Raw genomic sequence first — 72,089 nt, 5'->3', positions numbered from 1 at the left:
TATTAAGTATCCCAAAGGTGTAGTTGAAAACATTCTCGTTAAAGTTCAAGATTTTTACTACCCAACTGACTTTGTTATTCTTGACACAAAAGTTGCACATTATTCTATTCCCATAATCTTAAGTAATCCTTTCTTGGCAATTGCTAATGCCTAAATCAATTGTCGGGATGGATCAATGACTCTTTCCTTTGGGAATCTGTCTGAGGAAGTTAACATTTTAAGACTCAAGCATGGAAAACTAGGTTTGCATATAGAAGGAGAAGTGAAGTATATTGAGAGTCTTGTATATCACATTAGTGTAGCCGATGCCTTACTCTCCACACTAGTAGATACCCCTCTTAGGGAAGAAGACAAAGATCACAATTTTGACTCCCTAAACATAACTGAAATAGATGAAGAATTTTCCACCCTGCCTTCCGACCTTATGGGAGATGAAGTCAATCTCACAATGAATGAGATAGATGAATTTCTCAAAGAAGCAGATGAATACCACAATTATGTGGATGCGAACAACCTAGATGAAGAATTCGACGAGTTTCTGAGAGCCTGTGATGATCCAGCCTCTCAAGAAGTACCTAGAGCACTAATAAGCACCTAAAAGTGTAGTTTAAACCTTTTAATAGTATTCTACGTAGGCCAATTATGTTTATAATAAATAAAAGTTAGTACTGTTTATGTATTTTTATGCATTTCAGGACTTGAAGTTGATTAGGTGATTAAAAGCACCACTTTAGCATGGAAAATGAGTCAAGATGATTGCTGAGGAAGTTCTACCTTTAAAGCCCAAGAATCATTGAGAAAAGACTTTTTCAAGCCTAGTCAAAGTCAATCTGGGTAGAAAAAGACAGAAAAGTCAATAGAACTTCAACAGGACGTATCTTTGGACTCAGGCCTCGGAATTGGGTCTACTTTATGTCAAAATAACCAACTCGGAATCACCTTTCCAATGGACCCGTCCTTTCCCTAATAAGAGCTGTAAAAGTGGATGAAAAGGGTATGAAAATAATTTCTAACAGTTGTGGCCTCTTTAGACTTAACCTAATGGACTTTGGGCTCACATTAGAGGTCTAAAGTCCCCCTTTTTGGCCCATGCATGAAATATTAACCCTAACCCTCTCCTATATAAAGAGGGTTAAGGCTAAACTTAATACTCCTCTTCTAGCAAACCCTCAGTAGTTTTAGTTTTAATAATTTTTTCTAACAACCTCTTAGTTATAATTAGTTTTACTTTCTTTAGGGTTAGAATAATTTAGTTTGTAGCCACCATTAATTCCCATCAATAAAAAGTTTTAGTATTTCAATTATGGTATTTTCTTTATACTATGTCTTATTATTATTGTTTAGTTAGCATGATTTCTATGACACAAAGGTAAACCTCCATTAGAGGAGCTTTATGAAGCCATGTGAGGATGATTAAACATTAGTTTAGTATTGTTTTGCCTTAAAAACTTCAAGTTCTTCATTGTGAGTGTCTAGAGATAGAGCTCATAACGTAGAACTAGAGTATAGCGCCACCACCAAAGAGATTTGTGGTGGAGCTAAATTCTTATGCTAGTGAAGCCTTGATCCGAGAGGACTTGGTAGTCACTAGGCATTAAAACAAGCGATTCGATACTAACTAATAGTCAATCGAATTGCGTGGCGGGTTAAACCCCTTCTAATCTCTTCTCTTGTCATTTAATACACTATTTTTCACCCTCAAATCTACTGTTTTGACTATCACTAGTAAAGTATATTTCTAATCTAGACTTGCATTCAAGTAGTGTACGACTAGAGTGGTACGAACATAACTACTCTCCTCTTTATTACATGATTTAGAGAGTTTCATATCTTGATGAGTTTATGACTATTTAGTACCACATACTTTCATTTTTTTTCCTAAATGGTTCCTGTACTTTGTTTCTCGCGTATTAGTACCACGAACTCTTAATTTGTTTCAATTTAATACCTCAGTCTGTTTTTCGTTCAATTTGTCTAACTACGCTAAATAACCCAATTAGCCCAATGTCAAGATGACATTAGTGCTTCTTAATTTGAGTTTTGATTCCCTTAATTATCTTTGTTGTCTCCGTTAACTCTCTCTCTCTAAACCTTCTATCCAAAACATTTGTCATTTTTTGAATTTAAAGTTTGTTGTAAGAAAATCTGAAACATTCTATCTCTCTCAGTCTGGTATTAACCAATAGATCGAACTCCTCTCCACATCATCAATCTTAAAACCACTTATTTGTAACCAAAGAAAACCTTCACTCCTTCTTTCACACTCACTCCGTGTTTTAAACCCATCGATTACCACTCGTTTCAACACTCAGATATGTAACCGGGTTCATCGATCAGGTGGTCACTTATCATACTCGCCTTTGAACTCTGGGTCGAATTTTAGTGATAGGCCACCGACTGAAATGGCACCGTTGTTTCTTGGTTGAGATTATGAACATTAGCTTATTGTTATGGATAAACTAAGTGGTGAGGGTGCTAATAAACAACAGATGATTGATTTCATGTTTTGACTGCTTCAAACAACAATCCATTTTCTAGCGACATCCAAAAGATACATCAGGTCTTCCACGCCCCGACGGTTTCCAATGTTGTTTCCTTTGCATTTATGAACCAATTATTTATCTGTTTTCGAGACAAACCAATTGATTCGCTGAAGCAACATACGTGTCTCCGATGGATATGGCCATTTATAGTGTAGTTTTCACCAATTGAGTATCTTTTGCTCCGGTAACATTCTATCTCTCTCGGTCGGATGAAATTTTTTTTTGCACGAGATTTCAATCAATTTGGGCTAAATAACCCAATTTGGGCTAATTGGGCTATTTACCCCTAAATTTACCCCTAAATTTTCTAATAATTGGGTTAATTGGGCTAATTGGGTTATTTAGCGCCATTAGACAAATTGGACGGAAAACTGACGGAGGTGCTAAATTGAAACAAATTAAGAGTTTGTGGTACTAATATGCGAGAAACAAGGTATATGTGCCATTTAGGGAAAAAAATGAAAGTACGTGGTACTAAATAGTCTTATCTTGATAATATACTGTTTCTTGCACTCTTCAATATTTACTGCTTTAACTTAGATAAGTCTTTCTTATCAATAGCGCTGCTTGCCATCTAGTTCATTTATATTACGCGTGTTTAGATTACAAAACACTATTTTTACTATTCACAAAACACACACTGAAAACACTGTTCGTAATTTCTTTGAATTTTTCTACTACTGTTCGAGAGCATATGAGTTGTTCAACCAACTCTATGCCCTCCTGTGACCTAACTCTAAAAATTTCAAACCCTAGTTTTAATTCACGAGCGCGCGCGCCTCAATTTTGTATTCGCTAATTAGCCCAATTAGCCCAATTAACCCAATTAGTATTTAACTAATTGGGCTAATAGTATTTAACTCGCGCATCGTGCCCAATTTTCCCTATTGCTAAGCGTGCACGCGCCCTAGGTTAAATATAGTAAATTAATCTTTTAATATTATTTGCAATATTCTCTAACGAGGACAATACAGTACTCGTATGCTATAAATTACAAAATTAAAAAAAAAAATATTTTTCTTCATTCTAAATGGTGTCTAGCAAACTGAAAGAATTTGGGATTCTCTAATTAAGGAACGTGCACGGACAGACAACCTCCCTCAAATTCCTAAGTGACCTGGCGTTGGTTTGATAAAAAATACAAAAAATAAATAAATAATTAATCTTAGTTAAATTAGTAAGCCCACCCATTACCAAAGCCTGTTTCATAGGCCTGACATCCAGGCCCAACACGAAGCCTATAGTAAAAAACATTTTCCTAATTCTTAAAGTTTTAAAACTAATAAGGTTAAACTTTTTACAGAACTTCACAATCCACACCGTGTAACTGGAACAGTACTCGTATAATTGTTCAAGTAACATAGACGCGTGCTTCAAGGTGTTGAAGGCGCTTATTTATACACGTAGCAAAAGCCTTTGTAGGTAACATCTTTTTACATCCTCGAATTGATATTAGAGGATTATATTTCTAGTAATAATCGGGGCTATATATTTGCATGCTTTCGTTAGGAATTGACTATTAGACTTAGAACTTGCATGAGATAATCACATAAACCTGCCATATTAGTTTATCATAGACACGAAATAATCACCTATCTAGAAATTCACCAAGCACCACACGACACACCACCTACACCTACCACAACTATATTTGTAGGAATGGGTGAAGAAATAGCAGAGAGACCCCTCTCTAATTTCTATAAGGCTTTAAACGATAGACTTGAGTCCTACATAATTCTTGCAGATACTACAGGAGATTATTTCAGAATCCCCCCCAATATATTTTATCTGCTACCTGTTTTTCATGAGTTAGACCATGAGAAGCCTTATCAACACTTACGTAGGATACAACAAGTTCTTACTACATTTCATCATCCTAATGTAAGACCTTAACAAATAAAGCTCAGGGTGTTTCCTTTCATCCTAGCTGACAAAGCGGCTGCTTGGCTAACAGCACAAAAGCCGAACTATGTCGACACATGGGAAAAATTAGTTGAATTATTAATGGAACAATTTTATCCACCACAGAAGACTGATGAAATGCTATCACATTTTCATTTATTTTGCCAAAAGCCTCAAGAATCCTTTTCTAAGGCTTGGAATCGTTTCACTGTTCTTTTAGTAGAATGTCCCTATCATAATCTTGGTAAAGACACACTAGTTCAGGCCTTCTTTAAAGGCATATCCGAACATCATAAATTGACTTTAGATATCATGAATGGAGGAAATTTCCTAGGTAAAGGAGCCCCATATGCTTATAACTTTCTAGATAATCAATCCAAGAAAAGTAACAACTTGGGAGGTAACGATTACTCCCACTCCATTCCTTCTTCTTTTATAGATAAGGCAACCCGGTATGTTTGAGGTTAAACAAGATCCTAAACATAAAACTTTAATTGAATCCCTCACTCGTAAGGTAGATGCCCTTTCTGTCAATAAACAAGAAGAGAAACCCACTTTAATAATGAATATAAACTCTCTTCGCTGTAATTTTTGTTTTAGTCTTGAGCATTCCAATCATTATTGTCCTCTTGCTTATGAACAACCGCCATCACAGCCAGAAGTTGTGCAAAGCTTTTAATTATATACCTAACGCATCTTGGAGACAAAATCTTAATTTTAGTTGGGATAATAATCACCATCAAGCGGCACCTCTAGGTTTTAGTAATCAAAACGTTATGCCCACCAACAACTACAATCAATATCAACCAAGGCAAGGACAAGGGCAAGGTAATAATAATAATAATAATAGTAATAATAATAATAGAAGTTTAGTCCCGGTTAATAACAACTATCAAAATCCACCCATTAATAATCAACATGAGATAGTTCCTGTTACACAACCCGTGGCAACTAAACCTTCCCAAATTGATAGATTCGATGCATACATGCAAGCTTAACAACATATATTACTAGCTATCCAACAATCCATTAAACATTTATCCCAAGAAAAAACCCAACAAAAAGGAGTGTTTCTAGGTCAACCCGTACCTAATCCAAAATCAACAAACATAGCCTTTGAATTTATTGGTAATCCTAGTAATGACAATTTAATACAAGGAGAATTAAAAGCCGTAACTACTCTCTGTTTAGGGAAAGTGGTTGAAAACAAACTTATAATGCCTGAGGATTCCCCACAAATTGAAAAAGAAAATGAAACCTTACTAGATACCGTAGTTGAAACTGAAGATCTTACCACTGTAGAAGTACCAGTTAAACCTCAACCTAAGGGGAAAATAACAAAAGTTAAAGAAAAGCGCAATACTCCTATTGACCCTAATGCTAAATATAAGGAAAAAGCCCCATTTCCCCAGAGACTAGCTATGCTAAAGAAGGACAATAATTTTGACGAGATTAGGGAAGTGTTCAAATATTTAATGATAAACCTACCTTTCCTTGATGCCATAAAACATCTTCCAAAACACGCTAAGTTTCTCAAAGATTTGTGCTCTACAAAGAGAAAAACAAACATACCTAAAGAAACCTTTTTAACAGAACAATTTCCCTCTTTATCTGAGCACAACATAATCGTTAAGTACAAAAACCCTAGTCATCCCACTGTATAATGATAGAAAATCTCTCCCAAGATTATTTTAATAAAACTTTTCTAGAAAATTAGATGCACAAATATCTTTCCTTTGGTAGTACTGAGGATGCTTACATCTAATAAGTACATGCCCCCTTAGAATCTACTCCTATCCATGATATAGTTCCTGAGTTTGAAGAACTCATTCCTGAACAAATCTGCATTATAGAGGAGGAAGACCCTTTTGAATCCCTCATTCCCACTCCTCCCACCCCTGAGCTTAAACCTCTTCCCACTGAGTTAAAATACATTCATCTTGATCTGGATGGCACTCATCCTATTATCTCATCTCAGTTATCTGCTTTTGAAGAGGCAAATTTGATTAGGGTTATTCGTGAACATCGTTCTGCGATTGGTTGGTCTTTAGATGATATTAAGAGTATTGACCCTAGCGTATCCAAACATCGCATACATTTGGAGGATAATGTGAAAACCTCCCGTGAGCCACAACGTCGTTTGAACCCTACCATGAAAGAAGTAGTTAGAGCAGAAGTTTTGAGATTACTTTCGATGCTGGCATTATATACCCCATCTCGGATAGTGAATGGGTGAGCCCAGTTCATGTAGTCCCTTAAGAAATCAGGTGTTATAATCATTAAGTAATGTCGATGGAGAGTTAGTTTCCACCCAAGTTCCTATAGCGTGGTGGATTTGTATTGATTATAGGAAGCTAAATGCTATGACACGTAAGGATCACTTTCCTTTATCCTTTGTTGACACAATGCTTGAACGTCTAACCAGCCATGCTTACTATTATTTTTTAGACGGCTACTCTGGCTATTTCTAGATTATTATTGACCTTGATGACCTAGAGAAGATTATATTCACATGTCCCTTTAGTACATATGTATATAAAAGAATGCCCTTTGGCTTTTGTAATGCACCTGGTACTTTCCAGCGTTGTATGCTGCATATTTTTAGTGACATGGTGGAGAAATTCATGGAAGTGTTTATGGATGATTTTTCCATTCATGGTCATTCCTTTGTAGATTGTCTTTCAAATCTTTCTAAAGTTTTGAAACGGTGTCAGGAAAAGAACTTAGTCTTAAACTGGGAAAAGTGTCATTTTATGGTCACTAAAGGCATAGTTTTAGGTCATATTGTTTCTAAAAATGGAATAGAAGTAGATAAAGCTAAAATAGATAAGATAGTGTCTCTGCCTATACCATGGACTGTTTGTGACATTAGGGCCTTTCTAGGCCATGCAGGTTTCTACAGACGTTTCATAAAAGATTTTTCAAAAATAGTTAAGCCTTTAACAAAATTGGTTTTAAAAGATATTATTTTTGATTTTAATCATGACTGCAAATAGGCTTTTGAAACTTTTAAAGCCGTTTTAACCTCTGCATCTATCATACAACCACCAGACTGGTCTAAACCTTTTGAACTTATGTGTGATGCTAGTGATTATATTGTTGGTGCTGTGCTAGGATAGAAGTTAGATAATAAGTATTCTGTTATTTTTTATGCTAGTAAAACCTTAAATGATGCTCAACGTAATTACACTACTACTGAAAAGGAATTTCTAGATGTTGTTTATGCCTTAGATAAGTTCCATCCCTACTTGGTTGGTTCCACGACCATCATCTATACAGACCATGCCGCGCTTAGGTACTTTCTCGCGAAGAAGGATGCTAAACAGAGATTGATCTGTTGGATTCTTCTCCTAACTGAATTTACCTTAGAAATTAAGGATAAAAAAAAGCTGAAAATGTAGTTGTAGATCACTTATATAGGTTAACTAATGAGGATGACAGTGATTCCAAATCAATATCTGATCCTTTTCCGGATTTTTGGCCAAAGTTAAGTTTTACTACTGGGATGAACCCTACCTTTTTAAGTATTGTGCAGATCAGATAATTCATCATTGCATTCCCCAGTGGGAGCACAATGAAGTCTTATCCTTCTGCCATAAACAATCATGCGGGGGTCATTTTAGTAGAAAGAAAATTGCCGCCAAAGTTCTTCAATATATTTTTTATTGGTCGACCCTGTTTCAAGATACCCATGCACATTGCAAAGCGTGTATTAGATGTCAACAACTAATAGGTTGACATCTAATACACGCTTAAATCCTATTCTTATAGTGGAGATTTTTTATGTTTGGGGTATTAATTTTATGGGACCGTTTCCCGTATCGCATGGTTTCATTTATATTATTGTAGTTGTAAACTACTTTTCTAAATAGGTTGAAGCCATGGCTTTGAAGTTTTAGATAGTGGTGTGTAACTTCAAAAGAGTTTGTAAGAAGTAAGGTTCATCCTAAATTGTTTAGAGTTTCGGTGTGGGAGTTAAGAAGAAGAAAGGTAGACTCTTGTTATAGATTTGTTTAATTTAAGCTAATGAAAACATGAAAACTCAAGTTGATGGTATGGAAATGACATGAAAACATTGAAAGACGTATTGATTGAAGATTGAAATAAGAACAACAAGATAAGATTGAAGATTGAAACAAACAAAGTAAAATAACAAGATTTAAATCAAAGGAAATGAAGAACAATAAAATCAAGGACTTGAATTGAAAAACTAGACAAGAAAATTAAAACAAATCAAATAGGTTGGACCCTAAAACAATGGATGCTTTCTCTCTCCCTAACTTTTAGATTATATACTCCTACTTTTGCCTTTTACTGATTTGTCCTTCTCCATTACAGATGAGACACCTCACACTTCACTTTTACTTTTGCTTTCTTTTTTGCTTTTTGATTTCTTCTTGACCAAGGTAGGTTTTGGGAGAATGTCATATTTTGAGATAAGGGCCTCCATCTCCAGTCTTCTGAGTTGAAGTCTTTAACCTTGACCTTTGACTTTGACCGTTGACCTTAACTGTTGACTTTGATTTTTTTTCCAGAACTTTTCCATAGTAGGTTCTGGTCTTCATAATAAGCGTGATTAAGGCTCCTTTGGGTGTTAAGACGTAACTTTTATGATAAGTGGTCTAAAATACTCCATAACCTGAAAAAGGCAATAAAAGCTATGAGTTGTCTTTTAGTTAAACGTAAGAACGGTTGTAATGTAGTAATATAAAGGTAATAAAATGCAAATTTGGGAGCTGATCACCACCCCCAAATAGCATCTTGTTTGTTCTCAAGCAAGGATGAGAGAAAAAACTAAGATCACAAATGAGTGATTTATTATAAGTTATACTAATCTCGTTTCGCAGAGTGCGATTGCATTGACCATATGCAACAAGGCCTTAAACCAACAGGAATTCCATAGTAGACGAGCTTTAAGCCTCGTGAGAGTTTTCCAGTGAAGGTACTCACAAACTTCTTCTATTTAGTACAAAGGGTCTTGTTTCCTAATTTATTCTCAGAAGTTCATACATCTCATTAGCGGTGAATAAGGACAAGCTCCTTTGAACTTAGAATAACATATGTACAATAATTTAATCATCTAAAGATAAACTTTCAAAACGTGAGCATTGAAATGCAAAAGCAAAGTTGTTTCTGAGACTTTTAGAGAGCGTCCTTAAGGTGGGATTCTCACAGGAGTGTGTTGCAATGACAACTCTCTGATAGATTCACTCAAGGTTCCTTCTGTCAAGTGCAACGAGCACTTATATTCCTTGCATATTCAAATAATGTCCAAAGAATCATATGGTGTCAATTAATCATGCTTGCCACTTACTATTACACCATCATATTCCTAATCGAGTTAGAGGTATTTTATTAGAAGTTACGGGGCTAGGGTGATGGTTTAGAAAGAAAAAGGAAGGGAAAAACAAAATCTGATAACTTGAGAAACTAGGTCTTCAAGATACTTGTAACCATATAAGAACCTAATTTTGTTCTTTTGCTTCCGAATTGTGATACATTCTTTTAGCCCTTTGGCTTTGTGACTCCATATGATTTTGAATTTCGGGAGTCCTAACTTTGCTTTTGTTTCTTTTTGTTTTTGATATCGTCTCCTTCTGATTTTGACTTTTTGGGAGATTCGATTTTTTACTCCTTTGATTTTTTTGGAGTCTTGGTTTTTTATGGGTCTTTCTTTCTTTTATTTTTTTAAGCAAATAACTGTTCTGTTTTTGCAAGGTCTTCTCTTCTCTTTTTCTGATATCCATCCAGGTTTCAACTTGTCAGCTAGGTAACTTTTTATTGTATGTTGTAACAGATTAGGAATTTTTGGTGAAGAATAAAAAGCTTTGAGAAAAGGGTGAAGCCTCAAGAGGGGTAACTAGAGGAAAATTATGTTTTTGAGTTTTAACGTTTATTTGGCTATATCGATCCAAAAAAGGCTTAAATTTTCTCCTAGGATATGGCGTGGTGATCAAGCAAGTAGATGTGTGGTCTTTCTATCTAGACATCCTTTGTGCCATCACTCAATAGTCATTCAGATGAGGCTTTTGGCTAGATTCTCATAGGATATTGGAACTTAATTGTTTTAACCTTGGCTTCGGAAATTGACTGCTATATACAAACAAATGCTGATGCATGCCATTCATGAAAAGATGCAGAAACTATTATATGTATATTAGTCCAAGTACGAAGAACGAATCCTTACTCTATTGCTATAATGAAACTTCTAAACTTTTTATTCATCACAGAAAAGAAAAATAAGACTTTTTAATACTAAACAGAAAAATATTTTTGGTCTTTTTCAAAAAAAATTTAGAAATGAAGAAATATACTATTATATCTACTATATAGAAAATGCATAGTTTTTGCAAATTGTTACTATACCACCCCCAAATAGAACTATGCTTGTTCTCAAAGTATGAAGAGATAAGGAAAGAGATTAACATAGAAACATGAGCAAAAACGGTGATACACCTATATTCTATTCTTCATGATGAAAATACGCCACCCCCAAATAAGTTTGGGGTATGGGTTGTTTGATATTGAACGAGAAATACATGGTTTATTATACGAGGGATATTTATTCTACTATAAAATCTTTTTGGGTTTTTTTTTGTATTTTTGAAAACATATATGAAATGCATAAAAGAAAAATGGAAAATTTTGGCATGATGTATATGTTTTACTTTCTACTCCTATACCAAATTCCATATGAAAAGCAAAATAAAATAAGCAGATAATATTAAGCATATAATTAAACTTATACTAACGTCATACACGTAAGAAAGAAAAAGAGAAAAATAAATAAATCCAACTATACGGACACTAGGGAAATGCCTAGTAAGAATCTGTGCATGACTCGTCTCGACGTTGAGAAGATCCTTCTCTTTGATGACGTTGGGTCCTAGCATGTCTATCACTACGCGGGAGCGTGTCTCTGATGCTATGCAGTGTTCTAGTTACAATGTGCTGAAAACGTCGCTGCTCCTGCTGGAAGGACTGCTGCTCCTCTCTGAGGGTCCGTTGTTCCACTATAATGCTACCCTGAGTTTCCCTGACCTGGTGGAAATACGAATGCAGAATCCTCTGACCGCCATGGGGGAAGTGAATTTCGTCCATGGGCTGAGTGAACTGTTGAGTGGCATCTTTAGCAAAGTAATCCATTTTCTTAGTCGGGCGTGCTTGCTCAGCGACTCTGGCTTCAGGTGGGACGCAGTGGGCATAGATAGGACTTATGGTAGCGTCCATGATCTCCACTAGGGTGTTTGTGGCCTAGAACCCCAAGTGCTGCATGATCCTGGTGACCAATACTGGTAGAGGGGCGGTTGACTTCTTCGGTTTACAGAGTTGCTCAAAGATAAAGGAGACGATGTAGAAGATGTTCTTCTATGCTCTTGAAGAATCCCTAAATTATGAAGCATCGCCTTATCGATATCAGAAGTCTTGGCTGAGCCTAGCAGGTTGTAGGCTGTCCACTGAGATACTGCCAGCTGGTTCGTTCGTAGTGAACTCTGAAACGCACAGTGAGACTTGGGGTTTTTCACCCCCTCAAGAAGTGTCTTTACCATTATCACGTCAATGGTCTTACCGTCTGGGGAGTGTTCCGTCTGAACATAAGCCTTCAAAGGAATCATTAGAACTACACTCAACACCTCCTTGGTCAGCTCCAGTGAGGGACCATCCTTGACAACCGTGATGCGATCATCCTTCCCTTTAAGCATGCAGTTATAAAATGAAATAGTAAGAGAGGGAAAATATGCCACACCTTCCAACAAAACCAAGGGTTCCCATCCTCTTCTTCTAATCTTAGCCTTGTAGTGCATTTTAAATAGATCAGAATTGAAATGGTTTTGAAATTTTTGCTCCAGCACGATTTTAAAAACTCGAGCTATTTAGAGTAGGGATTGATAAAATTGGGGTTTTAAGTTGGAATGAGGGTTGAAAATGGAGCAGGCTGTAAAATTTTTGAGTGGTGGTGCTTTGGGGTGAGGTCGCAAGCTAGGAAGGGGTGGTCGCGAGCTGGTGTGGGCGGCTAGGGTTGGGGATTTTCTGAGGAAGAAGAAAGGAAGTTGGGCGGTCGCATGGGTTAAATAGTTTGATGGGCACGTGCCTCTTTAATGAAATGGATATTTTCGCCCAAGCCCAAATGAAATCAGGAAATTCTGATCTTGTCCTCAGTGCCTAGCTTGCCAACTTCAAGAGCCGATCTGCGCTTCGTTACTTTTCCGATCTTGACCCATGAGGTAACAAAATGATCAACATCGAAAATGCAACATAACGGTGTAGGGTATACTCACATCTAATGGTGGATGAAAAACAGATTATGGAAAGAACTATACAGGAACTGTAGGGAAATATGTACAGATAACATAAAGAAAATTTTAATTAATGTTTTTAGGTTTTGAATAAATTTGATTGAAACTTTTTAAAAAGGTGGGTCGTTTTAAGTCAAATCCCCAAGACTTGGAAGTTTTTTTGAAAACTTGAGTCAATCCCAACCAGATTGCTGGATTAATCTATTAGACCGAGCGTAATACACTGGAGGATAACACGTGTAGACTTTATAAATAGAATTATTATGAGGTTGAAGACCGGGGCAAGTTGGTGTTTGACAGTTCGAGCACCAGTCTTCTCTTATAGTTTGTCTCTTACGTGCGTATGAACTCTTACCTAAACCAGGAATGATTTTCGGTATATGTGTTCATATCTTACGCTGCAGTTCTCTAGGAAGTGCTTGCACACGATCATTGAAACTGATCCATCTAGTTTTACTAGGTAGAGGGTTTTTGTTTGCTACAGAAGACATTTTGGAAAAGTTTTTCAGAAAAGAGAGAGATTGAGAAGGGGAAAAGATTTTTAAGAAAGGAAAATTTTGTACAAGTTTGAGTCTTTTAACGTCAGATTCTCGAGAAAAAATTTGAGAGGTGGAGGCAAAAGATAGAATTAAACAGAGAATAATATCATTTTGGGTTACTCTAGTTGCTTCATTATCGTTTGGAGCCTCGTTTTTTTTTTAAATAAGTTAGTTTTCTTAATCAAAATATATCTCAAACCATATAGAGGTTTTGACAAGAAGATAAAGTTCTACATTAATCCGGTATCATTTTGGTTACTCCGGGGCGTATAAATTTCATTTTTATATCCTCTAGTTTTGAAAATTATGGAGAGATGTTTTAAGAAACTCGTACTCAAAAGTTGTAATTTTAGATGCTACTATTTGAAAGCAAACCATAACATATAATCTTATGCAGCTTTCGTGTTGGCTCTGTGGCGAACTCAATGTAGACAGACAGAGCTTCAACTACGCGAGTTGAGGGATTTACTGCGCAAGACATGGAATGTCCTGACCGGGGGGAATAGCTCGGTGATATAGCCGACCCTTAGTAAGCAAAGATGATCTCAAACCGCCCCTAGAGTGCGTTGTTCTAGGGGTTGGTCTGTGTAAAATCCATTGCCCGTTTTGAAAAATCACTTAACTATTGATGTATCGAGAATCTATCATTAATAGAACAAAGAAAACAAACATTTCTGTAAAAAAAATGTAAAATAAAGAAAAGAAAAATTGTATACTCGCTCCATGAAGATGTAGATTATAGAAAGTATACTTCAAAGATTTGTGAGAAGTTGAGGTTTAACCTAGATTGTTTAGAGTTGAGAGATTGGGAGTTTAGGAAAGAAGGTAGACTCTTAGTTTAGGACTTGGCTAGTTTAGTTGTGAATGAAAACATTGAAAAGCAAATTGTTGAAGATTGAAATGACTCAAAACATTGAAAGCAAATGATTGAATGAAAGATTTAAAACAAGAAGAACAAGGAAATATTAATTGATTGAAATAAACAAGATAAAATAACAAGATTGAAATACAAGAAAATAAAGAACAATAAAGTAGAACTTTAATTGAAAAACAAGACTGGAAAAGTAAAGCAAACCAAATGGTTTGGATCCTAATACAATGGATGATTTTTCTCTCCTTTAGTTTTTGTTTATATACCCCTCCTTTTGCCAATTATAGATTTGCCCTTCTCCATTAGTCTTGAGACACCTCACATCACCTTTTGCTTTTGCTTTTTGATTTCTTTCTCACCAAGATAAGTTTAGGAGAAGACCTACTTTTGAGTTGAGGACATCCATCTTGGGCATTTAGAGTTGAGGACTTTTGACCTTTGACCTTTGACCTTTGACTTTTGACCGTTGACTTTGACCATTGACTTTTTTGGCACTTTTTCCTAGCAACTTTTGGTCTTCATAATAAACATGATTAAGGCTCCTTTTGGTGCTAAGACACTGCTTTTATGATAATTGGTCAAAATATCTCCATAACCTGAAAAAGTCAATAAAAACTATGAGTTGTCTTTTAGTTAAGCATAAGAAAGGCTGTAATGCATTAATAAAGGGGTAATAAAATGCATATTTGGGAGCTGATCACCACCCCTAAATAACATCTTGCTTTTCCTCAAGTAAGGATGAGAGAAAAAACTAAGATCACAAATGTGTGATTTATTATCAACTAAACATCTCGTTTTGCAGAGTGCGATTGCATTGACCATATGCAACAAGGCCTTAAACCACTAGGAATTCCCTAGTAGACGAGCTTTAAGGCTCGTGAGAGTTTTCTAGTGAAGGTACTCACAAACTTCTTCTATTTAATACAAAGAATCTTGTTCCATTATTTATTCTCAAATGATCATACATCTTATTAGCGGTGAATAAGGAAAAGCTCCTTTAAACGTAGAATAACATATGTACAGTAATTTAATCATCTAAAGATAAATGTGTAAAACATGAGCAATGAAATGCAAAGGCAGAGTTATTTCTGAGACTTTTGGAGAGCATCCTTAAGGTGGGTTCTCACAGGGGTGTGTTGCAATGACAACTCTCTGATAGATTCACTCAAGTTTTGTTCTCTCAAGTGCAGTGGGCACTTAAATTCCTCACATACTCAAATGATGTCCAAAGGAACCAGGCTCGATTGATCACGCTTGCCACTTACTATTACACCATCCTATTCCTAATTAAGCTAGATGTCTTTTATTAGGAGTTACAGGGCTAGGGTGATGGTCTAGAAAGAAAAAGGAAGGGAAAAAAAAAATATGATAAGTTGAGAAATTGGGTCTTCAAGATACTTGTAACTAGAGAAGAACATCGTTTTGTTCTTTGCTTTCGAATTATGATTCATTCATTTAGCCCTTTGGCTTTGTGACTCCATATGAATTTGAATTTTGGGAGTTCTAACTTGCTTTTGTTTATCAGAGAAGAACATCATTTTGTTCTTTGCTTTCGAATTATGATTTATTCATTTAGTCCTTTGGCTTTGTGACTCCATATGAATTTGAATTTTGGGAGTTCTAACTTGCTTTTGTTTATCTTTTTGTTTTGTTTTTGATATCGTCTCCTTTTGATTTTGAACTTTGGGAGATTCGATTTTTGACTCCTTTGAATCTTTTGGAGTTTTTGGTTTTTGATGGGTCTTTCTTCTCTTTCTTTCTTTTCTTTTCGAAGCAACTAACTGATCTATTTTGGTACAAAGTCTTCTCTTCTCTTTTTCTGATATCCATCTAATTCTCATGTCGTCAGCTGGGTCAACTTTTTATTGGGTTTGGTAATGGGTTAGGATTTTATGGCAAAGAATAAAAAGGCTTTTAGAAAGGGTGAAGACTAGAGAAAAACTATCTTTTTGGGTTTTTAACATTTATTTGGCTATATGGATCCAAAAATGGCCTAAATTCTCTCATAGGATATGGCGTGGTGATTAAGCAAGTGGACGTGTGGTCATTCTATCTAGACATCCTTTGTGTCATCACTCAATAATCATTCAGATGAGGCTTTTGGCTAGATTCTCACAGGATATGGAACTTAATTATTCTAACCTTGGCTTCGGAAACTCACTGCTAAATACAAACAAATGCTGATGCATGCCATTTATGAAAAGATGCAAAAACTATTATACGTATATTAGTCTAAGTACGAAGATCAAGTCCTTACTCTATTGCTATAATGAGATTTCTAAACTTTTTATTCATCATAGAGAAAGGAAATATTACTTTTTAATACTAAACAGAAAAATATTTTTGGTCTTTTTCAAAAAAAAAAAAAAATTAGAATGGAAGAAATATACTTCTATATAGAAAATTTATAATTTTTTCAAAATGTTACTATACTACCCCCAAATAGAACTATGTTTTGTCTTCAAAGTATGAAGAGATATGGAAAGAGATTACCATAGAAACATGAGCAAAAACGGTGATACACCTGTATTCTGTTCTTCATGATGAAAATAAGCCACCCCCAAATAAGATTGGGGCATGGGTTGTTTGATATAGAACGAGAAATACATGATTTATTATACTAGGGATATTTATTCTATTATAAAAATATTTTTGGGTTTTTGTATTTTTGAAAACATATATAATGCAGAAAATCTAACATGCATGCTTGAATATTATTACACTAACAAGTGAAGAAATAAAAAGTGTGAAATGTTAAATATGTAAACAATTATCTATACATACACATGAAATGTGTGTGTGTGTGTGTGTGTGTGTGTGGTTTTTTTTTGTTGTTGTTGGAATAATTGTTTTTCTCAATCTAAAGGTATCTATAACCATATAGAGGTTTTGACAAGAAGATAAAATTATACGTGGATCCGGTATCATTTTGGTTACTCTAGGGCGTATAATTTTCATTTTTTAAGAAACTATGGAGAGATGTTTTAAGAAACTCATACTCAAAAGCCGTGATTTCTAAATCTGAATTTTGAAAACAAACCATAACAGGTGATCTTAAGCAACTTTCGTGTTGGCTCATTATTTAACTCAATCCAGTCAGACTGTGGCTTCAGGTATGTGTGTTGGGGGATTTACTGCGCAAGACATAATGGAATGGTTTAGCTTATTGGACACTAGCAGGTGGTGGAACTAGGTCTCTTTGGTGGATTTTGGTAGTTCTGGCTAAAATGGGATGGAACCAATGCTATGTTCTGATAGTTGTAGGTACCTTGTCCTTGTCTGAATGTATTTGATGGTTGACAAACCCTGGAGGAGGTTGGGTTTATGGCTTTAGGTGTTGCCTCCATGGTGTATTTGATACATTGAACGCACATATTTCTTTTGGTGGAAGTGATGGTATGATGGTGAGCAAAGGATAATTGGTATCTGGTTTAAGTTGAGACAGAAAGTGCATGGTGATATGGGCGACCCTTAGTAACACATAACTGGTTCTCAAACCGCCCTTAGAAGAATGAAGATTGCATACTTCTAAGGGTTGGTCTATGTGGAATCCATTGCCTTTTTTTTTTTTTTTTTGAAAAATCACATAACTCTTGGTGTACGGAGAAAAACAACTATTTTGAAAAAGAAATGTAAAATAAAGAAAAGAAAATTTGTATACTTGCTCCATAGGGGTACACTATTCAAACGTTAAGTAAAAGTGTAAATGCGAAATGTGCAAGATGTACTATGGACTCAAGGCTCCTGCACTTACAACCACACACTCCAAGTGGAGTGGTCCGGTTACCTTAAGGATGCACTCCCATGGAATGCATTGAGAAAACACGATGTGTCTTTTATACTCAAGACTATATGTGGAGTCGTTTTAAGTTAGATTCCCTAAGACTATATGCATATGATGGATGATATGTTATTAGCTATATACTAATAATCTAAACAGTTAAGGATCTTTATAGAAAAACATGTAAAAACATACACCCTCAAACAGAATGAAATTATGCATTTGGAATGTACAATGCAGAATGATAAGAGAAAGTTTATGCAACCCATTATAGAACTTATGCAATAACCCGTCATGTTTGAATTGTCCAAAAGAGTGTGAGGTTGGTAGTGGATGTTCTTCAGGAAGCTTAGATGATGCGGAATATGACATACTAGGCATTTGAACCACTTGAATGATGGGTTCATCATCACATGCTTTCAAGAACTCCAAGAACTCTTCATCTAGCTTGGGTGAATCTACAAAATTGGGGTCAGTGTCGGTATCTTTACAAAAATCATCGATTTCGTCCATTGTTAAGTCCACAATGACCAAGCTAGAATTGGGATCCACATAACACCATAGATTTTGTTTCCTCTTTTTATGGAATTTCAATCAAAGCGGGGTTCTCATCAACTGGAATGATAAGCTTGTGAGTATGTATGTTGGGCAAAGTCTCTTTATTGGGAAGGTTTAGAAAATTATGAGGATCTTAAAGGCAATTGGCTTAAGTGCGAATTTGAGGTTTCTTTGAAATGGTTTAGTGGTGCAGTCCTCAGAAATGGGTGGATTTTTTTATGAATGGAGGTTAGATTTCAAGAGGTGTTAAATTGGGATGGTGATGGTTGGGTGGTGGTTCTTCACATGATCTCGAGGACTCAGAGAATTCTTTATCTAGTTTTGGCGTTTCCACAAGATTGTGGTTCATATCTGCAATAGTAAGGATGTCACAAATTTGTTCCATTGATAAGTCTTTAACGACCAAACTAAATTGAAATCCACTTTCCACCATAGTATTTACTCCCTCTTTTCCAAACACTTCATTTTCTTTATCCTCTCTGCCTAGATCTTCATAAATTTTCTCAATGCCATTTTCCAAATGTGCCGAGTCCAATACATGCTCTTGAGTTTCTATTGCCGGAGTTTTCTCATTTATGGGTGATGATGCGTTAAAGCATGTGAGGGAAACTATGACTTTAGGCAGATAGTCATCGTCATAAGATCTGGAATTCACATGATAGTCAGGTGGATGGTGAAGGGATTTTAAATGGTCATTAATATCAGGATGAGATTTAGCAATGGGCGTTATAATAGTAACACCTTGTTTATCTTGTTGGATGGGTTTTAGACTGGGTGGAAGGATAGTAGTCTCAGATGTGGACTTTTTTGAATTGGATTGGAGAAAACATAAGGTAGTATGCTGAGTTATTATTGTTTGTTTGGCCATTTCTTGGTAGAGTTGGTCTGTGATAGATGGTGGAGTGGAATATGAATTTGATATGGATAGTGATGTGAATGGTAATGGGTTTTGGGTGAAACCGCACTCTGACTGACCATATGGATATATGAATGGTGGTTAACTATTTGTAATGGAACTCCATAAATTGTCGGCATGACTAGAAAACTCTTAAGGGTATTGGGTACTCGGGAAGTTTGAAAATTGAGGTTCGTACTCATAAGGATTTCCCATAGTAGACTCGAATTTGGTATATGATGGACAATGGGATAACCAGTGATAAGGACTACTGCAGAAAGAACGGGGTTTCAGGTTTGCATTGTAATTCCATTACGGTTGCGATGCATATTGATAAGACATGAATGCTCAATCAATGATGATGCATAAACAGTAGAAATTTATTTTTTTAGCTTTTTGAAAACTTTGCTTTTGGTCTATATTTTACTATGCCATGTTCAGAGGGGGTGCGTAACTAGGATTTTGGCTTTACAGGCGTCGAGGGAGAAGATCGCTACTTCACCAGATGGTGTGCCACCAAGAATCTCACCCACGGTATTTCTGAGGGAGGGGAGTTAGGAAAGTGGTTGGTCCACTAGAATTTGGTAGTTTACTACTCTCTTTGTTCGTGCTAGATGTTTGTCCTCATGGACGTGACTAAATTGGCTCTGCTTTGTTGATTTTATATTTTTATTTTTGTGGATGTAACAGAAATTTCACGTAACATCCGTTCTAAAGTGGGTCTTAACCCTACTTTTTGCTCTTTTAGGGCTCGGGTTCAGCCTTAGCGTTAAATGTAAAGACGAGACTGAAATGTAAATCACACAATTATCCAAGCATGCTTAGTAACACACAAGTATCTTCTTACACTTTGTAGCGAGGAGGCTTAGAAATTACCGCCCAAGGTGTGTGGGCGGACACCACCTTTGGGGTGAAGGTGACGTCGGTTGCCACTTGATCTGAGAATCAGGCCCAACCTTTCGAGCTTGACCCTGTTTTAAGTTACAATAAAGGTCCACTTAAAAAGCCCACAAGTTGGGTTTTTGACAATTTATCCAACTTTGTCTTCAAGGACCCAAACTTAAAACTAAACTAATTATTGTTAGTGAATGGGTTGGAGAAGGTGTTAGTTGATTAGATGAAGATGAAGAAGGATGGAGGATGGAAAACTAGGGTTAAAGTTCATTACTTACTTTACCCAAAATTCATATATATATATAGCAAAGTCTGATACAATAGAAACACGAAAAATAGGAAATACATTATGTATATGTCGTACTGAGAAGAGGGAGCACACACCCTTAATAAGCCCATACACAAAGGGCGCACGCACCTTATGCTTTAACACCCCTTTTCAAGCTGGAGCATAGATAGCACTCATTCCCAGCTTGTTGCAAAGATGAGCAGATACTGAGCAAAATAGTGGTTTGGTGAAGATATCTGCCAACTGATTACTTGATGTTACGTGAGGAGTAGATATCTCCTTTGCTTCAACTTTATGCCTGACATAATGACAATCCACCTCGATGTGCTTAGTCCTCTAATGAAATGTCGGGTTGGAGGCAATATGAATGGTTGCTTGATTATCACAATATAGTGGTATAGGCATCTGTATTGAGAAACCCAACTCATGTAATAGATTGTGTATCCACATTAACTCACCAGTGCCCTGAGCCATAGCCCTATACTCAGCCTCTGCACTTGACTTGGCAACAGCTGTTTGCTTTTTGCTCTTCCAAGTGACCAAATTACCTCCCAAAAAGGTACAATACCCAGTAGTAGATCTTCTGTTAGAAACTGACCCTGTATAATCAGCATCTGCATATCCAACAACATCAAGATTGCCATTTGAACGATAGACAAGTCCACGTCCCGGAGAACCTTTCAAGTATCGCACAATGCGAATAACGGCCTGAAAATGAGGAACTCTGGGCACATGCATAAACTGAGATACTACACACTGACATCAAAAGAAATATTTGGACGAGTGATAGTGGCATAAATTAGTTTGGCCACTAATCAACGATATCCCTCAACATCTACATACAACTCTCCTATATCTGACGGGAGTTTGTTGTTCGGATCCATAGGAGTCTCCACTAGACGTGCTCCTAAATTGCCAGTCTCACTGAGCAAGTCTAGTACATACTTTCGTTGTGAAAGATGAATTTCACCTGGAAACCTTGTGACTTCAATGCCTAAGAAGTACTTCAACTCTCCAAGGTCTTTGGTTTGAAAATTCTTTGAGAGATTAACTTTGAGACGAGCAATGCCTTCTTTGTCAGAACCAGTGACAACTATATCATCGACATACACAACCAAGATAATGCTACCTTGCTCGGTATTCCTATAAAATACAGAGTGATCATACTCACATCGAGTCATGCCATTAGCCATTACTACCTGACTGAATTTTGCAAACCAAGCTCTAGGAGATTTCTTGAGCCCATACAAAGACTTCTGTAAGCGACATACTTGCCCCCCTTGAACAACAAAACCAGGAGGTTGCACCATATAGATTTTTCCTGTAGGTCACTGAGCAAAAAGGTGTTCTTCATATCTCACTGATACAGAGGCCTGTTGTGATTGACTGCAAGAGAGATCATAATACGCACAGAGTCTAACTTCACCACAGGAGAAAAAGTCTTAGAGTAGTCAATACCATATGTCTGAGTGAAGCCTTTAGCAACCAACCGAGCTTTTAAACGAGAGACAGTCCCATCTGGATTGTGCTTGACTGTGAAAACCCACTTACAAGCAACCACTTTCTTCCCAGGGGGGAGAAGAGTAAGCACCCAAGTCTGATTGGAATATAATGCACTCAACTCCTCTTCCATAGCTTGCTTCTAGCCAGGATGAGATAAAGCGTCCCTGTAATTAGTAGGAATAGACATAAAGAGCAACGAGATAGCAAATGCCTTGACAGGCGGTGGTAAATGATCATGAGAGATAAACTGAGAAATAGAGTATTGAGCATACCGACGAAGAATACATGTACTATTAGGAGGACGTTCAACTTTCCAGAGAGCAATAGGAATATCAAGCTCAGAAAGAGGAGCAGGTGGATCAGTAGACAAAGGCGCATGAGGTGGGGGTTGTGGAGAGCATGGAGGCGATGGCAAATGATCCTGGTACGCAGCATCAAGGGGGCACATGTCCTCAATTTGTGCTTTAGGAAGGGGCGCATGCTTTCCAGGCATGAGTTCAGTACCTGTGTCCTCTTCTAGTACTGGAGGAGGAGAATTCAAAGCTTCCTCGAAAGGTTCTTTAGATACCTGTCCCTGGAGAAAATAATACAGTACATCCTCAAAGAAGGTTACATTAGCACAAACAAAAAACTTGCGAATGTGGGGATTGTAACACTTATAACCCTTTTGTGTGCGAGAATACCCAAGAAAGACACACTTAGTAGTACGAGGGTCTAACTCGTCACAACCAGGTTGAAAATTATGAACAAAACAAACACACCCAAACACCCTAGGAGTAAGAGAAAAAGATGGTTGACTAGGAAAGAGGACATACATAGGAGTTTTTCCATCTAAAACTAAAGAAGGCATGCGATTAATCAAATATGTTGCAGTAAGGACTGCCTCAGCCCAATAAAACTTTGGAAGGTTTCTTTGAAACATTAAAGTACGGGCACCTTCAAGAACATGACGATTCTTTCTCTCAGCAACTCCATTTTATTGTGGGGTGTCAACATAAGAGGTTTGATGAGTAATACCGTTATCAGCAAAGAAACGTTTAAACAGAGCAGAATCATAATCTCTAGCATTATCACTCCTTAAGACTTTTAACTTTGCAGAGTACTAATTAATGATTTCAGCATAAATTTTTTGGAAAACAGAAAAGACTTGAGAACGATTTTCCATTATATAAACCCAACAATCACGAGAGAAATCATGAATAAAAGTAATAAGATACTTGGCTCCCAAGGGGCTAGTGGTTCTACATGGACCCCAAACATTGGAATGAACTAATTGAAAAGGATCACTAGAGCAATTATTTAAACTTGTTTTGTAAGTAGCATGACGATGTTTAGCTAACTCACAAACTTCACATTGCAATGGCTAGACATTGGAAGGAATAATAAGAACTAAACAACATAGACTCTTCAGAGGTGGATGACCGAGCTGCCTATGCCATAGAGAAGGAGAGATAGAGATTGTAAGGGCCTATTTCTGTTGATGCTGCCCAAAAGCACTTTGAAAGTAGTAGATGCCGCCTCGCTTATACCGCCCACCAACTAGTTCCTTTGTCTGCAGATCTTGAAAAACAACACGAGTGGAGGAAAACATGATAGAACAATTAAATGATTGTGTGAGACTATGAATGTATAAGAGATTAAATGGAAAATTTTGAACAAGCAAGACATAGATAAGAGACACGTGGCGAGTTAGCTGAATGGTACCTCGACCAAAGATATTAGTCTTAGCACCATTTGCTAATGTAACATATGAAACTTTACTGGAATAATCAAGAGTAGAAAACAACTGGGGGTTACCTGTTATATGATCAGAAGCTCATGAGTCAATGACCTAAGAGTCGGTTCCACTAGTATGAAAACATATGTTACCTGATTCAGCTAGAGTTGTCGTGGGGGTATTGGACGAACTCGAAGGACTGGTTGGAATAGCTTGTGTTCTTTTCATTAGGGCTGCAAGATCTTCTTGCACCTTTTAGACTGAGTCTGTATCCCTGTGATCATAAATTGTGACATTGTTGGCATTTGATAGTGATGGTCGTCAAAATGCTTCCCAACAAAAATCAAAACCATGGTTTGTGCATCAACAATGATCACATGGTGGCCAACCGCCCATACCACGACCTCGTCCACTCCCCTGGCTATGACCTCCTCCACGTCCATGACTAGTTCTGCCACCTCTACCTCCACTACCTCGACCAAAGGAGAAATTATTGTTGTTGTTACTTGGAGGAACTATTAAGGCTGCACTGTCAGTGCTTTTTAAAGGAGAAGTAATATGAGAAATACGGGAATAAGCTCCAGACAAAGTTAGGAGTTTTGATTTGGCTTGTACTTGAGACTTCATATGAGCAAACTCAGGACGTAGACCAGATAAGAATTTAGAGACCCGAAATTCTCCTCTTTGTTTCTGCAACTAAGTAATATCTATAGTGAACAAATGATAAATATTTAATTCTTCCCACTTACTGCGAAGAGAATTATAATAATCAGAAATAGACATATCTCCTTGATTCAGATAAAAAATATCTTCATAGAACTGAAAGATATGAGACGTATTTTGAGATTGAGAATACGATTCTTGTAGATACTCCCAAATTTCTTTAGAAGTTTTAAAGAAACGAACAGTATTGCATACACCGTTTTACCTACGAATAAGAGATGAAACTCAAACGTAAGTAAAACTAAAACTATTTTCAGGCTAATATATCATAGTTTTCAACTCTCGTTATCGTTCAATATAGTTGGAGTAGAGAATTCGTTCCACTCCTAGTTTGTTTAGGTGTAACGTTTCCTAGTTCGTGTCAGCTAACAAAGTCGTGAGAGTAATGGAATTGAAATTTAACTACGAGGGTGAATCAACAATCAAGATGATATAAATTAAACTACGGAAATACTAACTTGACAATATGAGGAGGAATTAGGGGGATTTGATTCCACCTTAAATCGACTTAATCAACTAACGATGAATTGTTGTAATCTGAATTGCAATTCTTCCACATAGCAATTGGGTCTTTCTAATCCCTAATTGTTCATGGTAATCTCTACCAACTAACAACTTGTATGTGAAATAATCAAACCCATTCTCATGGTGAACAAATTACTTTCTAGAATGAAATAGATTATTACAAACAATTCTACGCTAACAACAATGAAGTTTCATCAAGGCTTTCTCAAACCCCTCTAATGGAGGTTTTAGCCTTTATACTATCATTTCTAAAACAAGAACAATCAAACCAAGTCATTATTAAATAAGTGATTAACTTTATTGATCTAATTTAACAATAGTCTAAAATTCAAAATTAATTAAAACTGAATTTAAAACTAATTTAGAACTAAGATTATGAATAACTAATTATCAAATTAAGACAAACTAATTATGAATTTAAGATAACTAAAGCTAAATAAGAATTGAATCATAAAACTAAGTTGAAATGAAAAACAAATTCTTTATTATAAACTAAATCTAATTCTAAATAAAACTCATTTCTTTGTTCTAAAACTAATTAATTGAATGTAACAACTAATTCTATCCATTACAACTAAGTAAAAGCTAACTTTAAAACTAATTTTTTGATATAGAACTAGGTAGCTTAAGAGCTAAGCTTTTATTTGTTGATATAGAAGGGACTAGATCCACAAATTCGTGTATGGACTGAGGAGCCATGTTTTGGGCCGGAAAATCGAGCCCAAAACATCATTACTTTAGTCTACGAAGGAGTTTTCAGCTGGAAATGACTTTAATTGCATTTTCGTCCACTTCTGTTCCTCTGATTGGTTCAAAGCTTGCACTATTAGAAATTTCTTTCCGAGCAATTCGTTTTGACGTAAGGTAGGCCCAATTCCGAGGTCTGAGTCCAAAGATATCGCTTTCGGAAATTCAGCTGACTTTTGCGCGCTATTTCTGCCTACGTTGACTTCAACTTTTCAGCTTTGACTGGGCTTTAAAAAGGTTTTTTCTCCTTGAATCTTGGCCTTGAATCATAGAACTTCTAAGCAACCAACCTTTGCTTATTTATCTCGCAAAAGGGACGCATTTCTGCACATATTCGACTCCAATGCCTGAAATACATAAGAACACGATAACATTACTAACTCTTACTTATTAATCACATAATTGGTCTAAAAGTAATATTGTTAAGGGGTTAAAACTACAGTTTTGGGCTCTTATCAAATCACCCCAAACAACATTTTGCTTGTTCTCAAGCAAATATGAGAAATTAGAATAAGTAACAAAAAATGGAGTTCTAACTAATCTCATTTCGCCAAGTGCGATTGCATTCACTATATGCAACAAGGCCTTAAATCACTAGGAATTCCCTAGTGGATGAGTTATAGCCACGTGAGAGTTTTCCAGTGAAGGTACTCACAAACTTCATCTATACTACAACGACTATGAAATAAAACTATTGTTTCCTTATTTATTTTCAATATCTATCCATCTCACTAGCAATGAATATAGAATAATCAAATCAAAACCTAAGCTAATATATGCATAATAATCAATCATTTACGAATAAACATATATACAATAAGTAATGCTATGTAATGCACTAACAGGTTTATTTCTGAAACTTTGGAATAGCGTCCTTAAGTAGGTCCTCACATAAATATCAAGACAAAAACACTCTGATTTTTCTGCTCAAGTTTCGCTACTCCAGTGTGCAGTGGGCACATTTTATCTTACAATCTCAATGACACACAAGAAAGCCGAAGTCGATCAAACACATCTGCCACTTACTATCACACTAACCTATTCCTAATTGAGCAAGAGGTCTTTATTAGGTGTTGTGGGGATTAGGTGATGGTTTAAGAATGAAGGAAATGGATATTCAAAAAGAATCAGTCTGAGATAATAGAGTCTTCATATTACATAACTAGAGGAAATCTTGTTCTTACTTTGCTTCTACCCTTTGTTTCCATCGTTAGCCATTTTTTTTTCTTTGGCTTTTGACTCATTTGATTATGTTTTTGGAGTTCTAATTCTTTATTTTTTTATTTTATTTATTTATTTTTTCTTGGATGGAAACTTTCATTTCTTATTTGAAGCAACTAAAAAATTATTGATTTCAAAGGTCTTTCTCTTTTCTATTCTTCATCTCTATTCTCAGACTCATTTAAAGATGGGTAGGCTGATTTTTATTTTTATTTTGTTTTGTAAAAAGGTAAAGGGTTTGCGGGTTATGAAAGGCTAAAGAAGGGCTCAGAGGGGCGACTAGCAGAAAATAATTTCATAAGGTTTGAATTTCTGGCTATATTGATCCAAAGAGGGCCTAAATTCTCGCTTAGGATATGGTTTAGTGATCAAGCAAGTGGACGTGTTATTTCTCTATTCGGAATTTACTTCTCCCTTGTGTCATTTCTCGAATATTTCACTCATATAAGGCTTTAGGCTATATTCTCATAGGATTTGTAGAATAAGTACTCTAGCCTAGATTTTAGAAACTTACTGCCAATATAACGTAGATACTCATGCAATATATTTATAGAAAGATGCAAAAATTATTACCTACATATTGACCTAAGTTATATATATATATATATATTTTTTTTTTTTTTTTTTTTTTATAATTTTATAAATTTTTACTAGAAAACAAGTGCATATTATACATATCTATATCCTAACAGATGCCTTAAATTAGGCTTGTTTCTATGCCACCCCCAAACAAAAAACATCATTTGTCTTCAAAGTATTGAAATAAAAAGGGTAGAAAAATACCATGGAAACGTGTGAAATTTGAAACATCTGTAAAACAAAGTTAAAACATACTAATATAGAAAAATAAAAATAGACGCAACTCTATATGAGTTCCACCCGTTATGGGGTTACAAGAAATAATTTGCTTGGGACATAAGCAGACACTAACTGAAATAAAAACTTACCTTATCCACGATTAAGCGTCATCCTCCTCTTCTATAAAGAAGTGATGTTCCTTCGCATCCTGCCATGCCATTATAATTTGCCAGGCTTCACGCCATTTATCACCTACTATAACTAACCTGTTAAGCGCCACTTGGTTGGATGGGGTGTAAGGTGCAACCTGATGAGGTTGTATCCTACACCATTGCCAAGTCATTGCACATAAAGATCGAATAATACAATTGGTGGGTCTCACAATGTCGACCCTAACCCAATCCGTGAAGCGGGCACAAAAAACAGGGAAGAAACATAGCATAATACGACAAACTAAAATAGGCATAAGAAGGTACTTATGCCTCATGCTATGGGCTCGTGCTAAACTAGACATTAGGGTCTGGGGAATATCATAGAGTATACGTCCCCCAGCTAAAGCAAGGAAAATATCACAAGTTTCGTCATTCACAGAAGAATAACGCTATTCCCCTATAATGTTTAGCATGATCCAAAACATAACAGTGCCCACGTTCATGGACAGGCTACCAAGGGCGACGTTATATTCTCCTTGGTCCTCTATCCTAAAGATTCCTGCCCCGTAATTCTCATGCAAATCCTCATAGTTAGAAAGGTACATATTATCTACCAAACATGCCTATGAGTCTTGTATTTCAGCGGGCATAGCAAGTCCAAGAACAAAGGCTAGCAAGAACCTGGTAATTTCCATCGGTTCATCCCCAATGGTGATTGTTCTCCATCCGGACTATCAAAGAACTTACAATTATCATAAAAATAAGATGTAAGTGCTGGAGAATAAGTTCTTCAGGTCTTACCATTAGCGGTTCCCAACCTACGTGTATGATTCATCTCGCGAAACCAAGCACCATAGGAGTCACTTTGGAACAAATCTTCAAAAGACTACTCTGGTATGATACTGTCATCATCACAAAGACACTCTAGAAGTGCTGTGAACAACCCTGGAAAAGCTAACAAAAAATCAGAAAATTAATGTGGCTACGAAGGTCAGGGGGCGGGGTGCGCTCCGTAATGGCCTGTCAAGGGTGTGGAGCGCGCTCTGGTCTTGCTCGAGTTCCAGTGATTCAACGCAGGGTGCGCTTTGGAATGGTGTGTCTAGGGCGCGGGGCGCGCTCCATGTACTATGAGCAGGATGAAGTAAAAAACAAAAGGAAAAATTTAGAGGTTCAAGGTGAGAGATGCAAGTGAGATGTGTGGGTTGTGAGGGTAGAATGAATCAAGTATATATAGGCTTTTAGTTTCTAAAACGAATTAACAAGTTGCCCAAAATTTTTAAGGCAATTGCCGGAAACAAAATATTTCCTAAACCTAAAACGGAAACAACCCAGATTTATTATTCCAAAACAAACCTAATATCTTTTAGATTGAATTTAGAATAGCAACTTCCTAACTCATTGAAATTTCATCCTACCACAATATCTAATCCTAGCCACACCAATATTGGCAACATTCTCAACCAACTCATTGTAAAATTACTTCTAAAAAGGTGGATCAGATAAAAGCAATGCTAAAAATAATAATACCACACCCAAACAATTCGGGAAGGTGGGATTTTCGCAAAAATCATCGCATGCTTAGACAAAACCCAATTTAAATTAAAATAGAAATTCAAATAACAATTAACAACATAATTCAAATTTAACTACTGAATTTAACAACTTAACATCCAATCTACTAAAAACAATAAAAACAACATCAAAACAACAAATTTCCTAAACCATTAACCATGAGATGAAGATGGGCCCGAGCCATCCGTCCTTCGGCGACGACACTCATGCCTCACAGACTCCTTTGAGGAAGAACCTCTCATGGGTGGCATGCGTTCTAGAATTTCCACTCGGAACCGGCGCTGTGCCTCCATAAATGCCTTCATCTCTACCCAACGCTCATCCTCACGCTGGACGATAGTCTCCATGTTAGCCTGGAGATCTGTTTGACCATTGTTGAGCAATTCAAAATTTGTCTGAAGGTTCTTTTGGTTACTTTGAATGTTAACCTGCCTAGTTTGTAAGTCTTCACAAATATTATTAAGGGAACGCAAGCCACGACGCAGCACTGACATGCGTTCTAGATAAGAAATACACTTCTCCAAGGCATCGACATCAAAACATGTCGTATCCTCGTCCTCATCATCCGAATCAACTACCCTATCCTTCGGCAACCTCCAAGTCTTCTGGATACACTCAGTATAAATTGTTGCATTTGAATGCAACTTTAACATAATACAGTCAGATTTTGTAACAACTCTGAAAGACATCATGATCTTAGTGATCAATACAGGGAAGGGTGTAATACTTTTTCCAACTCCTCTAATCAAATTTAATATAAAATCGAGGATGAAAAATTTATACCTCTTCTCCTGCAATATCCAGAGAACGTGCATATAGTTCAAACCGATGTCGCTGACTTTCTCTTTCCCAATGACGTTCTTACCAATCCACTGAGCTACAGCCAGCTGGTTGGTTCACAGAGATGACTGTCGGACACAATGTGATTTCAGATTGTACTGTCCTTCCAAGATAGTGTCTCTCATCAACATAGGAACTCCAGCATACTGGGATTCTTGCAAGGTGGATTCGAGATGGCGTTCTGGCGTAATGCCTAAAATATCAGCCAACAAATCTTTAGAAACTTCTCTCCTCGTCCCAGTCACCTTCACAAAAAATTTCTGACCCTCCAACTCCCTCTTCTTATAGAATTGTTCGACCAAATTGGAGTGATAAAAGTCGTTCTCCGAATACCACAAACCTTTCCAATTCCGCTGAATCATTTCGTTACTATAAAATAGCACAAAGTGGAAGGCTTTAAAAGCTTGTTCCGCAAAATTCGTTGTTTTTGAGCCATGGAAGTTTGGAGTCAATTTGTGGGCTTGATTGCCATTTGATAATCGTAAAAAGATAGTTTTCCTAATGAATAAAGCGATGAAACTCTAAACGCAAGTAAAACTACAAACTTAACCTGTACTAAACTTATCAAAGATATTTGTTTTCTACTCTCGAATCTATTGAAGTAGAGTTGGAATAGAAGATTCGTTCCACTCCTAGTTCTTTAGCATTCAAGTTTCCTATGACTATCAATCCTACCAAAGTCAATGAGAGAATTACGAATTATACTACGATGCAAATTTAACTAACAAGATATGAATAACTCAACTACGAAATGCTACGGAATACTAAAGTTTGAATCTAGAATAAGAATTAGGGGGGAATTGAATCCACTTTGAATCCAACTTAAGAAACTAGCATAGATTGTTGTAATCCAATTCTTACGTTCTCACGGGAAGAATTAGTCGTTCTAATCCCTAATTATACATGGCATTTCTACCAATTCATAACTAGCATGTGAGGAAGTCCACCCATTCTCATGGCGAATCAACTTCCTTCTAGAGTGCAATAGACTCTTACAACGATTCTATGCTACACAATCAAGTTTTCATCAAGGCTTTACCAAACCCCTCTAATGGAGGTTTAGCCTTGATTCATCAAACTATCATTTCCAATTGAAATTGAATAAGACATAGTATAAAAATTCTACCTTTATTGAATTTAACTAAACAATAACTGAAATCTAAATTAACAACTAAGAATTGAATAACAACTAATAACTGAATTTAGATCTAAGTAATTTAATAAATAACAAAATCGAATTTAACAAGAACTAACTATTTTATTTATCTAATGAATGATAAACAATGATTCAATACTTAATCTAAAACAAGAAATGAAAACTAATTAATAAACTAATTAAAATTCTCAAAACTAGATCTAGAACTAAGTTTTAATGACTACTCTAATGGCTACCTTCTAACCTAAGCTAATTGATACTTAAGAGCTAAGTCTTGTGTATGGAAATGGAGGAGACCAGATCCACATTTTCGTGCATGGGCTGAGGGTCTATGTTTTGGGCCTGAAAATCGTGCCCAAAGCCCAATTTCTTCAGTCCACAAGGCCATTTCCAGCTGGTTTCGACTTCAACATGCTTTTCGTCCACTTCTGCTCCTCTGATTGGGTCAAGGTTTGGACCATTGGAAAGTTCTTTCTGAGTCGGTCGTTTTGATATAAGGTACGCCCAATTCCAAAGCCGGAGTCCAAAGATACAATATTTGGAAGTTCTACTAACTTTTGTGTGCTGTTTCTGCCCGTCTTGGCCTTTAATCCCAGAACTTCTTAGCAACCAACCCTTTGCTCCTTTATATCGCCAAAGTGGCACATTTCTGCAAATAATTGAGTTCTATACCTAAAATACATAAAAGCACGTAATTAGCATTAACTCTTATTTATTACTCGCATAATTAGTCTTAAAAGCATTATTATTTAGGGGTTAAAACTACAGTTTTAGGCTCTTATCAAACCACCCCCAAACAGCATTTTGCTTGTCCTCAAGCAAATATGAGAAATTAGCATAAGTGACCAAAAATGGAGTTCCAACTAATCTCGTTTCGCCGAATGTGATTGCATTGACCATATGCAACAAAACCTTAAACCATTAGGAATTCCCTAGTGGGGGTTATAGCCCCGTGAGAGTTTTCCAGTGAAGGTACTCACAAACTTCATCTATACTACAACGACTCAGAAATAAACTATTATTTCCTTATCTATGTCTCAATTATCTATACATCTCACTAGCAATGAATACAGAATAATCAAGTCGAAACCTAAACTAATATATGCATAATAATCAATCGTCTACGAATAAACATATATACAATGAGTAATACTATGAGATGAACTAGCAGGTCCATTTCTGAAAACTCTAAATAGCATCTTTAAGTAGGTCCTCACATAAATGTCAAGACAAAAACCACTCTGATTTTTTCGCTCAAGTTTTGCTACTCAAGTGTGTAGTGGTCACACTTTACCTTACAATCTCAATGACACACAAGGAAGCCGGAGTTGATCAAACACATCTGCCGGTTACTATCACACTAACCTATTCCAAGTTGAGCTAGAGGTCTTTATTAGGTGTTGTGTGGATTAGGAGATGGTTTAAGAAGGAAGAAAATGGATATTCAAATAGGACAAGTCTGAGATAATATAGTCTTCATATTATGTAACTAGAGAACCCTATTCTTTACTTTTGCTTCTACACTTTGTTTCCATCCTTAGCCATATTTTTTTTTCTTTGGCTTTTGACTCCTTGATTCTATTTTTGGAGTTCTAACTCTTTATTTCCTTTTATTTTATTTTTGTTTTCATTTTTTTTTATTTGGATGGAAACTTACTTTTCTCTTTTGAAGTGACTAACAAATTCTTGTTTTCAAAGGTTCTTCTCTTTCCTATTCTTCATCTCTATTCTCAGACTTATTCAAAGAATTGGGTAGGTTGATTTTTTATTTTGTTTTGTTTTGTAACAGGGTAAAGGAATTGTGGTTTATGAAAGGCTAAAGAAAGGTTCAGAGGGGCAACTAGCGGAAAATAATTCATAGGTTGGAATTTCCGGCTATATCGATCCAAAGAGGGCCTAAATTCTAGCTTAGGATATAGTATAGTAATCAAGCAAGTGGACGTGTGATTTCTCTATCCATATTTTACTTCTCCCTTGTGTCATTTCTCAAATGTTCACTCATATAAGGCTTTAGGCTATATTCTCACAGGATTTGTAGAATAAGTACTCTAGCCTAGATTTCAGAACTTACTGCCAACAATCATAGATACTTATGTAACATATTTATAGATAGATGCAATGATTATTACCTACTTATTAGCCTAAATTTCTAAAAACTATTATAATGCAAAAGCTACGTGAGACTTCTAGATTATTGCGAGCATAGAGAAAGAAAACAATACCAATATTCCTAAATTTATAGCATACTTTTTATTTATATTTTTAAATTTTTTGAATTTTTTAACTAGAAAACAAGTGCATATTATACATATCTATATCCTAACAGATGCCTTAATTACACGTGTTTCTATACCCCCAAACAAAAAGCATGTTTTGTCCTCAAAGTATTTAAATAACTAGGGTAGAGAAATACCATTGAAATGCGTGGAATTCTGGAACATCTGCAAAATAAGGTTAAACATACTAATATAGAAAAGAAAAACTGACGCAACTCTATAAGAGTTCCACCCGTTATGGGGTTAATGAGAAATATATTGCTTGGGACATAAGCAGACACTAACTGAAATAAAAACTAACCTTAACTCCTGTTTAAGAATTTTCCTCCTCACCTTCTCCAAAGAGAGTAGGTTCCTTCGCATCCTGCCATGCCATGATAACTTGCCTAGCCCACCGCCGTGTGTCGTCAACTTGTGCTAACTTGTCTAGTGTTACTATGTCTGATGGGGTGTAAGGAGCAACCAAATGAGGTTGCACCTACCATCCCGGCCAAGTCATTACTCGAAATGAGCAAACCACCCAATTGGTGGGTCTCATGACTTCAACCCTTTTCCAATCCATGAACTGGGTACAGAATTCAGGTAGACAACTGAGCATGATGCGGCAAACTAAAACAGGCATAAGAAGATACTTATGTCGCATGCTTTGGGGTCTCTTAAGACTAGCAACTACTACTCGGGGAATGTCATATCGGTGACGTCCCTCAGCTAAAGCAAGGAAAACGTCACCAGTGGTACTATTTGCAGAGCTAAACTGCTAATCCCCTAAAATATTCATCAGGATGAATAACATAGTGGTGCCTACATTTAGGAACAGGCTACCAAGGGATATGTTGTAACGCCTTTGGTCCATTATACGAAATACCCCTCCCCCATAATACTCATGGAAATATGTATAGTCATAGAGGTATGTATTATCGGTCATATATCCCCACGTGTGAATAGGATCAGGTATTGGTATTCCCGAAACTAATGTTACTACATACTTATTGAATTCAAGTGGTGTGTTATCAACCATGACAGAGAATTCTTATTCTCTATCTTGGTTACAATAGAAATGAACATTATTGTAAAAAAATTCAGTAAGTTTAGGTGAATACGAGTCGTCTTCACTTACCAGAAGATGCCTCCATCCGAAAGGCATGATCCTTTTACGAAACCAATGTCCATAAGTCTCGCTTCCCACAAAGTGTTCGAAAGACTGCTCCGGTATTACTATAGGAGAAATCATCACAAATCTACTGTTTAGAACAGCTGCAACGATCCTGGAACAACCCATAGAAAATTGGAATTTTTCTTGCCCACAAATTTCTGGGCACGAGGTGCGATCCACCTATTCTTGGATATGGCGCGGGGTGCACCTTGGTGATTTCCGAGTTTCAGGCACTTGGGCTCAGGGCGCACTCACTTTGTGCTTGGGTTGGGTGCGGGTTGCGCTCAAGATGAAAACTGGAATTCCAGTGTTGTGGGCGCAGGTCGCGCTCTGATGAAATTCCGTCAGAAGGTGCCTAGGGCGGAGGTCGCGGCTCCTCTAGGGCGCAGGCGCGCTTCGAGGTGCTGAAGGTGCTAAAATGGAGAAGAAGATGGGAATCGTGGAAGTGAAAGGTGATATATGAAAGTGAGGTGTAGTGTGGGTTGTGAGTGTAGAATGAATGAAGTTTTTATAGGTTTTAAATTGCTAAAACGAATCGGGAAGTTACCAAAAAGTTTTAAGGCAATTGCCGGAAACAAAAAAATTTCCAAAACCAAAAACGGAAACAACCCATATTCTCTATTCCAAAACAAACCTAATATCATTTAGGTTGAATTTAGGATAGATATTGCCTAATTCATCGAGATTTCATCCTATCACAATATCTATTCTTACTGATGCCCATATCGACAATATTCTCAACCCTCACTCCAACACAACTACTAAAATGGAGGATCCTATAACAAATCATGTTAGAATAAATAATACCAACCCCAAACAATTCGGGAAGGTGGAATTAACCATAAAACAATGCAAAATTTGGAAAGAGCCAAATTATATTCAAATTCAAATTCAAATACAATTAACTAACGAATTTAAATTTAACAACTTAATATCCGAACTAAGAAAAACAAAAAAAACAACTAAATAACATCGAAACCACATATTTTTAGAAAACCTAGCCACATGATGAAGATAGACCTTGAGATGGAGATTGGGCTTGGGATGAAGAAGGGCCCAAGCCATCCGTCCTTTGACGACGACGCTCATGCCTCTCAGACTCATCTGAAATAGAACCCTCCAGGGGTGGCATGCGTCGTAGAATCTCTACTCGGAACAGGCGCTGTGCTTCCATTTCTGCCTTCATCTATGTATAATGCGCAACCTGGCGCTGTAGGACTGTCTCCATGTTATAATGGAGATATGACTGGCTCTTGTTGAGCATTTCAAAATTTGTCTGAAGGGTATTTTGTTTTGTTCGAATTTTAATCTGCCTATCTCGTATATCTTCACAAATAGCATAAATGCAATGCACGCCAGCATGCAACACTGACATGCGTTTTGAATCAGACATACACCTCTCCAAGGCATCTTCATCCAAACATGTCATGTCCTCCCTTTCCTCATCCGAATCAACCATCCTGTCCTCCGGCAACATCCAAGTATTTGGATACACTCCGTATAAATAATTTCGTTCCAATACAATTTCAGCATAGTCCTCTCAGTTCTTGGTTCCCCCCCCACCCCCAAGACAACATAATCTTCGTAATTAAAGCAGGGAATGGTGCAATACTCTTCCCAACTCCTCTAATCATAGCTATCAAAAACTCGAGGATACAGAATTCATACCTCTTCTCTTGCAATATCTAGATAACGTGCAGATATGTCAAACCGATGTCGCTCACTTTCTCCTTCCTAATGACGTTCTTACTAATCTACTGAGCTACAGCCAGTTGGTTGGTTCACAAAGATGACTGTCGAGCACAATGAGAAGTCGTATTGTATTGACCTTCCATGAGAATGTCGTTCATCAATGCAAGAACTCCAGTATACTGGGATTCCTACACGGTGGCGTTGAGGTGGCGTTCAGGCGTAATGACTAAAATCTCAGCCAACTTCTCTCTCGATAATTCTCTCCTAACCCCGGCCATCTTCATGGAAAACTTTCCGACCATCCAACTCTCTCTTCTTATAGAATTGTTCGACCAAACCAGAGTGGTAGAAATTATTTGTCGAGTACCACAACCTATTCTAATTCCTCCTAATCATCTCGTCACGAAAAAATGGTGCAAAGCGGTCACCCGTAAAAGCTTGTTCCGACATAATTCTTCATCTTAGAGCCATTGATAGTTTTGAAAGAAGTTGAGGGTATGTAGAAGGTGTAGGAACCAAGGTGAAACAACCTTACAAAAAAAACGATGGTGGTGGCTCGTGGGTGGCGCGGTAGTTCAAATTCCACAAAATTTTTTGTTTTTTCTAAAGTTTTTGGTGGTGGAAATTGGTGGGGGAATGATTTGGAGAAGATTTGGGGTGGATTTAATTGATTGGCATGGGTGTAATTAGATTTTTTTTTAAAAAAAAAAATTTTAGGTTAGGTTTTAGAAGTTTAAAACTTTGTTAATGGCGGTTTGGAGAATGAAACGCGAACTATTAATGTGAAGGGAAGGGACGCACGTGCGCGTGAGTTTGGACCCAAGCCCAATTCAATTTTTCAAAATTTGTCGAGTTTTCGCACAAATTCAAACTAAAATTGCCGCTTCGTTAGCAGTCCGATTTTTGCGAATGAGATATGGAAATGATCAGGAGAGAATGTCCAATCCAATAAACCATAAAACACTCTATTATGACTGTGGATGACATATAAGAAGATGAAAAATGCCTAGAAGTAAGTGCATGATGTAAGTTATACGAACGAATGAACTCTAATTTCATAAATAATGTCAACCCGAATCGAAATACAATTAAATGGCCTAAACAATACAACTAGAAAGTTAAACAATCTAGGACGAAAACGAACTTCCCACCCCCAAACAAATTTTTGACAACAGAGTTTGAAAATTTGTTTTAACAGTGGGCCTTTTAAAGTCAGATTCCCGAGACTTCCTAAATTACTATTTTTATGATTTTAATAATTTTATTTTTTATGAATAAGATTTAATATAAGAAAAATAATAAAGCAATAATGCATAATTCATACCATAGAAGAACATGACTCAAAATCCGAGAAAACATGTAATAGTGGAAAATGTGAATTATGTTTAACATGGACTTAGGATCCGGTACTTACAGCCACACACTCTATAGGGGGGGGGGCCCAGTTACCTGAATGGTGCACTTACCAATATATGGAAATGAAAGGAAGTACACTAAACAACAAACTGAGCCGTTTATAGTCAGATACTCAAGACTTTAAAATATAACTTGATATATATATATATACTCTTCTGTTTTCCATATATCAACAAGCTAAAGAGTTGGAGGTCTTTCCATAAATAAATAACATGGAATGCACCCCCAAACAGAATCAAGCACCAAGATTCTCTATGACGCAACTTATTGAAATGAAAACGAAGTCTAATGGATCTAGAATGTAACTGCGTATGCACCTTCTTTTTCGCCTTTGAACGAGAGGGTGGCCAAGTGAAAGATCGTGAGAAAATGGATGTTTGTGGAAGATATGGTGGATATGGATGAATTTTAGACGTAAGAAATGGAAGAAATGAGAAAGTAGGTTTGGCACAAAACTCATTCGTGGTGTAAGTGGTAACTGTCTTAATTCTGAAAATGAAGGTGTCAAGTTCCTTTCCCTTGGGAATTATTTCTATATTAAGAGGATTTAGAAAATTATTAAGTACAGAAGAAACAAAAAGGGTCAAGCACAAACTCCAGGTTCCTTTGAAAGGGTGGAAGGTAGGGAATATTGGTGAAGGAAGATGAATGAGTGTCAGCTAGAGCTCTCAGGTCTAGATCATTAGAAGCCTTGAGATATGTCAGATATTCCTCAATAGGTGGATCAAAAGAATTACTGGGATAGAGAGTGAAAAATTCATCTTCCGTCATAGCGTCAAGGGATAAATGGGTGTTGGAAGGGTGGGACTCGCGAGGTGGCAGGGAAGAGTTGCAAAAGAGTTGAAGGAAATCTTCCTCAATTTCCTGTACGTCCAAGGAGTATTTGTCGAAGTTGGAACTTCCAAAGGAAAGGAATTTGTGCATCTGGGCATTCGGAAATGTGGTTTTGAAATAATCATGAGCTAAGCTCTCGATCATGCTAACCTCTCCATCAATATTTGTATAAGGCAACTATTTGATCGTCTTAAAAACGTTAACCGTAACGAAAAAATGGCCAAAATACAAAGACATCAAACCATCGCGGCAGTTTATAAGTGCGTTGGCAGTTGCCAAGAAAGGGCGTCCTAAAATGATTGGAACAGAATCGTTAGCGACTTCTATATCGAGGATAACAAAATCTGCAGGATAGTAGAAATCCTGAACCTTAACCAACACATTTTCCACCACACTCTTAGGATACTTGATAGACCTATCAGCTAGTTGCAACGTCATTGTTGTAGGTTGTATTTCATGTAGACCTATTTGTTTATATAAATAATAATGGAGTAAATTAACACTCGCCCTGAGGTCTAATAAAGTAGTGGTCGTGTGAGTATCCCCTAAGGTGTACTGTACAGTAGGACGACCAGGGTCCTTGTACTTAACTATTCCATTATGTTCTATTAAAGTTGGAAAATGTTCCGTTAAAAAGGCATCTTTAGAAATCTTTGTCTTACGCCTAGTAGTGCACAACTCTTTAAGAAATTTAGCATGGTAAGTGATAAGAGCCCAAAACTGTAGTTTTAACCCCTTAACCATCATACTTTTAGACCAATTATGTGAGTAATAATTAAGAGTTAATACTGATTACGTGTTTTTCTGCATTTCAGGCTTCAAAGTCCATTATGTGCAGAAATATGCCACTTTAGCGAGATAAAGGAGCAAAGGTCGGTTGCTAAGGAGTTCTGTGAATAAAGGCCAAGATTCAAGGAGACAAAGCCTTTGTAAAGCCCGGTCAAAAAGCTGAAAAGTCAACATGGGCAGAAATAGTGCACAAGTCAGCAGAACTTCCGAAGGCCTTATCTTTGGACTCAGACCTCGGAATTGGGAGTATCTTATGTCAAAACGACCGGCTCGGAAAGAGCTTTCCAATGGTCCAAGCCTTGACCCAATCAGAGGAGCAAAAGTAGACGAAATATCTGTCGAAGCCAACTACAGCTGAAGAGCCCATTTTGGACTAAAGAAATTGGGTTTTGGGCCCGATTTTCCGGCCCAAAATATGGCTCCAAGCCCATGCACGATTTTTGGATCTGAAAGTATAAAAACAAGAGCTTGACTCTTTGTTAAGGGTAGATAGTTAGGTTAGAAAATAAATTAGGTTAGGATAAGAAAAGTAGCCATTAAACCTTAGATCCAGATCTAGTTTTACATTATTTAGTTTTACATTAATTAATTAGTTTATTTCTTGAGTATTGAATCATTGTTTTTATTGTTCATTAGATTTATAAAGTTAATTACTTATTCCATAATGACATGTTCTTATTATTGTTCTTGTGTTGGGAATGGTAGTATAGAAATTTCACATCAAATCATTACTCTCACCATTGTTCCTTTTGGGTTTGATTAGTTGAATTCAATTTAAGTCTAGACAGTTAAGAGTGGAATGAATCCATACTCATTATATTGCATGATTATGTTTTGAGAGTAAGAAGAATTGATTTAAACGTAAGAATGGTAGGATTACGTATTAGTGTTGTTAACATTAATATTTAGGATTCTACTATTTTTACGGATGTCAAATGGCGCTGCTGCCATCTTAATCTCGTTCAAGACAAGAATTCAATTGCTTAAATCCAAGGGGCAATCCCCCATTCTCTACCCACCCACCCTTTTAATTTTTCATTCTTATTTCTTGAATTTTCGGAACTGTTCACTGTTTTAGGCATAGGGGCTGCGGATTCACAAAGAAAAACACTGCGGTGAAGCATTAAACTTCCTCGGAAAAAAAAATTGCACAGAGCGCACCTGCGCCCTAAAGGAGCGCGACCTGCACCAATACGCTTGGAAGTTGAGCACGACCCGCGCCCTAAGCAAGCGCACCTGCACTCAAAACACTGGAAGTTGAGCGCGACCTGCGCCCATACCGAGCGCGACCCGCGCTCAAAACACTGTAACTCAAATTTGCACTGAGCGCACCTGCGCCCAAGTGAAGTGCACTTGCGCCCTGAGCTGATTTTGCCGGATTTCCACAGGTTTGATTCAAATTTTCAATTTTCAAGTTTTTCAGTGTTCTAACTTGTTATATACACTAAACACGTGTGAACAAGACGCTATTTATAAAGCGAAGCAAGGATGCAATCAGGTATTCCTTTCTTCCACTCCTCGTTTCTTTTGTCAGAGGAGTTTTAATTCTAGTATAATCATGCTTGTTTTTCGTAGACATAAATACCACACACCTATCGAAGAATTTCACACACACCACCTGATATAATGGCTAAAGAAAAAGAGACTCCTCTCTCTGACTTCTACAAAGCCTTAAGTGATAGCCCCAAATCTTGCATCGTTCTAGCAGACCCAGTGGGGGATTTCCTAATCTCCCCAAATATTTTTAATTTGTTACCCGTTTTTCATGGTTTAGACCATGAAAAACCTTATCAGCACATGCGTAGGATTGAACAAGTCCTAACAACATTCCACCATCCCACGGTTGGTGCGGAACAAATTAAACTGAGGGTATTCCCTTTCACCTTAGCCGATAAGGCGGCGTCTTGGTTAGCGCCCAAGCGCCAAACTCGTGGACTCATAGGCTCAACTTGTTCAATTGTTCATGGAACAGTTTTACCCTTGAAGACGGATGAAATGCTTCACAAGATTCATTTGTTCGGCCGGAATCCTCATGACTCCTTTTAGGAGGCACGGAATCGTTTCAGCGATCTTCTCATTAAATGCCCGCGATCATAATCTTGCGAAAGACACACTTGTGTTCGTGCTTTCTTCAAGGGGCTTTCACATTATCATAAGGAGGTTCTAGATATCATGGTAGGGGGTAGTTTTCTTAGTAAAGGAGCCTTGGGAGCTTATAAATTCTTAGAAGATCAATCTAAGAAGAACAACAATTGGGGAGGTAAGGATTCCTCCCGCTCCTCTCCTTCTTCTCTTGAGGTTAAATATGATCCCGAGCTTAAAACTCTTATCGATGCCCTCACTAAAAAGTAGATGCCATCTACGTTCAACAACAACCCACTCAGGTCATGAACATTAACTCTACTCGTTGTAATGTGCATTTGTTGTAGTCTTGAGCATTCCGACTTCTATTGTCCTCTTGTCTATGCACAAACACCACCACAACCATCACACTTCAACCAGTTAACTCAACATAAAGGACAAGGGAACTTAGGTGACCAGAATAGAGGTTTAGTACCTATAACCCAGAACTATCAACATCAAGACATGAACGCTCAACAAGCTTTAATTCCAATACAACCATCTACAGACAAAGTAGTAGTGACCTTGTTGGAGAAACAAAATCAAATTATGCAACAAAACTCCAACTTGATGAAAGATCAGCATGATCAAAACTCTAATATGATGAAACAAATGATGCAAATGATGCAGTCTTTGTGCCAAAAGGATATTGACATGTCTTCTAACCAAAATAATAACCAAACCGGCGTGTTTCCAAGTCAGCGATGCCTAATCCTAAGTTAACAAACACCGCCTTTTGAAATAAGCGGTATTTATTTGTTGTAATGGTAATATAAACCAAAGGGGATCTCTGGTGGTCACTACTACCCCCGTTCAGGGGTGAGTAGTTGATAACCAAGTGACTATGCCTAAAGATTACCCGCAAACTAAAAATGATACCATACCAAATACTATAATAGAAACTGAAGACCCTATTTGTAGAAGTACCCGGTTAAACCACAACCAAAAGGGAAAACATTACAAGACCCAATAATAGAAAGTGAAGACCCTACACTGTAGAGGTTCCAATATGGACACCTAGATGGAAAGCGGCTAGAGATAAAGCAAAGACTAATAATACTTTTATCCCTTACGCTAAAAAATAGCGATAAAGCACCATATCCCCAAAGACTAGTTGTGTTTAAAAAGGGCCGAGAATTTTGATGAGATTAGGGAAGTGTTTAAAAATTTGACTATAAACCTACCTTTTCTAGAAGCTATAAAAAGTCTACCTAGACACGCTAAGTTTCTAAAAGAGTTGTGCACCAAGAAGAGGAAAACCAACATACCCCCACGAAGCATTCTTAACCCGAACAATATCCCTTTTTATCGAACATAACGGAATTGTTAAGTACAAGGACCTTAATTAGATCCCTCTATGTACAATACACCTTAGGTGATACCTTCATAACAATTGCTTTATTAGACCTGGGGGTGAGTGTTAACTTACTCCCTTTTTATTTATATAAACAACTAGGTCTAACAAAACTTCAACCAACCAAAATGACTTTGCAGTTAGCCGATCGTTCTATTAAGTATCCCAAGGGTGTAGTTGAAAATATTCTCATTAAAGTTCAGGATTTTTACTATCCAGCCCACTTTGTTATTCTTGACACAGAAGTTGCTCATGATTCCATTCCCATCATCTTAGAGTGTCCTTTCTTGGCAACCGCCAATGCCCAAATCAATTGTCGGGATGGCTCAATGACTCTTTCCTTTGGAAATCTTTCTGTAGAAGTTAACATGTTTAGACAAAAACAGGGACAACTAGGTTTGCCTGTAGAAGGGGAAGTGAAGTCCATTGAGAGTTTTGTACCTCACATTAGTGCGGCTGACACTTTAGTCCCCACACTAGTAGATACCCCTCTTATGGAAGAAGACAAGGATCACAATTTCTACTCCCTAGACGTAGATAACTGATAGGAAATTAACCGGCCTAAATAAACAGGCTAATTAAATCTTATTTTACTTATACTAATACTCGCAAGCGGACGAGGTCTATCGTAATAGTTGCGTAAGAATGAGGTCGATCCCACAGGGATTGCTGTTTAGAGACAATTGAATACTAAAATATTACTTATCCTAATTCGAACAATATTTGTTGATTTGAATTGATTACTACTAAAACTATTTTACTTAACTACTGATCTAAAAGCGGAACTAAACTAAACAATTGGTTTTTACATTGCGTGGAGGGAATACTAGGACTATGACTCCATCTTAAACCGTCATTTGTATTTGTATGATTGGATTCTCTATTTCAGTTTTAATACAAGCGGCATTGGCAATGAGTATTGACTGCCATCTCGATGATGTGAACGTGGTAACTCTTAATCGATAAGTATCTTCTAACGGTTCAGCACTAAGGTCAGGGTCACATAAATATTCATCTTCTTACAACACGAATAGTACACAACCTGGACTTAAACAGTAAAAACGTGTTTAACTAATAACAAAAGTGACCAAACAATATCGCATGCATCACGTACCATATGAAAGACTAAACCTTTTGTTAATTAATCATGAACAGTGAAGAATTTATATAAAAATAAAGCATACTGAAAATCAGATACCCAATCCCAAACACAAACAACTGTTCGGACTTCGTGCATCCTAGTTTGGAACTTAGTTACACATGATATATATAACAGTGAAAGTAAAAGTAAAAGAACCCATAAAACAAAACCGAAATCCTGCCATAAAGGTTTCCCTTCTCTTCCACTTCCTCTGCGTCAACAGTTGCGTCCACACATCTGTCGGTCCTCTCCTTTACTTTCTGTGCTGTTTTTCCTCTGCATTTTTCTTCCCCCCCTTTTGGTCACGGTTTCCTCCTGCCTTTTCAGCCAAGAGCTGCCCTCCTTTACTGCTTTTCTCTGCTTTCTTTGCGTTCCAGAACCAGCGGCCCTTTACTCTGTCCTCGCGCCTCTTTTTATCCCCCCTTTCCTTGCAGTTTTTCCTTTTCGGTTCGGGTATGGGATCGGCAGTTTCTTTTTGTCTTTGGAAAGGTTCTCTTTTGGTCGGGATAAAATCGGCGGGGTTTTAGGGATTTTATTCGCGATGGAATGAATTTGAAACTGGAGAAGGAACTAAGGGCTGCTACGGTACTTCTTGGGTGGACAGTGAATGGTGTGGTCATTAGTTAGTTGTGTGGGCTTTGATGTTTGGTTATGGGCTGGTCTAATTAGATGAACATGGGTGCACATGGTCCGGTCTTCAGCACATGGGCTTAAACTGAACTCCCGCTGGTTACGTGCCCACTTAAGTTCATGACCCATTTGCTTTTCATTCTTTTATTTCGTCTTGTCTTTACTCACATGCTTTAACAAGGCCCAACCAGACTAGGGGAACTCATGCCACTGACATCCCGAATCTCGACAGTTTCCACACTTTTAATCATGTTAAGTCCAATTCCTGTAAAACCACCAAAAATACACTAACTAAATCAAACGAATAAATTAAACGAACTAACTAATATAAAATTGAGCGTGAATACTATAATATTTATGCGCTTATCAAATACCCCCAAACTTATATTTTGCTAGTCCTCAAGCAAAACTAAATCTAACTAATAACAAAAATTAAAAATCCTAACTCATTTTCGTAGGAATCACGATTACACTTAGCATGTGCAACAAGCCTTTTAAACCCCTAGGTTTACCCTAGTGGACGAGTTTAGTCTCGTGAGAGTTTTCATAGAAGATACTCACAAACTTCATCTATACTATAATGACTAAGAAATAACAGTAATGTTTCCTTAATTTATCTCAGATATTCATACTTCTCACTAGCAAGGAATAAAGAATACTCATTTTAAAACCTAAGTTAACATATGCATAATAATCAAATCATCTACAAATAAACATACATGCAATGAACAAAACTATGAAATGCAGTGGCAGGTCCGGTTCTGAAACTTCGGAATAGCGTCCCTAAGTAGGTCCTCACAAATATGTCAAGACAAAAATACTTTGATTTTTCCGCTCGAGGTTTTCGCTCACTCTCGATTAATGCGGTGAGCACACTTTTCCTCTCAATCTCAATGACATCCAAAGGAGCCAAGGTCGATCAAACACATTTGCCACTTACTATCACACCAACCTATTCTTAATTGAGCTAAAGGTCTTTATTAGGTGTTATGTATGACTTAGGTGATAGTTTAAAAATAACTGGAATGGATAAACAAAATAGACAAGTCTGAGAAAATAAGGTCTTCAAATTCCGTAACTAGAGAAAGTCTTGTTCTTACTTTGCTTCTACACTTTGTTTCCATCCTTAGCCCTTTTGTTTTGGCTTTTTGACTCCTTTGATTCTATTTTTGGAGTTCTAACTTTTTTATTTTATTTCTATTCATTTTTCTTTTCTTTGGATGGAAACTTTCTTTTCTTTATTTTCCTTTTGAAGCAACTAACAAATTCTTGATTTTCCACAATTCTTTCTCATTTCTTTTCTTTATTTCATCCTATTTCTCAAACTTATCAAATGGGTAGACTATTTTTATTTATTTGTTTATTTTTTTTCTATAGGGTAAGGAATTTGTAGTTTATGAAAAAGCTAATGAAAGGTTCAGTGGGGCGACTAGCGGAAAAAATATTCTTTAGGTTTGAATTTCTGGCTATATCGATCCAAAGATTGCCTAAATTCTCTTTTAGGATATGGTATGGTGATCAAGCAAGTGGACGTGTGTTTTCTCTACTCAGAATTAACTTGTCACTTGTGTTATCACTCAGATATCAACTCATATGAGGCTTTTAGGCTAGATTCTCACTGGGTATGTAAAATTAAGCACTCTAACCTAGGTCTCAGAAAAGTACTGCCAACTACAAATATAACGCTCATGCAAGACATTTATGAAAAGATGCAGAGACTATTACCTATATCTTAACCTAAGTTTCTTAATAACTACTCTTAATTCTAATGCTAACTGAGATTTCTAGACTATAATCATCATAGAAAAGGAAACAATACCACTACCCCTAAGTGCATAGTATACATAAGTTTTATTTTTCGCTAAACAAAACATTTTGTTCCCACCCCCCACACTTAGTTCAGACATTGTCCTCAATGTTGACTGATATGATTAATTCCAAAAAGTAATAACATGGACAAGTAAAAGAATAAGGAAAAAAGTTACCAATAGCTCCCTGAACGAAAAATAAAACTCGAGTCACCTGTAGAAATTAGTACCTGTGGCACATATCTCATTCTATAGAGTTACACATCTCTAAAAACACGGAGAAAAGGTGCTAAAGTGGAATGCATGAGATATGCGAAAGGAACACATGACTCAAAAATAAAGACATGGGTTGCCTCCCACAAACGCTACAGTTAACGTCTCTAGCAGACGAATGCTTCACACAACTGTTGGGCTTAGTGTCGCAACCATCCACAAATAAAAGCATGCATATAGAATAAGCAAATGCGAATAAAAAAAATGGAAAATAAATTCCCAACTATTATGGCCATATTCATTGCTCCATCCTGTTCACCGAACTCTTTTTTGTTGTCTTCCCTTAGTTCAGTGGGGTTCGACCTGACCAGTCCTCAGAAAACTGGAAAATTTTGTGTGCACGGAGGTCAGCGCTGGTACGCTTCCACGGGGGTGCAGAGTCTTTCGAGTTTTTGGATTTCTGATGTTTTTGGCAAGTCGCTCAACTTGGGTGCAAAGTGCTTTCGATTGTAAAATTTCGACAATGGCTAGGAACGCAAAAGCGCTCCATTTGAAGCAGGTGAGTGCCTGAGTTGATGATTTGTGAAAATGGTTAGGACAAACGAGAAATGTGGGAGTGAAAGGTGAGAGATGGAAGTTAGGTGTAGTGTGGGTTGTAAGTGTAGAATGAATGAAGTTTTTAGAGGTTTTAAGTTGCTAAAACGAATCGGGAAGTTGCCAAAAAGCTTTTACGGCAATTTCCAAAAATACTAAAAACATGGGTTGCCTCCCACAAGCGCTACAGTTAACGTCTCTAGCAAACGAATGCTTTACACAACTGATCAGTGCTATGTGGGTTTATCAACAAGCCGGATACTCAATCAGTCATGATAAATAGGATCAAGCAGACTTACCTCTTCCACATCCTGCCCAGCCAAACCGTCAAGGTATGGTTTCAAACGTTGACCATTTACCTTAAACACACGACCATCCGTAGGATCTTCTATCTCAATAGCACCATGAGGAAAAACAGTTTTAACAATGAAAGGACCAGTCCACCTAGAACGTAACTTACCAGGAAAAAGACGCAAACGAGAATTATATAGCAAGACTTTTTTATTAGGTTCAAAAGACTTTCGAAGAATAGATTTATCATGAAAAATCTTAGTCCGCTCTTTGTAAATCTTGGCATTCTCGTATACCTCATTCCTTAACTCAGCTAACTCATTCAACTGAAGTTTACGTTGTGAACCAGCCTTACGCATATCGAAGTTAAACGTTTTAATGGCCCAAAAAGCACGATGTTCCAATTTTACAGGCAAATGACATGCCTTTCCAAACACAAGCCTATAAGGAGACATACCAATAGGAGTCTTATAAGTAGTTCTATAAGCCCAAAGAGAATCATTAAGATGTTGAGACCAATCCTTACGGTCAGGTCGTACAGTCTATTCTAAAATCCGCTTAATCTCCCTATTAGATACTTAAACTTGGCCACTAGTTTGAGGATGATATGGGGTAGCAAGCTTATGAGTAATAGAGTACTTTTTCATTAAAGATTCAAATACTCAGTGTGTAAAATGGGTACCATTATCACTTATAATTGCACGAGGAGTACCAAAACAAGAAAATATATTATATTTTAAAAAGTTAACTACGACTTTATGATCATTCGTTTTACATGGCACCGCCTCAACCCACTTAGAAACATAGTCTATGGCAACAAGGATATAAAGATAACCAAAGGAAGGAGGGAAAGGACCCATGAAGTCAATACCCCATACATCAAAAAGCTCCACAACTAAAATAGGGGAAAGAGGCATCATGTTCCTATGGGAAATATTACCTGTACGCTGGCATCTATCATAATTCAAACAAAACTCATGTGCATCCCTAAATAGAGTAGGCCAATAAAAACCACACTGGAAAACCTTCGCAGCCGTCTTTTTAGGACCAAAGTGACCTCCACATGCATGGTCATGGCAAAAAGAGAGAATACTATGAAACTCACTCTCAGAGACACATCTCCTAACAAAATGGTCAGGGCATGACTTAAACAAGTATGGATCATCCCAGAAAAAATTCCTAACCTCAGCAAAAAACTTAGATTTATCCTGTTGTCTCCAATGAGAGGGAAATTGTTTCGTTACAAGATAATTAACAATATCCGCATACCAAGGCGATTTTGATATAACAAAAAGTTGCTCATTGATAAGAGCCCAAAACTGTAGTTTTAACCCTGTAACAGTCATACTTTTAGACCAATTATGTGATTAATAATTAAGAGTTAACACTGATTACGTGTTTTTATGCATTCCAGGTTTCAAAGTCCATTATGTGTAGAAATGTGCCACTTTAGCGAGATAAAGGAGCAAAGGTCGGTTACTAAGGAGTTCCGTGATTAAAGGCCAAGATTCAAGAAGACAAAGCCTTTCTAAAGCCGGTCAAAAGCTGAAAAGTCGACGCGGACAAAAACAGCACACAAGTCAGCAGAACTTCCGAAGGCCGTATCTTTGGACTCAGACTCGGAATGGGGCCTACCTTATGTCAAAACGACCGGCTCGGAAAGAGCTTTCCAATGGTCTAAGCTTTGATCCAATCAGAGGAGCATAAGTGGACGAAAAGTCTGTTGAAGCCAACTGCAGCTAAAGAGGCCTTTTTGGACTGAAAGAATTGGGTTTTGGGCCTGATTCTCTGGCCCAAAACATGGCTCCAAGCCCATGCACGATTTTTGGATCTGAAAGTATAAAAACCAAAGCTTAACTCTTTGTTAATGGTAGCTAGTTAGACCTAAAACTATATAGAACTCTAGATCTAGTTTTCAGTAGAGTAATTAAGTTTAAGTTCCATTTCCAATTCTTGTTTTAGATTAAGTCTTTGAATCATTGTTCTTGATTGATTTGATAAATAAAATAGTTATTTTTGTCAATTTCGATTTTTGTTATGTCAATTTATAGATCTAGTTTTAATTCTTGTTGATTATCATTTCGTAGTTTAAGTTGATTGAAGCATTGTTAGTGAAATTAGTTAAGTTAGAATTTTAATATGATGTGTAGTTATAATTCAATGGGAAATGATGGGTTGATGACTCAAGGCTAAAACCTCCATTAGAGGGGTTGATGAAGCTTTGATGAAAACTTAGTGGTATAGTGTAGAAGCATTGTAGAATCTATTCCACTCTAGAAGGTCGTGATTAAGCCATGAGAATGGGTGGACGACCTCACATGCTAGTTAGTATTTGGTAGAAATGCCATGAACACTAGGGATTAGAACTCGAAATTCTTGCCGTAAGAACGTAAGAATCGAGATACAAGAATCTATGCGAGGTTATTAAGTTAGATTTGAGGTGGATTCAGTTCCCCTCTAATCCTTTATCTAGATTCAAAAACAATCATATTTTCATAGCATTCGTAGTTTAAATTCAACATAATCAATTTCATACTGTATCGTAGTACAACACCCTTCGTAAAGCTCTCATTAGACTTAAGACCAATTAATTAGACTAGAAAACTTTCCATGCTAGAGAACTAGGAGTGGAACGAATTTGTTACTCCACTCTATTTCGATAGAATTGAGAGTAGAAACTTTGATAAATATAGACTCGTAAATAGTTTTAGTTTACTTACGTTTTGACTTCATCGTTCATTTCGTAGGTAAACTAATCAATTATCTTTTATCAAATGGTAACGCTGCCATCTTAGTTTCACTTTAGCATTGTTTTCATAGTATAATTAGTCATTTTTAAGTCCCATTAAACCCACCCACCCTTGTTTCATTCATACTGTGATTGTCCGTTTTAGCGTTGAAAAGTTCCGCAAAAATATACACGGAGCGCGACCGCGCCCTATCCGAGCGCACCTGCGCCCAAAAGCCTGGAACCTTAAGCGCGATCCGCCCCCACCTTGAGCGCGACCCGCCCTAAAACACTGGAACTTCAAGTTACACGGAGCGCGACCGCGCCCTAAGTGAGCGCACCCGCGCCCTAAGCTAAATTTTCCGGATTTCTACAGGTTTGTTTCGAACTTCGATTTTTTAAGTTTTTCAGTGTTCTAACTTGTTATTTACACTGAACACGCGTAAACAAGACGCTATTCATAAGCGAAGCAAGGACGCTATCAGGTATTCCTTTCTTCCATACCTCGCATCTCCAGTTAGAGGTTTATACTAAAATATCAAGATTGTTTGGAGTGTTGTCATGTTTAGACTTAGACTTGCATGAGATTAAAGGTCCGGGTCGGAGAAAAACACCGAGCGTAATTAACCGTCAGCGTCAACAAACAAATCTATCGGGTATACCAATCACTACACCTCTAGCTACTATTCCACCAACCACACGGACATAATGGCTGAAGAAAAAAGAGACTCCTCTCTCCGACTTTTACAAAGCCTTGGCGATAGCCCTAAATCTTGCATCGTTCTAGCGGACCCGGTGGGGATTTTTGAATTCCCCAAACATATTTAATTTGTTACCCGTTTTCCATGGTTTAGACCATGAAAAACCTTATCAACACATGCGTAGGATTGAACAAGTCCTTACAACATTCCATCATCCTATGGTTGGTACGGAACAGATTAAACTGAGGGTATTTCCCTTCACCTTAGCCCGATAAAGGCGGCGTCTTGGTTAAGCGCCCAAGCGGCTTAACTCAATGGACTCGTGGGCTAAACTTGTTCAGCTGTTTATGGAACATTTTTACCCACCCCTAAAGACGGATGAGATGCTTTCCAAGATTCATTTTTTCCGACAAAATCCTCATGAATCATTTTCTGAGGCTTGGAATCGTTTCACCGATCTGCTTATAGAGTGTCCACACCATAACCTAGCAAAAGACACGTTAGTTCGTGCCTTTTTCAAAGGACTTCAACATCACCATAAAGAAGTCCTTGACATAATGAATGGGGGTAGTTTCCTAAGTAAAGGAGCCTCGGAGGCTTACAAATTTTTAGAAGATCAAACTAAACATAATAACAATTGGGGGGGTAGTGATGATATCCCCGCTCTATTAGTTCTTCTTCAACGATTAAGGCCGCCCGGTATGTTTGAGATGAAACCCGATCTAGAACTTAAAAATTTAATCGAATCTCTAACTAAAAAGGTTGAGGCTATTTCTGTGCAACAAAAGCCTATCCTCGTCATGAATGTTAACTCCAACCCATATAATGTCTGTTTGAGTCCCGAGCACCACGGATCCTATTGTCCTCTCGCCTATGAACAACAACAATTAGAGCAAGACAATGTTTGCTCCATTAATAGCTATCCTATTCCTAATGCCCCATGGAGACAACATCCGACTTTAGTTGGCGAAACAATCAACAAGTTTCACCTCCAGGGTTTAATAACCAAAATGTTAGGCAAGCAAACAACTATAATCAAGCTCCACCTAGGCAAGGACAGGGACAAAGTCAGGGAAATTATAATAATTATAACAACCAAGCGCAACCACAACAAGGTTTAGCACAAGGTCAGGGTAATTATAATAGTTATAATACCAATAGAGGTATCGTTCCGGTTAACAATAGTAACTATCACAACCCACCCATAAATAATCAACATGAGATAGTTCGAGTCGCACCACCTGTGACTACTACACCATCACATCCGGATCGTATAGACGCCTTTATACAGGTTACCCAACAACTTTTCCAATCAATGACTCAATCAAACCAACAGATCTTACAATCCATAAATCAGGGCATATAACAGTTAGCCCAAGAGAAAGCCCAACCAAAAGCGTGTTTCGGGACAAAGCGATACCAAACCCTAAAAAACAACAAACACGACCTTTTGAGGTAAATGGTAATACTAGTACTGAAACTACAATCGTAGGTGACCTTAATGCCATCACCACTCTCCGCTCACGGAAGAGTGGTTGATAACAAAGTAACTATGCCTATAGTTACCCCATCGATACTCCTACACCGGATATCGAACTAGATTCGCGGTAGAAAACTGAAGAGCTTACCCCTTTGTAGAGGTACCGGTTAAATAACAAACTAAGAAACGAAAGCCAAGGTAACACATCAAGTCGAGCCATCACGCTAAATATAGAGCGAAACCACCATTCCCTCGAAGTTAGCCATGCTAACCAGGGATACAAACTTTGAGGAGATTAGGAACATTTTCAAGAATCTAACGATAAACCTTCCTTTTTCGAAGCTATTAAAAGCTACCTAACCACGCTAAGTTTCTTAAAGAGTTGTGCACTACTAGGCGTAAGACCAACATACCTAAAGGCGTCTTTCTAACTGAGCGGTTCCCAACTTTATCCGAAAATAATGGAATTGTTAAGTACAAGGACCCCTGTCGATCCCATTTGTAAAATGCACCTTAGGAGATTCCGCACGGCGACGCTTTATTAGACCTTGGGGCGAAGTGTTAACTTACTCCGTATTACTTGTATAAACAAATGGGTCTACAGGAAATGCAACCTACAAAAATAACGTTGCAATTAGCGGACAGTCAATTAAGTATCCTAAGAGTGTAGTGGAAAACGCGCTTGCTTGTTAAGGTTCAGGATTTTTACTATCCTGCTGATTTTGTTATCCTCAATACAGTAAGCTCGCTAACTCTGTACCGATCATCTTAGAGCCCCTTCTTGGCAACCGCCAACGACTTATAAATTGCGCGATGGTAAGATGTCCTTATCTTTTGGCCATCTTACGGTTGAGGTAAATGTTTTTAAAATGATGAAACAATTACCGATTCGATCTATAGATGGGGAGGTTAGCATGATCGAGAGTTTAGCTCAAGATTATTTTAACAACAACACATTTCGAAAACAATATGTACAAATTCCTTTCTTTTTGGAACTTCAGATTTTGTAAATGACTCCTACCTAGAGGAAGTCAACACCATCCTTGAGTCTACACCAATTGTAGACCGCCCGGTTGCTCCATATATCGAGTATGAAGACTTGCTACCTAAGCAAGTATTCATTATGCAAAATGAGGACCCGACAAAACATCTATTGATTTTCCTTCCACCCCGGTGCTTAAACCTCTTCCCCGAGTTAAAATATATTCAACTTGATCCGGATGGTAGTCATCGGTAATTATATCTTCTCGTTATCTAAGAATGAAGAGACACATTTAATCCGGGTGATTAGGGAACATCGGTCGGCGATTGGTTGGTCCCTAGCCGACATTAAGGGAATTGACCCTAATGTTTGCACTCATCATTATCCATTTGGAGGATAACGCGAAGACTTCGCCAAACCTCGCGTCGCTTGAACCTGCCATGAAAGAGGTGGTTAGGGAAGAAGTCTTACGATTACTTTCGATCGCGGGTATCATATACCCAATCTCGATGGCGAATGGGTAAGCCCCATTCATGTAGTTCCTAAGAAATCGGGAGTTACCATGGTACGAAATGGGAAGGGTGATTATGTTGTCACACAAGGCCCTATGAAATGGAGGATATATATTGATTACTGAGGCGTTTAAATGCTATGACACGAAAGGATCACTTTCCTTTACCTTTTATAGATCAAATGCTTTCGAGCGCCCTAGGCTGGTCATGCTTTTTATTGTTTTCGGATGGCTACTCAGGGCTATTTTCAGATTATTATTGATATTGGTGACCAAGAAAAGACTACCTTCACATGTCCCTTTCGAGCGTATGCCTATAAAGCGAATGCCTTTTGGCCTTTGTAATGGTCCCGGTACCTTCCAACGATTGTATGCTTCATATATTTAGTGACATGGTAGAGCCGCTTTATGGAAGTTTTTATGGATGACTTTTCTATCTATGGAGACTCCTTCACAATTTGTTTGTCTAACTTTGTCTAAGGTTTTGACACGGTGTGAAGAAAAAGAGCCTCGTTTTAAAGCTGGGAAAAGTGTCATTTCATGGTGAAAAAGGGCATAGTACTAGGTCACATCGTATCTAGTGATGGCATCGAAGTAGATAAAGCCAAACTAGATAAGATAGCGACCCTACCTAAACCACGGACTTGTCCATGATATTAGAGCCTTTCTAGGCCATGCGAGGGTTTTATAGGCGGTTTATTAAAGACTTTCGAAAATAGCTAGGCCTTTAACTAATCTGATTTTGAAAGATGCAATCTTTGATTTTAATTTTAACTGTCAGCAGGCTTTTGAAACTTTAAAAGCCGCCTAACCTCTGCACCAATTATGCAGCCTCCGATTGGTCTAAAACTTTTCGAACTCATCGTGTTGCTAGTGACTATGCGGTTAGTGCGATCTTGGGACAAAAACTAGATAATAAGTCCATTTGTTATTTATTATGCTAGTAAAACCTTAAACAATGCTCAACGGAATTATTCAACTACCGAAAAAGAATTCTTTAGCTGTCATTTATGCTTTAGATAAGTTTCGTCCTTATTTGGTTGGTTCTAAAACTTTAGTTTACACGGACCATGCAGACCCTTAAGTACCTTCTTGCAAAGAAGGATGCTAGCGAGATTAATCCGTTGGATCCTTTCTCCGCAAGAGTTCACATTAGAAATAAAAAGGACAAAAAGAGGGTCGAAAAGCGTAGTTGCCGACCACTTATCTAGACTCACAAACGGCGATCGGGCGATTACGAGTCCATACGGACTCTTTTCATGATGATGAGCATCAGTATGCGATTTTTCAAACACCATGGTATCTTCGACATTGTAAATTATTTAGCGGCTGATGTTATGCCTTATAATATTGATGAGGCAGGTGTCAAACGCAAGTTGCAATTGAATGAGCTTGAAGAAATCCGTAGCGATTCTTACGTTCTCGCGAAGGATTATAAAGCTAACATGAAACGTGTTCATGATAAGCAAATCTTTGCGCAAAGAGTTTGTGGTTGGTCAAAAGGTCTTGCTTTACAACTCCGTCTACATATTTTCCTGTGGAAACTAAAAACCCGTTGGTGCGGCCCTTTTTAAGTTCTTGAAGTCACCCCTTACGGGGCAATCACCTTGGTAAATCCAAATGACAGCAGTACCTTTCAAGTTAATGGTCAACAGTTAAAACATTTTCACGAACTTCTGTCCCCTGATGTAGAGGAAGTCCTATTACAGGACCCTGTCTATGAGGATTGACCTTTGTCATTGGTGTACTTCCTTTCACTTCCATATAGTGGTAAGTGCACCATTCAGGTAACCGGGCCCTCCCTATGGAGTGTGTGGCTGTAAGTACCGGATCCTAAGTCCACGGTTAACATAATTCACGTTTTCTACTTTTGCATATTTTCTCGGTTTTTGAGTCATGTTCCTCCATGGGGTGAATTATGTATTTATTGTTTTTCATTTTTCTTATAATAAACTAATAAAAAAAAAAAAAAAAAAAATAATAATAAAAATATTCTTAATCATAAAAATAGCAATCCAACAAGTCTTGGGAATCTGACTTTAAACGACCTGCGTTAGAACAAATTTTGTGTTTAAAAATTTGTTTGGGGATGGGCAATCGGTCTTTCCATCTGGATTGCTCGAACTTTCCATTTGTGTTGCTTAGGCCTATTACTTGTAGTTCAATTGGGTTGACGTAATCTAAACTTATATTTCCTTCGTTCGCATTACTTACGTCACACACGCACTTCGAGGCATTTTTCCACCTTCTTATATGTCACCCATGGTTGGAATTGAGTGTTTTAGGGATCATTGGATTGGAAATTCTCTACTGATCATTTCCATAACTCATTCGCCAAAATCGGGCCAGTAACGAAGTGGCAAATTGAATTTGAAATTGCGCGAAAAATCGGAAAATTTCGGAATTCAAATTGGGCATGGGCCCAAACCGCACGCACGTCTGTGCGTCTCCTTCCTTTCCAAAAACGCACAGTTCTTTCCTTTTCAATCTCGCCGGTTACCAAGGTTTAAAACAAACCTTAAACACCAAAATTAAAAAAAAAAAAAAAAAAAAGAGAAAAAGAAACCTAACTACACCCACGCCAAGAAATTCAAATCCAACTAAAATCTTATCCAAACCATTCCCACCACCAACCTAACTCCGAAAAACAGCCACCAATTCAAGTAACCACCGCCACCACCGTTGTTTTTAGTTGGTTTTCTTCAAACTCGCCTCCCCCATACTCTACAAAACCATTAGTTGTCTCAGAAACTTCAATGGCGCTACGACGAAGAATTTTACCAGAGCACGCATTTGCTTCCGATTCGCCATTTTTTTTTCGAGGAGATGATTAGGAGGATTGAACGGATTTGTGGTACTTTCGACCGAGGAGTTCTCATCACTATGATTTAGTAGAACAGTTTTATAAGAAGCGAGAATTAGAGGGGGGTAGGATTTTCATAAAGGTAGCAGGAAGGAGGAGGGAAGTAACGAGACAGTTGTTGGCTGAACTATTAGGAATTACGCTTGAAAGCAACCTTGTAACGACAATTCAGGAATCCCAGTATACTGGAGTTCCTGCTTTGATGAAGGATACTGTCGTGGAGGGTGAATACAATCTGACATCTCATTCGTCGCCGGTCGACCACGAGAACCAATCAATCGGTCAGAGCTCAGTGGATTGGTAGGAACGTCCTCGGGAAAGACAAAGTCAGCGATATCGGCCTGCAATGTCTGCACGTTCTCTGGATTTTGCAAACAAATAAGTATAATTTCTGCATCCTCGATTTAATGTTTAATGTGATTCGAGGAGTGGGGAAGAGCTTGGCGCCTCTTCCCGTATTGATCACTAAGATCATGCTCTCCTTTAGAGCTGTCGCAAGATCTGCTCCTATTAAGATCAAATTGCATTCTAATGCAAGTATCTATACGGATTGCATCCAAGAGACTTGGTCGTTGTCTGAACAAAAGGTGGTTGAGTCGGAGGATGAAAGGGAGGATATGACATGTCTGGATGATGATTCATTAGATAATTGTAGTTCTAATTTAGAACGCATGCAAGTGTTGCAAACTGCCTTGCGTTGCGTTTATGGTATTTGTGAAAATATCCGAGATAGACAGATTATAGTTCGAAAGAAGCAAATGAACCTTCAGACGAGACTTGAAATGCTCGAACGGGTTCAGGACGATATCTTGTCTAACATGGAGACTATCCCACCAAAGATCAACAAGCCCGATTATGCGTTATTTTCGGGATGAGATGGAAGCACGGCGCTTGTTCCGAATAGAGATGCTACGATGCATGCCACCCATGGAGGACTCTATTTCAGCCGAAGTCCGACAGCATGGCGTCGTCGCGCCGAAGGCGACGATGGTTCAAGCCATTCTCCATCCCAGGGCCAATATCCATCCCAGGGCCAATCTCCATCTCAGGGTCCATCTTCATCACATAACTAGGTGTTCACCGTCAGTTTGTGTTCGCTGTTATTTCATGATTTTGTTTTATTAGTTGGATTTTAATTCAGTTGTTAAATTTAAATATTAAGGTGTTTGTTTTATGTTGTTTGGTTTTAAATTTTAGTTTTAATATAATTCGTTATATGATCATCTGCTGTAAAGTTGTTTTGGAGGAAAGGTTGAGAATTTGGCCGATAATGGCATATCTATAATTTGTGTGGTGGTAGCATGAAATGTAGGAGAGTTTAGAAGTCACTATTCTAAATCCAGTATGAAAGATACCAGGATTTTTAGGAAATCACGAAAATGGTTTGTTTCCGTTTTCGGGTTAGGAATTTTTCTATTTCCGGAAATTGCCTTAAAACAATTTGGGAACTTGCCGATTCGTTTTGGAAGCTCAGAACCTATTTAAACTCCCTTCATTCTACACTAACAAACCACACTACACCCCAACATCATCCCGCACCTTTCACTCCAAGCTTTTCCTTTTTTTTCCTCTAAACTCCTGTTTCAGCACTTACGAGCGCGCCTACGCCTCGTCAGAGCGCACCTGTGCTCTATACACTTTCACAAAGTTTAGTCAGAGCGCGACCGGCGCCCTCCTTGAGCGCGACCCGCTCCCAAACTCTGTAATTCTAAAAACCCACGAGCGCGACCCGTGCCCTGCCATCTGTGAACACGGAAGTTCCAATTTTTTGAGGGTCATTCCAGGATTTTTGGAACTGTTCAAGGAGTCGTTGAGATGACATCTTCTATAGTCATACCTAAACAATCTTTCGAAGACGTGTTGGGAACCGAGACCTATGGACATTGGTTCCGACACAGGATCCTGCAGTTAGGATGACGTCATCTACTGGTAAGTGATGACGATTCATATTGACCACATCTTACTGCTTATTTCTACGATCACGTTAAATTCTATTATAATCAGGATGGAGAACAAGAATTCTCCGTCGTAGTCGATGACACGACACATAAATTCAATAAACATGTGGTCGCTTTAGTTTCAGGATTACTAATACCTGATCCTGTTCACACATGGGCATATATGACCGATAATGCATATCTTTATGATTATACATATTTCCATGAGTATTATGGGGGAGGGGTATTTCGAGTAATGGACCAGGGGCGATATAGCATTGCCCTTGGTAGCATTTCCCTAAACGTAGGCACCACCATGTTATTCATCCTGATGAATATTTTGGGGAATGGCGTTCATTTTCGCAAACAAGATCGGCTGGTGACATTTTCCTCGCTTTAGGCGATGGGACGTCGTCGATATGACATTCCCCGAGTTTTAGTCGCTAGTCTTAAGAGATCCCAAACCATGAGGCGTAAGTATCTTCTTATGCCTGTGTTGGTAAGCCGCATCATGCGTGGTTCGCTCATTGCGAATAATGACTTGGCCGGGATGGCAGGTGCAGCCTCATTTGGTCGCCCCGTACATCCCATCAAACATAATAACACTTAACAGGTTAGCATTAGTAGATGATAAATGGCGGCAAGCTTGGCAAGTTATAATGGATGGCGGGATCTTGAAGGAACCTCATCTCTTTACTGAGGAGGAGGATGTTTAAGCGGGAGATAAGGTAAGTTTTTTCGTTTTGTTATTGTCTGCTTATGTCCCAAGCAAATTAATTCTGTTAGCCCCATTATGGGTGGAACTCTTATAGAGTTGCGTCAGTATTTTTATTTTCCCTATATTAGTATGTTCTAACCTTGTTTTGTAGATGTCCCAGAATTTCACGCGTTTCCTTGGTATTTTTTCTACCCTCTTTATTTAAATGCTTTGAGGACAAAACATGCTTCTTGTTTGGGGGGGGCATAGAAACACGTGTAATTAAGGCATCTGTTAGGATATAGAAATGTATAATATGCATTTGTTTTCAAGTTAAAAATTTTCAAAAATATAAATAAATAAGTTTATGTTATACACTTAGGAATATTGGTATTGTTTTCTTTCTCTATGCTCTTAACAATCTAGAAGTCTCACGTAGCTTTTGCATCAGAATAATTGTTAGGAACTTAGGTTAATATGTAGGTAATAATCTTTGCATCTATCTATAAATATATTACATGAGTATCTATGATTGTTAGCAGTAAGTTTCTGAAAGCTAGGCTAGAGTACTTATTCTACAAATCCTGTGAGAATATAGCCTAAAAGCCTTATATGAGGTTTTAAACATTTGAGAAATGACACAAGGGAGAAGTAAAATCTGGATAGAGAAATCACACGTCCACTTGCTTGATCACTATGCCATATCCTAAGCGAGAATTTAGGCCCTCTTTGGATCGATATAGCCAGAAATTCAAACCTGTGAATTATTTTCCGCTAGTCACCCCTCTAAGCCTTTCTTTAACCTTTCATAACCCACAAATCCTTTACCCTGATACAAAAACAAAACAAAATAAAAAAATCAATCTACCCAACCTAGAATAAGTCTGAGAATAGAATGAGGAAGAAAGATGAAGAGAAAAACCGGTGTAAACAAAAGTTAGTTAATTGCTTCAGAAAATAAAGAAAAGAAGTTTCCATCCAAAGAAAAGAAAAATAAAAATAGAAATAAAATAAAAACTCCAAAAAAATAGAATAAAAGGAGTCAAAAGCCAAAAAAAAAAAAAAAAATATGGCTAAGGATGGAAACAAAGTGTAGGAGCAAAAGTAAATAACAAGGTTTTCTCTAAGTTACATAATATGAAGACTCTACTATCTCAGACTTGTCCTTTTGAATATCCATTTCCTTCCTTCTTAAACCATCTCCTAATCCCCGCAACACCTAATAAAGACCTCTAGCTCAATTAGGAATAGGTTAGTGTGATAGTAAGTGGCAGATGTGTTTCATCGACTATGGCTTCCTTGTTGTCATTGAGATTGTAAGGTAAAGTGTGCCCACGCACAATCGGAGTAAAATTAAACTTGAGCGGAAAAATCGAGTGGTTTTAGATGCCCGGACATTTATGTGAGGACCTACTTAAGGACGCTATCTCGAAGTTTTCAGAAAATGAACTGCTAGGCATTTCATAGTATTACTCATAGTATTTATATTTGTATCATAGATGATTGATTATTATGCATATATTAGCTTAGGTTTTGACTTGGTTATTCTTATTCATTTGCTAGTGAGATGTATAGATAGTTGGGACATGAATGAGGAAACAATAATTTTATTTCTTAGTCGTTGTAGTATAGTTGAAGTTTGTGAGTACCTTCACTGGAAAACTCTCACGAGGTTATAACTTCGTCCCACTAGGGAATTCCTAGTGGTTTAAGGCTTTGTTGCATATGGTCAATGAAATCGCACTCAGCGAAACGAGAGTAGTTAGAACTCCATTTTTGGTCACTTATTCTAATTTCTCATCTTTGCTTGAGGACAAGCAAAATGCTGTTTGGGGGTGGTTTGATAAGAGCCCAAAACTGTAGTTTTAACCCTGTAACAGTCATACTTTTATACCAATTATGTGAGTAATAATTAAGAGTTAACACTGATTACGTGTTTTTATACATTTCAGGTTTCAAAGTCCATTATGTGCAGAAATGTGCCACTTTAGCGAGATAAAGGAGCAAAGGTCGATTACTAAGGAGTTCCGTGATTAAAGGCCAAGATTCAAGAAGACAAAGCCTTTCTAAAGCCTGGTCAAAAGCTGAAAAGTCGACGCGGGCAGAAACATCACACAAGTCAGCAGAACTTCCGAAGGCCGTATCTTTGGACTCAGACCTATGAATGGAGCCTACCTTATGTCAAAACGACCGGCTCGGAAAGAGCTTTCCAATGGTCTAAGCCTTGATCCAACCAAAGGAGCAAAAGTGGACGAAAAGTCTGTTGAAGTCAACTGCAGCTGAAGAGGTCTTTTTGGACTGAAAGAATTGGGTTTTAGGCCTGATCCTCTGGCCCAAAACATGGCTCCAAGCCCATGCACGATTTTTGGATCTGAAATTATAAAAACCAAAGCTTAACTCTTTGTTAATGGTAGCTAGTTAGACCTAAAACTATATAGAACTCTAGATCTAGTTTTCAGTAGAGTAATTAAGTTTAAGTTCCATTTCCAATTCTTGTTTTAGATTAAGTTGAATCATTGTTCTTGATTGATTTGATAAATAAAATAGTTATTTTTGTCAATTTCGATTTTTGTTATGTCAATTTATAGATCTAGTTTTAATTTTTGTTGATTATCATTTCGTAGTTTAAGTAGATTGAAGCATTGTTAGTTAAATTAGTTAAGTTAGAATTTTAATATGATGTGTAGTTATAATTCAATGGGAAATGATGGGTTGATGACTCAAGGCTGAAACCTCCATTAGAGGGGTTGATGAAGCTTTGATGAAAACTTAGTGGTATAGTGTAGAAGCATTGTAGAATCTATTCCACTCTAGAAGGTCGTGATTCGCCATGAGAATGGGTGGACGACCTCACATGCTAGTTAGTATTTGGTAGAAATGCCATGAACACTAGGGATTAGAAATCGAAATTCTTGCCGTAAGAACGTAAGAATCGAGATACAAGAATCTATGCCAGGTTATGAAGTTGGATTCGAGGTGGATTCAATTCCCCTCTAATCCTTTATCTAGATTAAAAAACAATCATATTTCCATAGCATTCATAGTTTAAATTCAACATAATCAATTTCATACTGTATCGTAGTACAACACCCTTCGTAAAGCTCTCATTAGACTTAAGACCGATTAATTAGACTAGAAAACATTCCATGCTAGAGAACTAGGAGTGGAACGAATTTTTTACTCCACTCTATTTCGATAGAATTGAGAGTAGAAACTTTGATAAATATAGACTCGTAAATAGTTTTAGTTTACTTACATTTTGACTTCATCGTTCATTTCGTAGGTAAACTATTCAATTATCTTTTATCACTCATCAGGAAAAGATTCATTTACAGGCAAAATATCAGTAGAAGATTCTACTATAAGTCTTGACAAGTGGTCAACGACCACGTTCTCCGTACCTTTCTTATCCCTAATCTCTATATTAAACTCTTGCAACAAGAGTACCCAGCGAATCAAGCGCGCTTTAGCATCCTTCTTAGTAAGGAGATATTTCAAAGCCGAATGATCAGTAAACACGACAACCTTAGACCCTATGAGGTAAGACCTAAATTTGTCTAAACCAAACACAACTCTTTCTCAGTTGTAGTGTAGTTCATCTGTGCATCATTAAAGGTTCGACTAGCATAATAAATAACATGGGGCAACTTGTCAAACCATTGACCTAAAATAGCCCCAACTGCATAGTCAGACGCATCACACATTAACTCAAAAGGCTCACTCCAATCAGGAGGCTGTATGATAGGAGCGGTAGTCAATAAATGCTTAAGCTTCTCAAAAGCTTTCAAACAATCATTATCAAAGACAAAAGCGACGTCCTTACCAAGTAAATTGCATAAGGGACGAGAAATCTTGCTAAAGTCTTTAATGAAACGCCTATAAAATCCAGCATGACCTAAGAATGACCTAATATCTTTCACAGTCTTAGGTGGTGGAAGGCCAGAAATGACATCAACCTTGGCCTTATCGACCTCAATTCCTTTACTAGAAACAATATGACCAAGAACAATACCCTGTTGAACCATAAAATGACACTTCTCCTAATTCAACACAAGATTCTTCTCCTTGCACCTAATTATCACTAATTCTAAATGGTGCAAACCTTCATCAAAAGAATCTCCAAACACTGAGAAGTCATCCATAAACACCTCAAGAAACCTTTCTACCATATCAGAAAAAATACTAAGCATGCATCGCTAGAAGGTACCAGGTGCATTACATAATCCAAAAGGCATACGACGATAGGCAAAAGTTCCAAAAGGACAAGTAAAAGTAGTCTTTTCTTGATCCTCAGGGATAATACATATTTGGTAATACCCGGAATAACCATCAAGAAAACAATAGTATTTATGACCGGCTAACCTCTCGAGCATCTGGTCAATAAACGGAAGAGGAAAGTGATCTTTCCTAGTGGCCAAATTCAACTTATGGTAGTCAATGCAAAAACGCCATCCGGTAGTCATACGGGTGGGCACTAACTCGCCCTTTGAATTTTCAACAACTGTAAGCCCAAACTTTTTAGGGACAACCTGAACAGGACTCACCCATTTACTATCGAAAATGGGATAAATGATACCCGCATCTAACAACTTGAGAACCTCGGCTCTCACTACCTCTTTCATGTTAGGATTAAGCCATCTCTGAAACTCACGGGTTGGTTTAGCATCCTTCTCAAGATGAATATGATGCATACAATCAGTTGGGCTTATACCATTAATATCAGCAATATTCCACCCTAAAGCTGCTCTATGATCTTTAAGAACCATAATCAATTTACCTTCTTGTTCATTATCTAGATTAGAAGCAATAATAACCGGCAAAGAATCATCAGGTCCCAGAAAAACATACTTAAGAGTATCAGGTAATGGTTTCAACTCTAGCTTAGGAGGACTCTCTATAGAAGAGACTGGGGTAGACTCAGATGGAGTCAGATGCTCTATTGTGGCTCTCCACTTATCAGTTTCTAAAATTGGGGTTGCATCCAGCAACGCATTAACTTCACAAATTACATCATCTACATCACAACCACTACCAGAATTAGTTAAACAAGACTCAAGAGGGTCATCAGAATAACTCTCCAAGAAAGTCTCGTGAACTATACTATCAATAAGATTAACATCCCAAAAATTATCAGGTTCAGGAGGTTCTTGACCCACATTAAATACATTAAGTTCTGTAGTCATATTACCAAAAGAAAGTTTTAACACTCCATTACGACAGTTAATGATAGCATTAGAAGTGGCTAAAAAGGGACGACCTAAAATGACCGGAATATGTTGTTTAGGATCTTGAACAGGTTGTGTATCCAGAACAACAAAGTCAATAGGGAAATAAATTTTATCAACCTGAATCAAAACATCCTCAACAACACCACGTGGAATCCTAATAGACCTATCTGCCAATTGAAGAGTAATTGGTATAGGTTTCAACTTACCAAGACCAAGCTGTAAATAAACTGAATAAGGCAACAAATTAACGCTAGCTCCTAAATCAAGTAATGCTCTCTCAATCATATGATCACCAATAACACAAGAAATAGTAGGGCATCCTGGATCTCTAAACTTAGGTGGAGTTCGGTTTTGGATAATAGAACTCACTTGCTCAGTTAGGAAAGCTTTCTTGTGCACATTCAACTTACGTTTTTCTGTACACAAATCTTTAAGAAACTTGGCATAGGAAGGAACTTGTTTTATAGCATCAAGTAACGGAATATTTATTTGAACCTGTTTAAACATTTCCATTATTTCATTAAGATTAGAACCTTTCTTAGCCGGAATCAAACGTTGGGGAAAAGGAGCTTTAGGTATATAAGATGGCACAAGGTTAGTCTCCACAGCAGTAGGAGGTTCTACACCCTTCCTAGAAGGATTATGGCTATTAGATTCACTCACCTCGCTCTCCTCCTGCTCACACTCTATAGGGTCAGATCTGACCTCAGCGTCCTTAGACATCCCAACCCTATTATCAACATGTTTTCCACTCCTAAGAACAGTGATAGCCTTGGCTTGCTCCTGGTGAGCCTGGTTTAAGTTAGAACTTATTTCCAACTGACTCCTCGGATTAGCTACTGGTTGACTAGGAAACCTGCCCTTGTCCCTCTCATTCAAAGTATTAGCAATTTGACCTATGGTGATTTCAATCTTCCTAATGGCTTGAGCATTATCCTGAGTAGCCGTTTGACCGGGCTTGCATAAATTGTTGTTTTTGTTGTGTCCTGGAATTTCATGGTGTTTCTTGTTAATTGAGCAATGGCCTCTTCTATAGGTGAAAGTTTAGGTGGTTGAGGTGCATACTGTGGTACTGGGTTTGAGTTAACCACGGGGCCTCCCTGATGTATACCTTTAGACCAAGACAAATTGGGGTGGTTACGCCACCCAGGGTTATACGTGTTAGAAAAAGGATTATTGCGTGGCTTTTGGTATGAATTAAAAGCATTGACTTGTGCATTTACACCAGGGCAATTATCTATAACGTGATCAAGACTTTCACACAACAGACACCTAGGGACTTTAACATTGTTAACTGGAGCTAGAGAGGTTGCCACTTTTTCTAGCTCGAGAGCTTCAACTCTTCTAATTAAAGCGGCCATCCTAGCGTTCCTGTCAAATTCCTTGTCAACGCAAAACAAACCCTTCTGTGTAGTACTACTAGCCACCTTCTTAGGCTCACGACTAGTTTCCCATTGCTGGACCTTCTCAGAGACTTCTTCTAAAAAGGTCCATGCTTCTTCTATAGTCTTATCACAGAAATCCCCAGTACTCATGGTCTCAATCATAGCCTTAGAATTAAAATCGAGACCCTCATAGAGAATCTGCACTAACCTACCGTTCTCTAGACCATTGTTAGGACACTGCAAGAGCATGTCCTTAAACCTCTCCATACACTTCCATAATGACTCTCCATCAGTTTGGCAAAAATATGACAAGTCTTTTCTAAAAGCAGTCGCCTTATGATTAGGGAAAAAGTTCTTTAAAAACACAATGCATAACTTTTCCCATCCCGTTATGGAATTTGATGGGAGAGTGTGAAACCAACTTTTGCTTTTTCTTTAAGAGAAAATGGGAACAATTTTAATTTTATAGCTTCGTCACTAAATTGTTGAAGCTTAATAGTTCCACAAATATCCTCAAATTCCCTCACATGAAGATATGGGTCTTCCTCTTCCGTTCCCCTAAACTTAGGAAGGAGCCCCAGCAGATTGGGCTTCAACTCAAAGTGATTAGCATTGGTTGCAGAGGGAACGATGCAAGATGGTCGGGTTGTCCTAGTAGGATATATATATTCCTTAATAGATCTAGGTCTTTGGGCAACCACGTTATTGTTATTACCCTCCATGTCAGCAAAAATTGGTGTATTGCCAACAAAAGTTACGGGTACCTCTAATTAAATCTTATTTTACTTATACTAATACTCGCAAGCGCACGAGGTCTATCGTAATAGGTGCGCAAGAACGAGGTCGATCCCACAGGGATTGCTGTTTAGAGACAATTGAATACTAAAATATTACTTATCCTAATTCGAACAATATTTGTTGATTTGAATTGATTACTACTAAAACTATTTTACTTAACTACAGTCTAAAACGGAACTAAACTAAACAATTGGGTTTCTGTTACGTGGAGGGAATAATAGGACTATGACTCCATCTTAAACCGTTATTTGTATTTGTATGATTGGATTCTCTATTTCAGTTTTAATACGAGCAACATTGGCAATGAGTATTGACTGCCGTCTCGATGATGTGAACGTGGTAACTCTTAATCGGTAAGTATCTTCTAACGGTTCAGCACTAAGGTCAGGGTCACATAAATATTCGTCTTCTTATAGCACGAATAGTACACAACCTGGACTTAAACAGTAAAAACGTGTTTAACTAATAACAAAAGTGACCAAACAATATCGCATGCATCACATACCATATGAAAGACTAAACCTTTTGTTAATTAATCATGAACAGTGAAGAATTTATATAAAAATAAAACATACCGAAAATCGGATACCCAATCCCAAACACAAACAACTGTTCGGACTTCGTCGTCCTAGTTTGGAACTTAGTTACACATGATATATATAACAGTGAAAGTAAAAGTAAAAGAACCCATAAAACAAAACCGAAATCCTTCCGTAAAGGTTTCCCTTCTCTTCCACTTCCTCTGTGTCAACAGTTGCGTCCACACGTCTGTCGGTCCTCTCCTCTACTTTCTGTGCTGTTTTTCCTCTGCGTTTTTCTTCCCCCCCTTTTGCTCACGGTTTCCTCCTGCCTTTTCAGCCAAGAGCCGCCCTCCTTTACTGCTTTTCTCTGCTTTCTTTGCGTTCCAGAACCAGCGACCCTTTACTCTGTCCTCGCGCCTCTTTTTATCCCCCCTTTCCTTGCAGGTTTTCCTTTTCGGTTCTCGTATGGGATCGCCAGTTTCTTTTTGTCTTTGGAAAGGTTCTCTTTTGGTCGGGATAAAATCGGCGGGGTTTTTGGGATTTTATTCGCGATGGAATGAATTTGAAACTGGAGAAGGAACTAAGGGCTGCTACGGTACTTCTCGGGTGGACAGTAAATGGTGTGGTCATTAGTTAGTTGTGTGGGCTTTGAAGTTTGGTTATGGGCTGGTCTAATTAGATGAACATGGGTGCACATGGTCCGGTCTTCAGCACATGGGCTTAAACTCAACTCCCGCTGGTTACGTGCCCACTTAAGTTCATGACCCATTTGCTTTTCATTCTTTTATTTCATCTTGTCTTTACTCACATGCTTTAACAAGGCCCAACCAGACTAGGGGAACTCATGCCACTGACATCCCAAATCTCGACAGTTTCCACACTTTTAATCATGTTAAGTCCAATTCCTGTAAAACCACCAAAAATACACTAACTAAATCAAACGAATAAATTAAACGAACTAACTAATATAAAATTGAGCGTGAATACTGTAATATTTATGCGCTTATCAATAACATCAAGGAGGATTTCCTTCGACTCTTTTGCAACCCTTCTTTGACACCTCGCGAGTTCTCTCCTATTGACATCCATTCATCTCTTGACGCCATGACCGAAGAAGAATTTTTCGCCCTCTATCCCAGTGATTCTTTTTACCCACCTATTGAGGAATGTCTTGCATATCTCAAGGCCTCTGATGATATAGACTTAAGAACACTAGTTGAACACCATTCACCCACCTCACATCCTCATGTCACTCATTCACCTTCCAACACGAATGTTCCTCGCCCTCTACCTTTTCAAAGAACCATTGAGTTTGTACTTGACCTTGGCGTTTCTCCTATGCTTCATAACTATCTAAAACCAACTGGTGAAGAAGTAACACCCAAGGACAAGCCACCTGACACTTTTTCATTTTTTCCATTTTTTCATTCTCAAAATTATCCACATCCAACGTATCTTCCACAACCATCAATTTTCTCACATTCATTTACTTGGCATCCCCTTCGTAGGAGGACAAAGAAGAAATTGTATGCTCGATTAGGTTTTAGATCTATAAGGCTTTGCTCTCATTCCACTAAGCTACGTCATTGGAAATCTTGGTGCTTAATTCTATTTGATGGTGCATTCCATGTTAATTATTTGCGGAAAGACCCACAACTTTTTTGATTGTTGATATATGGTAAACTGCATTTTAATACATATATATTAGATAAAGTCTCAAGTATCTGACTATAAAAAACTCATTTTATTCTTCGGTGTACTCCATTCCAATCTTATGTTATGGGAGTGCACCATTAAGGCAACCGGACCCTCCTTTTGGAGTGAGTAGTTGTAAGTGTCGGATTCTTAGTCTACGTTTCATGTGACTCACACATTTATCTCTTGCACTTTTTCTCGTGGATTGAGTAGTGCTTCTCTATGGAGTGAGTTTCATTTTTATTTCTTTATCATAATTTTGTTTTGTTTTTCTAAAAATCAAACATATAAAAACTAAATAAAATAAAAACATAAACATATATTAGTAAGTCTAGGGAATCTGACTTTAAAAGACCCAAGTTTTCGTACAATACCAACTTTTTGGAGTATAGGCCAAACAAAATTTTCAAACTTAAAAAGAGTTTTCCAAATTGTTTGGGGGCATGATTTTGGTATTCATTTCAAATCATGTTGCCACCCTAAGCCTGTCATGTTTACTCCGGTAGAGTTTGTGTTAGTTAGTTAATGCGCATACCAGGTTTAATTGTTCTTCATATTATCATATCATCTTTACAATATTTTCATTCATGTGTATTGCCAATTTTTGCCACGTTTCTATGGTAAATTCTTTCCTTATCTCTTTACACTTTGAGGACAAAGCGTTCGATTGTTTGAGGGTGGGATAGAAACATTTGCAAAAATTAGACACTTTTAGGATGTAAATTATGCACTTTTATTTATAAAATGTTAAAAATTATAAAAATTAGTTAGTTACATAATTTAATTGTGCTATTGAATTGTTTCATGAACCCCATTCTCCCAAATTGTTTGGTGGTGGTATAGAAACACGATGTAAATGTTAAGCACATATTAGGTTGTATATTACGTATTATTTGTCTTAAAAATAATAAAAATAAAAATAAAAATAAAAAGTTTATGCTATATACTTAGGAATATTGGTATTGTTTCTTTCTCTATGCTCTTAATAATCTAGAGGTCTCAATGTAGCTTTTTGCATTAGAATAGTTTTAGAAACTTAGGTTAATATGTAGGTAATAATCTTTGCATCTATCTATAAATATATTACATGAGTATCTATGATTGTTTGGCAATAAGTTTTTGAAATCTAGGCTAGAGTACTTATTCTATAAATCCTGTGAGAATATAGCCTAAAGCCTTATATGAGTGAAACATTTGAGAAATGACACAAGGGAGAAGTATATTCCAAATAGAGAAATCACACGTCCACTTGCTTGACCACTATACCATGTCCTAAGAGAGAATTTAGGCCCTTTTTGGATCGATATAGCTAGAAATTCTGACCTAAGTATATTTTCCGCTAGTCGCCCCACCGAGCCTTTCATTAGCCCTTCTAGAAACCACAATTCCTTTACCCTGTTACAAAAACAAAACAAAATAAAAAAAAAAGAAAAAAAAAATCAACCTACCCATTTTAGAATAAGTCTGAGAATAGGATGAGTGAAGAAAAGAGAAGAGAAAAACCTGTGTAAACAGAAATTAGTTAGTTGCTTCAGAAAAGAAAAAGAAAGAAGTTTCCATCCAAAGAAAAGAAAAGAAAAGAAAAATAGAAATAAAATAAAAACTCCAAAAATAGAATAAAAGGAGTCGAAAAGCAAAAAGAAAAAGGCTAAGGATGGAAACAAAGTGTAGAAGCAAAAGAACAAGGTTTTCTCTAGTTATGTAATATGAAGACCCTATTATCTCAGACTTGTCTTTTTGAAAATCTGTTTCCTTCATTCTTAAACCATCTCCTAATCCCCGCAACACCTAATAAAGACCTCTAGCTCAATTAGGAATAGGTTAGTAGGATAGTAAGTGGCAGATGTGTTTGATCAACTTCGGCTTCCTTGTGTGTCATTGAGATTGTAAGGTAAAGTATGCCCACCGCATTAATCTGGAGTAGCAAAACTTGAGTGGAAAAATCGAGTGATTTTTGTCTTGACTTTTATGTGAGAACCTACTTAAGGACGCTTATTCCAAAGTTTTGAAACGGACACATATCTGCATTTCATAGCATTACTCATTGTATATATGTTTATTAAGTAGATGATTGATTATTATGCATATATTAGCTTAGGTTTTTGACATGATTATTCTGTATTCATTGCTAGTGAGATGTATAGATAATTGAGACATAAATAAGGAAATAATAGTTTTATTTCTTAGTCGTTGTAGTATAGATGAAGTTTGTGAGTACCTTCACTAGAAAACTCTCACGAGGCTATAACTCGTCCACTAGGGAATTCCTAATGGTTTAAGGCCTTGTTGCATATGGTCAATGCAATCGCACTCAGCGAAACGAGAGTAGATAGAACTTCATTTTTGGTCACTTATTCTAATTTCTCATCTTTCCTTGAGGACAAGCAAAATGCTGTTTGGGGGTGGTTTGATAAGAGCACAAAACTGTAGTTTTAACCCCTTAACCATCATACTTTTAGACTAATTATGTGAGTAATAATTAAGAGTTAATACTGATTACGTGTTTTTATGCATTTCAGGCTTCGAAGTCCATTATGTGCAGAAATGTGTCACTTTAGCGAGATAAAGGAGCAAAGGTCGGTTGCTAAGGAGTTCTGTGAATAAAGGCCAAGATTCAAGGAGACAAAGCCTTTTGTAAAGCCGGTCAAAGCTGAAAAGTCAAAAGTCAACACGGGCGTAAACAAAGCCAAGTGAGAACTTTCGAAGGCCGTATCTTTGGACTCAGACC

The 72,089-nt window shown here is 37.5% G+C and overlaps 1 protein-coding gene across 1 annotated transcript; it reads right to left on the bottom strand.

The window, feature by feature from the left end:
• Nucleotides 1–24,152: 24,152 nt before the first annotated feature.
• LOC147518154 (uncharacterized) lies at nucleotides 24,153–66,614 on the bottom strand. The gene is made up of 7 exons (XM_086593844.1): nucleotides 66,074–66,614; nucleotides 64,753–65,948; nucleotides 64,511–64,686; nucleotides 48,937–49,071; nucleotides 48,132–48,324; nucleotides 47,844–47,903; nucleotides 24,153–24,485 (listed from the first exon to the last, which is right to left on the bottom strand). Exons 1-7 carry the CDS (start codon nucleotides 66,612–66,614, stop codon nucleotides 24,153–24,155), a joined length of 2,634 nt encoding a protein of 877 aa, XP_086449970.1.
• Between the last annotated feature and the right edge of the window lie 5,475 nt (nucleotides 66,615–72,089).

The sequence above is a fragment of the Coptis chinensis genome, chromosome 2 (genome assembly GCF_015680905.1).
Source record: "Coptis chinensis isolate HL-2020 chromosome 2, ASM1568090v1, whole genome shotgun sequence".
Taxonomy (NCBI): Eukaryota; Viridiplantae; Streptophyta; class Magnoliopsida; order Ranunculales; family Ranunculaceae; genus Coptis; species Coptis chinensis.
This window is presented reverse-complemented; position numbering and strand designations above follow the sequence as displayed.

What these genes read in the sequence shown, in the direction of transcription:
- LOC147518154 (XM_086593844.1), bottom strand. Translation starts at nt 66,614, where the DNA reads ATGGAGAGGTTTAAGGACATGCTCTTGCAGTGTCCTAACAATGGTCTA. An exon ending in CAATTTGTCTTGGTCTAAAG is followed by an intron (nt 65,949 to 66,073) that starts GTATACATCAGG and finishes ATGAAATTCCAG; the next exon opens with GACACAACAAAAACAACAAT. An exon ending in ATTCTGGTAGTGGTTGTGAT is followed by an intron (nt 64,687 to 64,752) that starts GTAGATGATGTA and finishes GAAACTGATAAG; the next exon opens with TGGAGAGCCACAATAGAGCA.